This window comes from Phocoena phocoena, chromosome 1 (assembly GCF_963924675.1).
Source record: "Phocoena phocoena chromosome 1, mPhoPho1.1, whole genome shotgun sequence".
NCBI lineage: Eukaryota > Metazoa > Chordata > Mammalia > Artiodactyla > Phocoenidae > Phocoena > Phocoena phocoena.
In genome coordinates this window covers 121,665,701-121,737,789 of record NC_089219.1, presented here as the reverse complement: position 1 = coordinate 121,737,789, position 72,089 = coordinate 121,665,701, and positions in this window count along the sequence as shown.

Sequence of the window (72,089 nt, the reverse complement as noted above, 5' to 3'; positions counted from 1 at the left end):
GAATATAGATGTAAAAATCCTCAACAAAATACTAGGAAACAAAATTGAACAACACATTAAAAGGATCATACACCATGATCAGGTGGGGTTTATCCCAGGGATGCAAGGATTCTTCAATATACACAAATCAATCAATGTGATACAACATATTAACAAATTGTAGAATAAACTATGATCATCCCAATAGATGCAGGAAAAGCTTTTGACAGAATTCAAACCCATTTATGATAAAAAGTCTCCAAAAAGTGGGCATAGAGGGAATCTACCTCAACATAATAAAGGCCATATATGACAAACCCACAGAAAACAGCATTCTCAATAGTGAAAAACTAAAAGCAATTATTCTAAGATCAGAAACAATACAAGGATGTCCACTCTCACCACTATTATTCAACATAGTTTTGGAAGTCCTAGACACAGCAATCAGAGAAGAAAAAGAAATAACAGGAATACAAATTGGAAAAGAAGAAGTAAAATTGTCACTGTTTGCAAATGACACTTTACTATACACAGTGAATCCTAAAGATGCCACCAGAAAACTACTAGAGCTAATCAATGAATTTGGTAAAGTTGCAGGATGCAAAGTTAATGCACAGAAATCTCTTGCATTCCAATACACTAACAATGAAAGATCAGAAAGAGAAATTAAGAAAACAATCCCATTCACCATTGCAACAAAAAGAATAAAATACATATGAATGAACCTACCTAAGGAGGTAAAAGACCTGTACTCAGAAAACTATAAGACACTGCTGAAAGCAATCAAAGATGATATAAGCAGATGGAGTTATAAACCATGTTCTTGGATTAGAAGAATCAATATTGTGAAAATAACTATACTACCCAAAGAAATCTACAGATTTAATGCAATCCCTATCAAATTACCAGTGGCATTTTCTACAGAATTAGAACAAAAAAATCTTAAAATTTGTATGGAGACACAGAAGACCCCGAATAGCCAAAGCAGTCCTCAGGGAAATTAAAAGAACTGGAGGAATCAGACTTCCTCACTTCAGACTATACTACAAAGCAACAGTAATCAAGACTATATGGTACTGGCACAAAAACAGTAATATAGATCAATGGAACAGAATAGAAAGCCCAGAGATAAATGTACGTACCTATGGCTAACTCATCTATGACAAAGGAGGCAAGGATATACAATGGAGAAAAGACAGTCTCTTCAGTAAGTGGTGCTGGGGAAACTGGACAGCTACACATAAAACAATGAAATTAGAACACTCCATAACACCATACACAAAAATAAACTCAAAATGGATTAGAGACCTAAATGTAAGACCTGACACTATAAAACTCTTAGAGGAAAACATAGGCAGAACACTCTTTGACATAAATCACAGCAAGACGCTTTTTGACCCACCTCCTAGTGAAACAGAAATAAAAACAAAAATAAACAAATGGAACCTAATGAAACTTAAAAGCTTTTGCACAGCAAAGGAAAAAATAAACAAGCCGGAAAGACAACCCTCAGAATGGGAGAAAATATTTTCAAATGAAGCAAATGACAAAGGATAAATCTCCAAAATTTACAAGCAGCTCATGTAGCTCAATATCACAAAAACAAACAATCCAATCCAAAAATGGGCAGAAGACCTAAATAGACATTTCTCCAAAGAAGATATACAGATTGCCAGCAAACACATGAAAGGATGCTGAACATCACTAATCATTAGAGAAATGCAAATCAAAACTACAGTGAGTTATCACCTCACAGGAGTCAGAATGGCAATCATCCAAAAATCTACAAAGAGTAAATGCTGGAGAGGCATTTATTGGGAAAAGGGAACCCTCTTGCACTGTTGGTGGGAATGTAAATTGATATAGCCACTAGGGAGAACAGTATGGAGGTTCCTTAAAAAACTAAAAATAGAAGTACCATACGACCCAGCAATCCAACTACTGGGCATTTACCCTGAGAAAACCATAATTCAAAAAGAGTTATGTACAACAATCTTCATTGCAGCTCTATTTACAATAGCCAGGACATGGAAGCAACCTAAGTGTCCAACGACAGATGAATGGATAAAGAAGATCTGGCACATATATACAATGGAATATTACTCAGCAGTAAAAAGAAACAAAACTGAGTTATTTGTAGTGAGGTGGATGTACTCAGAGTCTGTCCTACATGGTGAAGTAAGTCAGAAAGAGAAAAACAAATACCATATGCTAACACAGATATATGGAATCTAAAGAAAAAAAAAGTTTATGAAGAACCTACGGGCAGGACAGGATTAAGGACACAGACATAGAGAAAGGACTTGAGGACATGGGGAGGGGGAAAGGTAAACTGGGACAAAGTGAGAGAGTGCCATGGACATATATACATTACCAAATGTAACATCGATAGCTACTGGGAAGCAGCCACATAGCACAGGGAGATCAGCTCGGTGCTTTGTGACCACCTAAAGGAGTGGTATACGGAGGGTGAGAGGGAGATGCAAGAGGGAGGGGATATGGTGATATATGTATATGTATAGCTGATTCACTTTGTTATACAGCAGAAACTAACACTCCATTTTAAAGCAATTATACTCCAATAAAGGTGTAAAAGGAAAAAGAAAGAAAAAAAAGAAAGCCCAGAGATAAACCTACACACCTATGGTCAACTAATCTATGACAAAGAAGGCAAGACTATACAATGGAGAAAAGATAGTCTCTTCAATCAGTGGTGCTGGGAAAAATGGACAGCTGCATGTAGAAGAATGAAATTAGAACACTCCCTAACACCAGACACAAAAATAAATTCAAAATGGATTAGTGATCTTAATGTAAGACCGCACAGTATAAAATTCTTAGAGGAAAACATGGGAAGAATACTCTGACATAAATCACAGAAAGATCTTTTTCTGATCCACCTCCTAGAGTAATGCAATAAAAAAGAAAAATAAACAAATGGGACCTAATGAAACATAAAAGCTTTTGAAAAGCAAAGGAAACTACAAACAAGATGAAAAGACAACACTCAGAATTGGAGAAAATATTTGCAAACAAATCAACGGACAAAGGATTAATCTCCAATATATATAAACAGCTCATGCAGCTCAATATTAAAATAAAACAAACAACCCAATACAAAAATGGGCAGAAGATCTAAATAGACATTTCTTCCAAGAAGACATAGCGATGGCCAAGAAGCACATGAAAAGCTGCTCAACATCACTAATTATTAGAGAAATGCAAATCAAAACTACAAATGAGGTATCACCTCACACCTGTTAGAATGGGCATCATCAGAAAATCTACAAACAACAAATGCTGGAGAGGGTGTGGAGAAAAGGAATCCTCTTCCACTACTGGTGGGAATGTAAATTGATATAGTCACTGTGGAGAACAGTATGGAGGTTCCTTAAAAAACTAAAAATAGAATTACTGTATGATCCAGCAATCCCACTACTGGGCATATACCCAGAGAAAACCATAAATCAAAAAGGCACATTGACCAGAATGTTCATTGCAGCACTATTTACAATAGGCAGGTCACGGAAGCATCCTGAATGCCCAGAGACAGATGAATGGATAATGATGTGGTACATATATAGAATGGAATATTACTCAGCCATAGAAAGGAATGAAACTGGGTCATTTGTAAAGACGTCGATGGATCTAGAGACTGTCATACAGAGTGAAGTAAGTCCGAAAGAGAAATACAAATATTGTATATTAATGCATATATATGGAACCTAGGAAACTGGTACAGAAGAACCAGTTTGCAGGCAGAAATAGAGACACAGATGTAGAGAACAAACATATGGACACCAAGGGAGGAAAGCCATGGGGGGGGGGATGAATTGGGAGATTGGGATTGACATGTATACACTTATATGTATAAAATAGATAACCAATAAAAACCAGCTGTATAAAGAAATAAGTAAAATGAAATTTAAAAATTCAAAAAATAAAACAGAAAAAAAGTTCTTCCCTTCACATAGATGTATTTATATGAATGAATTATTTCCATGCTTATATCTATAAATACAAAAAAGAGGAATAAAATCTACCTTGAACCACAAAAGAGACAGAAAAAAGAAAAACAGAACCCAACCGTTAAACAGAGGAAAACCCTATCAGGGCACTTGCTCCAGTGGTAAATAATTCTGAAGTTGGTCAGAGGTGGGGAATCATCTCCCATGCAGCCAGCAGCCCCTCCACAAGGAGCGTCCTCATTGCAAGGCTGGGGGACCATGAGGAGGCGTCTGTGAGTAAACGTGAGCTGAGCCCCAGGCCAGCTGCTGCTGAACTTTTCCCACCCTTCCCAGGAAAAACACCTGAATGTGTGCAAGGACTTGAAAGCCTACAGGAAGGGCCATGGAGCCACACCAGTGACAGCATGCAGGCCGACTTAGTGCCTGCAGGCCAGCCAGGATGGTCCTGGCCCCGGGCGCTCTTCTGGAAGCTTTCCATTTCCCTGCCTGAGATACCCCTCCTCTTCAGGCCCCACTGCTTTTTTCCTTCCTCACCTCTGCCCGGGTAGAAATTCCAGTGGAAGGTATGGGTGACACGTCCTCTTCTTAGCAGGTGGCAGCCTGGCAACTCCTGCAGAAAGTCCAGCAGAGCCCCACTCACACCGGACCACCCACAAAGGCGTAGCCCCTTACTCCCTCCCACCAGCCCAGCCCCGACACTGGAGACAGGGCAGAGAATACGGCTTCAGACACAGCTGAAGTGGCTCTCGCTACCTGGAGCGGTTTATATTGACCTCAACCCAGGCACACCTGGGGAGGGCTGGCCGACAGGGTCAGGCTGCCCAGGTCAGCCAATCCTTGCCCCTCAGGGCCTCACAGTTGCATAAAATGGAACTTGCTGAACCGGCCAGGTCCAAGGAACAGGTGTGGGCTCCTGAGAATCAGAATAGACAAGGGGCTGCAGCTCTGGCTTGTTTTCTAATCATTTTACCTGGCCCATGAGTGGGAGACAACTTCAAGAAGACCCTCGGCCTAGTGAGAGGAACCCAGGAATCAGGGAGAGGAGGGTTGGTGGGTTGAGACAGAGGCCTGGTGTCCCTGGTGCAGTGGAAGTCTCTGGAAGACCAGACGGAGGGAGGCCATACAGAGTGATGCCCAGTGTCACAGACCTGTTGGAGCTGCTGTTTGTTAGTTCAAGTCCTGCTCTGAGGTGCTCTGTGTCAGCTCTGAGCGACAGGTGAGCAGGGGGTGCTCTGTAATGAGGGCTATGTGCACAGTTCCTGTGTGCCCAGCCCTGCTGGTGTACCTGCCCACCGGAGCTCCATATCCTGGGAGGGGCCTGACCACGAGAGCCCCGTGGGCTGCTAGGGATCTGGTAAAAGATGTCAGGACAGTCAATGAAGCCACCGAGGATATACATCCAGTAGTTCCTAATTCCTACACCCTGTTGGTCATTCTACCATCCACCAGGACATGGTATTCTGTATTAGACTTCAATGATGCCTTCTTTTGTATTCCATTAGTCCCAGAGTCACAAGAAATTTTGGCTTGTGAGTGGCAGGACTCAACATACAACTAAAACAATACTGCTGGGCCGTCCTGCCCCAAGGGTTCAAAAATTCCCACACCATCTTTGGGGAAATGTTAGCTAAAGACCTAAGAGTTCTGCCTCTGGAAAAGGGAACACTCCTTCAATATGCAGACGACATTCTGATCACCAGCCCTACTAAGGAGGCCTCTGAACTACCAAGCCAATAAAGGATAGAAGGTGTCCAAGAAAAAGGCTCAAATAATACAGCCTAAGGTGACCTGCCTGGGCTTCATTCTCACAGAAGGTCGGAGAAGCCCATCCCAGGAAAGGGAAGAAGCCATTTGCAGCCTTACCCCTTCTAAAACTAGAAGACAGCTTAGGGGTTCCTGGGGATGCTGGGGTTTGCTGCATCTGGATCCCTAACTACAGTCTAATAGCTGGGCCTCTATATGAAACACGGAAAGGAAAAGATGATGATCCTTTCAAATAGAATCCAGAAACGGCCTTTCAAGAATGGAAAGAGCAGTCAACTCAGACCCTTGCCCTGGAACTCCCAAATTTAGCTAAACCCTTTGACCTTTACATTCCCGGTTGAAGGTGAATCGCCCTTGAAGTATTAGTGCCAAAACTGGGACCACTTGAAATGTAACAATGCAAGAATGCCCTCCAGGTAGGATAAATTATGGTCACCAAGGGCTTGGCCCACCGCCCCATCCGGCCAGGATACTGGAGGTATCTAAAAACCTGAAAATCAGCAGCCCGCAAGGCCAGCTCCCTCCTAAGGGGAAAGGACCCCACGTGGTGATCCTAACCACCCACCATGCCCTGAAGTTGCAGGGATCACGACATGGGCACACTGACCTCGAGTGAGGAGGCCCTCCAACTCCAACCTCCAGAGAGATAACCGGGGGCATTGGGCCCCCATGATGACTCGTGTGACCATCACTTGACATGGAGTTTCTCTCAGAAAACAACAAGAGTGGAGGCTGGGCGGGAAGATGGCGGAAGAGTAAGACGTGGAGATCGCCTTCCTCCTCACGGATACACCAGAAATACATATACACGTGGAACAACTCCTGCCGAACACCTACTGAAGGCTGGCAGAAGACCTCAGAGCTCCCAAAAGGCAAGAAACTCCCCACGTACCTGGGTAGGGCAAAAGAAAAAAGAAAAAACAGAGACAAAAGAATAAGGACGGCACCTGCACCAGTGGGAGGGAGCTGTAAAGGAGGAAAAGTTTCCACACACTAGGAAGCCCCTCCGCGGGCGGAGACTGCGGGAGGCGGAGGGGGGAGCTTCGGGACCGCGGAGTGGAGCACAGCGACGGGTGCGGAGGGCAAAGCGGGGAGATTCCCGCACAGACGATCGGTGCCGACCGGCACTCACCAACCCGAGAGGCTTGTCTGCTTACCCGCCGGGGCGGGCGGGGCTGCGAGCTGAGGCTCGGGTTTCGGTTTTGGACGGAGCGCGGGGAGAGGACTGGGGTTGGCGGCTTGAGCATAGCCTGGAGGGGTTGGTGCGCCACGACTAGCCGGGAGGGAGTTCGGGGAAAAGCCTGCACCGGCCGAAGAGGCAAGAGACTTTTTCTTCCCTCTTTGTTTCCTGGCGCGCGAGGAGAGGGGTTTAAGAGCGCTGCTTAAAGGAACTCCAGAGAAGGGCGCGAGCCGCGGCTAAAAAGCGCAAACCCCAGAGACGGGCGCGAGCCTCGGCTGAAGGCGCGAGCCCCCGAGACGGGCGCGAGCCGCGGCGGGAAGCGCGAGCCCCAGAGACGGGCGCGAGCCGCGGCTGAAACTGCGGAGCCCAGAGACGGGCGGGAGACGCTGGGGCTGCTGCTGCCGCCACCAGGGGGGCTGTGTGCGAGCACAGGTCACTCTCCGCGCCCCTCTTCCGCGGAGCCTGTGCAGGCCGCCACTGCCGGGTTCCCGGGATCTGGGGACAGCTTCCCGCACGGCGGGTCTCAGGCTGGTGCAGCGTCACGCCGGCCTCTGCCGCAGCGTCACGCCGCCTCTGCCGCCGCAGGCCCGCCCCGCACGCAGTGCCCCGCCTTCCCCCATCCCCCAACCCCCGGCCTGAGTGAGCCGGAGCTCCCGAATCAGCGGCTCCTTTAACCCCGTCCTGTCTGAGCAAAAAAAAACAGACGCCCTCCAGCGATCAGCGCGCAGGGGCAGGGCCGGGTACAAAGCTGAGCTCCTGTGAGCTGTGAGAGCAGGGAGGAGAGGGGGAGGTCTCTCCCGGCAGCCGCGGAGGCGGCGGATTGAAGCTCCACAATCAACTTGATGTGCCCTGCATTGTGGAATACCTGAATAGACAGGGAGTGAGCCCAAATTGAAGAGGGGGAATTTAGGAGCGAGATCGGTGATTTTTTTCCCTTTTCCTCTTTTTGTGAATGTGGGCATGTATGCTTCTGTGTGAGATTTTGTCTGTATACTCTTGTTTCCACCATTTGTCCTAGGGCTCTATCCGTCCATGGGTTTTTTTTTTTAAAAAAAAAAAAAAAAAAAATTTTTTTTTAATAATTAATTTTAATTGTAATAACTTTATTGAACTTTACCTTCGTTCTTTCTTTCTTTCTTTCCTTCCTTCCTTCCCTCCTTTAGACAACTAATCACCCCAAATTGAGGAGGTGGTCTCTGGGAGCAGGATTTATGATTTTTCCCCCTTTGCCTCTCTTTGTGAACGTGTAGGTGTATGCTTCTGTGTAAGATTTTCTCTGTATAGCTTTGCTCCCAATAGTTGTCCTAGGGCTCTATCCTTCCATGGTTTTTTAAAAAAAAAAAAAAAAATTTTTTTTTTCTTTCTTAATAATTAATTTTAATTGCAATAACTTTATTGTACTTTACCTTCGTTCTTTCTTTCTTTCTTTCCTTCCTTCCTTCCCTCCTTTAGACAGCAAATCACCCCAGGTTGAGGAGGTGGTCTCTGGGAGCAGGATTTAGGATTTTTCCCCCTTTGCCTCTCTTTGTGAACGTGTATGTGTATGCTTCTGTGTAAGATTTTCTCTGTATAGCTGTGCTTCCAACATTTGTCCTAGGGCTCTATCCGTCCATGGTTTTTTTTTTAAAAAAAAAAAAAAAATTTTTTTTTTTCTTAATAATTAATTTTAATTGCAATAACTTTATTGTACTTTACCTTCGTTCTTTCTTTCTTTCTTTCCTTCCTTCCTTCCCTCCTTTAGACAGCAAATCACCCCAGGTTGAGGAGGTGGTCTCTGGGAGCAGGATTTAGGATTTTTCCCCCTTTGCCTCTCTTTGTGAACGTGTATGTGTATGCTTCTGTGTAAGATTTTCTCTGTATAGCTTTGCTTCCAACATTTGTCCTAGGGCTCTATCCGTCCATGTTTTTTTTTTTAAAAAAAAAAAAAATTTTTTTTCTTAATAATTAATTTTAATTGTAATAACTTTATTGTACTTTACCTTCGTTCTTTCTTTCTTTCCTTCCTTCCTTCCCTCCTTTAGACAGCGAATCACCCCAGGTTGAGGAGGTGGTCTCTGGGAGCAGGATTTATGATTTTTCCCACTTTGCCTCTCTTTGTGAACACGTATGTGTATGCTTCTGTGTAAGATTTTCTCTGTATAGCTTTGTTTCCAGCATTTGTCCTAGGGTTCTATCTGTTCTTTTTTTTTTTTTTTTTTTTTTTTTTTTTCTTTTTCTTTTTTTTTTTTTTGTTCTAAATATTTTTTAGTACAATAACTATATTATACTTTATTTTATTTTTACTGTATCTTCTTTCTTTCTGTCTTTTTTCCTTCTTTCCTTCCTTCCTTCCTCCCTTCCTCCCTCCCTCCCTCCTTTCTTTCCTTCTTTGCTTCTTTCTTCCTTCCTTCCTTTCCTCCTTTCCTCCTTTCCTTCTTTCTTTCCTCAAACTTCTACTAATTCTCTCTACATTTTCTCCTTCTTTCCCTCCTACCTTCCTTCCTTCCTCCCTCCCTCCCTCCTTTCTTTCCTTCTTTGCTTCTTTCTTCCTTCCTTCCTTTCCTCCTTTCCTTCTCTCTTTCCTCAAACGTCTACTAATTCTCTCTACATTTTCTCCTTCTTTCCCTCCTTCTTTCCTTCCTTCCTCCCTCCCTCCCTCCCTCCTTTCTTTCCTTCTTTGCTTCTTTCTTCCTTCCTTCCTTTCCTCCTTTCCCTCTTTCTTTCCTCAAACTTCTAATAATTCTCTCTACATTTTCCCCTTCTTTCCCTCCTTCCTTCCTTCCTTCCTCCCTCCCTCCCTCCTTTCTTTCCTTCTTTGCTTCTTTCTTCCTTCCTTCCTTTCCTCCTTTCCTTCTTTCTTTCCTCATACTTCTAATAATTCTCTCTACTTTTCCTCCCTTTTATTCTGAGCCGTGTGGATGAAAGGCTCTTGGTGCTCCAGCCCAGGAGGCAGGGCTCTGCCTCTGAGGTAGGAGAGCCAACTTCAGGAAACTGATCAACAAGAGACCTCCCAGCTCCACATAATATTAAACGGTGGACATCTCCCAGAGACCTCCATCTTAACACCAGCACCCAGCTTCACTCAACGACCAGCAAGCCACAGTGCTGGACAACCTATGCTAAACAACTAGCAAAACAGGAACACAACCCCACCCATTAGCAGAGAGGCTGCCTAAAATCATAACAAGGCCACAGACACCCCAAAACACACCACCAGACGTGAATCTGCCCACTAGAGAGACAAGACCGAGCCTCATCCAGCACAACACAGGCACTAGTCCCCTCCACCAGGAAGCCTACACAACCCGCTGAAACAACCTTAGCCACTGGAGACAGACATCAAAAACAACGGGAACTACGAGCGTGCAGCCTGCAAAAAGGAGACCCCAAACACAGTAAGATAAGCAAAATGAGAAGACAGAAAAACACACAGCAGATGAAGGAGCAAGATAAAAACCCACCAGACCTAACAAATGAAGAGGAAATAGGCAATCTACCTGAAAAAGAATTCAGAATAATGATAGTAAGGATGATCCAAAATCTTGGAAGTAGAATAGACAAAATGCAAGAAACAGTTAACAAGGACCTAGAAGACATAAAGATGAAACAAGCAACGATGAACAACGCAATAAATGAAATTAAAAGTACTCTAGATAGGATCAATAGCAGAATAACTGAGGCAGAAGAACGGATAAGTGACCTGGAAGATAAAGTAGTGGAAATAACTACTGCAGAGCAGAATAAAGAAAAAAGAATGAAAAGAACTGAGGACAGTCTCAGAGAGCTCTGGGACAACATTAAACGCACCAACATTCGAATTATAGGGGTTCCAGAAGAAGAAGAAAAAAAGAAAGGGACTGAGAAAATATTTGAAGAGATTATAGTTGAAAACTTCCCTAATATGGGAAAGGAAATAGTTAATCAAGTCCAGGAAGCACAGAGAGTCCCATACAGGATAAATACAAGGAGAAATACACCAAGACACATATTAATCAAACTATCAAAAATTAAATACAAAGAAAGCATATTAAAAGCAGCAAGGGAAAAACAACAAATAACACACAAGGGAATCCCCATAAGGTTAACAGCTGATCTCTCAGCAGAAACCCTACAAGCCAGAAGGGAGTGGCAGGACATACTGAAAGTGATGAAGGAGAAAAACCTGCAACCAAGACTACTCTACCCAGCAAGGATCTCATTCAGATTTGATGGAGAAATTAAAACCTTTACAGACAAGCAAAAGCTGAGAGAGTTCAGCACCACCAAACCAGCTTTACAACAAATGCTAAAGGAAGTTCTCTAGATAAGAAATGCAAAAGAAGGAAACGACCTATAATAACGAACCCAAAACAATATAGAAAATGGGAATAGGAACATACATATCGATAATTACCTTAAATGTAAATGGACTAAATGCTCCCACCAAAAGACACAGATTGGCTGAATGGATACAAAAACAAGACCCTTATATATGCTGTCTACAAGAGACCCACCTCAGACCTAGAGACACATACAGACTGAAAGTAAGGGGATGGAAAAAGATATTCCATGCAAATGGAAACCAAAAGAAAGCTGGAGTAGCAATTCTCATATCAGACAAAATAGACTTTAAAATAAGGACTATTAAAAGGGATAAAGAAGGACACTACATAATGATCAAGGGATCGATCCAAGAAGAAGATATAACAATTGTAAATATTTATGCACCCAACATAGGAGCACCTCAATACGTAAGGCAAATACTAACAGCCATAAAAGGGGAAATAGACAGTAACACATTCATAGTAGGGGACTTTAACACCCCACTTTCACCCATGGACAGATCATCCAAAATGAAAATAAATAAGGAAACACAAGCTTTAAATGATACATTAAACAAGATGGACTTAATTGATATTTATAGGACACTCCATCCAAAAACAACAGATTACACATTTTTCTCAAGTGCTCATGGAACATTCTCCAGGATAGATCATATCTTGGGTCACAAATCAAGCCTTGGTAAATTTAAGAAAATTGAAATTGTATCAAGTATCTTTTCTGACCACAACGCCATGAGACTAGATATCAATTACAGGAAAAGATCTGTAAAATATACAAGCACATGGAGGCTAAACAATACACTACTTAATAATGAAGTGATCACTGAAGAAATTAAAGAGGAAATAAAAAAATACCTAGAAACAAATGACAATGGAGACACAACGACCCAAAACCTATGGGATGCAGCAAAAGCAGTTCTAAGGGGGAAGTTTATAGCAATACAAGCCCACCTTAAGAAGCAGGAAACATCTCGAATAAACAACCTAACCTTGCACCTCAAGCAATTAGAGAAAGAAGAACAAAAAAGCCCCAAAGCTAGCAGAAGGAAAGAAATCATAAAAATCAGATCAGAAATAAATGAAAAAGAAATGAAGGAAACGATAGCAAAGATCAATAAAACTAAAAGCTGGTTCTTTGAGAAGATAAACAAAATAGATAAACCACTAGCTAGACTCATCAAGAAAAAAAGGGAGAAGACTCAAATCAATAGAATTAGAAATGAGAAAGGAGAAATAACAACTGACACTGCAGAAATAAAAAAAATCATGAGAGATTACTACAAGCAACTCTATGCCAATAAAATGGACAATCTGGAAGAAATGGACAAATTCTTAGAAATGCACAACCTGCCAAGACTGAATCAGGAAGAAATAGAAAATATGAACAGACCAATCACAAGCACTGAAATGAAAGTGTGATTAAAAATCTTCCAACAAACAAAAGCCCAGGACCAGATGGCTTCACAGGTGAATTCTATCAAACGTTTAGAGAAGAGATAACACCTATCCTTCTCGAACTCTTCCAAAATATAGCAGAGGGAGGAACACTCCCAAATTCCTTCTACGAGGCCACCATCACCTTGATACCAAAACCAGACAAGGATGTCACAAAGAAAGAAAACTACAGGCCAATATCACTGATGAACATAGATGCAAAAATCCTCAACAAAATACTAGCAAACAGAATCCAACAGCACATTAAAAGGATCATACACCATGATCAAGTGGGGTTTATTCCAGGAATGCAAGGATTCTTCAATATACGCAAATCTATCAATGTGATAAACCATATTAACAAATTGAAGGAGAAAAACCATATGATCATCTCAATAGATGCAGAGAAAGCTTTTGACAAAATTCAACACCCATTTATGATAAAAACCCTCCAGAAAGTGGGCATAGAGGGAACTTTCCTCAACATAATAAAGGCCATATATGACAAGCCCACAGCAAACATCATCCTCAATGGTGAAAAACTGAAAGCATTTCCACTAAGATCAGGAACAAGACAAGGTTGCCCACTCTCACCACTCTTATTCAACATAGTTTTGGAAGTTTTAGCCACAGCAATCAGAGAAGAAAAGGAAATAAAAGGAATCCACATCGGAAAAGAAGAAGTAAAGCTGTCACTGTTTGCAGATGACATGATACTATACATAGAGAATCCTAAAGATGCTACCAGAAAACTACTAGAGCTAATCAATGAATTTGGTAAAGTAGCAGGATACAAAATTAATGCACAGAAATCTCTGGCATTCCTATATACTAATGATGAAAAATCTGAAAGTGAAATCAAGAAAACACTCCCATTTACCATTGCAACAAAAAGAATAAAATATCTAGGAATAAACCTACCTAAGGATACGAAAGACCTGTATGCAGAAAATTATAAGACACTGATGAAAGAAATTAAAGATGATACAAATAGATGGAGAGATATACCATGTTCTTGGATGGGAAGAATCAACATTGTGAAAATGACTCTACTACCCAAAGCAATCTACAGATTCAATGCAATCCCTATTAAACTACCACTGGCATTTTTCACAGAACTAGAACAAAAAATTTCGCAATTTGTATGGAAACACAAAAGACCCCGAATAGCCAAAGCAATTTTGAGAACGAAAAAAGGAGCTGGAGGAATCAGGCTCCCTGACTTCAGACTATACTACAAAGCAACAGTAATCAAGACAGTATGGTACTGGCACAAAAACAGAAAGATAGATCAGTGGAACAGGATAGAAAGCCCAGAGATAAACCCATGCACATATGGACACCTTATCTTTGATAAAGGAGGCAGGAATGTACAGTGGAGAAAGGACAGCCTCTTCAATAAATGGTGCTGGGAAAACTGGACAGGTACATGTAAAAGTATGAGATTAGATCACTCCCTAACACCATACACAAAAATAAGCTCAAAATGGATTAAAGACCTAAATGTAAGGCCAGAAACTATCAAACTCTTAGAGGAAAACATAGGAAGAACACTCTATGACATAAATCACAGCAAGATCCTTTCTGACCCACCTCCTAGAGTAATGGAAATAAAAACAAAAATAAACAAATGGGACCTAATAAAACTTCAAAGCTTTTGCACAGCAAAGGAAACCATAATCAAGACCAAAAGACAACCCTCAGAATGGGAGAAAACATTTGCAAATGAAGCAACTGACAAAGGATTAATCTCCAAAATTTACAAGCAGCTCATGCAGCTCAATAACAAAAAAACAAACAACCCCATCCAAAAATGGGCAGAAGACCTAAACAGACATTTCTCCAAAGAAGATATACAGAATGCCAACAAACACATGAAAGAATGCTCAACCTCATTAATCATTAGAGAAATGCAAATCAAAACTACAATGAGATATCATCTCACACCAGTCAGAATGGCCATCATCAAAAAATCTAGAAACAATAAATGCTGGAGAGGGTGTGGAGAAAAGGGGACACTCTTGCACTGCTGGTGGGAATGTGAATTGGTTCAGCCACTATGGAGAACAGTATGGAGGTTCCTTAAAAAACTACAAATAGAATTACCATATGACCCAGCAATCCCACTACTGGGCATATACCCTGAGAAAACCAAAATTCAAAAGGAGTCATGTACCAAAATGTTCATTGCAGCTCTATTTACAATAGCCCGGAGATGGAAAGAACCTAAGCGCCCATCATCGGACGAATGGATAAAGAAGATGTGGCACATATATACAATGGAATATTACTCAGCCTTAAAAAGAAATGAAATTGAGATATTTGTAATGAGATGGATAGACCTAGAGTCTGTCATACAGAGTGAAGTAAGTCAGAAAGACAAAGACAGATACCGTATGCTAACACATATATATGGAATTTGAGGGGAAAAAATGTCATGAAGAACCTAGGGATAAGACAGGAATGGAGGCGCAGACCTACTGGAGAGCGGACTTGGGGATATAGGGAGGGGGAAGGGTGAGTTTTGACAGGGCGAGAGAGAGTCATGGACATATACACACTAACAAACGTGGTGGGGTGGATAGCTGGGGGGAAGCAGCCACAAGGCACAGGGATATTAGCTCGGGGCTTTGGGACAGCCTGGAGGGGTGGGAGGGGGAGAGTGGGAGGGAGGGAGATGCAGGAGGGAAGACACATGGGAGCACATGTATATGTATAGCTGATTCACTTTGTTATAAATCAGAAACTAACACACCATTGTAAAGCAATTATACCCCAATAAAGATGTTAAAAAAAAAAAAAAAAAAAAAAAAAAAAGAAAACAACAAGAGTGTGTCCCAAAAGAGCAGACTACTGCTTGCAGGACTTATTGCACCCAGAGGGGAGATAAGAAGCTTGGCGAGGCAACCGTATATCATGCTGTCACCATAGAAAAGCCTACAGACACCACGGTGACGGCAGCCAATGAGACAGGCTGGACTCCTGGCTACTTCAAAGGCCGTTGACTCAGTGGCAGTCACGGTCCTGGATCACCACCGGCCCTGGACTGTCTGAGAGATGAGCGGGCAGGTCTCTGACACCTGGTGCTGTTTGTACGTTAATTCAGGGGCCTAACTGTAGAAAGCACAGACTACTGGTCAGAGAATCTAGGCTGGCAGAAACCATCAGCTTATCATTGGCGAACAAATGTGGGGCAGGGTAAAACCGGCTCCCCCAGCATCTCTGCGTATCTCTTTCCTTTACTCTTAGAAGTCATTGGAATCTATAACACTTCCAATGCTGGTGCTTAGGTGGACGAGCAGTGAGTCAGGAGCCCTGGGGAGAATCAATCTCACCTGGAGGCTGCTGGGGAGCTCTGCCCCTCTGCCCCGGGTATGAGGACTCCTCACTCAGCACGAAGCATTTACAGAAGAGGGGTCTGCACCCTCAGCACCCCAACAATGAGGAATGGGACAAAAGTCAGAGAAGGGGTTTGTCACCGGCAAAGCCCATTAAAAATTCCTGGGAGATAAAAATAGAATCTGGGCAATAAAATAAAGGCTAACCTGTTTTTCCTTTGTGCTTTGTCTAATTTCACGTGCTCCTAGGGTTCTGCATGCAGAGGTCCCACACCCAGCACTTCAGACCTGATTTCCTAGTGCTAAATGGCTGGCCATCACCTCAGCTCGTGGGGCCCCGTGCAGACACCGCGACATAGAGCCTGAACTCCAGCCAACCCAGCCCTCGAGAACTCCGCCCCCTCCCTCCTGATGACACTGACGGGATCCCTACACAGCAGCCCGGCCCACAGCCCGAGGGGGAGCGCATGCTCTCACCTCTCCATTCTCTGATCAAAATATAAAGTTTCCTTTGCTTCTGAACCAAACTCAGTCTCGATCTGTTGACTCCAATGACACTGGGCAGGGGGACACTTGTTGGGGCCCACTGTGTAGGATCAATAACAGAAATTGAGAACATTGTAACTTCAATGAACAGATGTGTGAGTCAAACTGTAATTAACATAGAACAGTGTATAAGGCTCGGGTAAAATAAGATGTTTTTAACACTTCCATTTGATATTTCCATCGCTTTATTATAAGCAAGTTCAGTGAAGGGGTTTGTCTTATTTGTCAGGTCAACATTAGAGAAATGAAGTGATTACTTTCCAAGGATGTACATCTAATAATCTTGGCTGAAGCTTCAATCTTGTTTTGAATGCTTTTCCATTAAAAATTATACCTCTCTTTCAGCTCCCCCATTTCTGAGAAGTATAAAATCTTATAATTTATTATTACCAAAGGGGAAAGGTGGGAGGAGAGATAAATTAACAGTTTGGGATTAACACATACACACTGCTATGTATAAAATAGATCATCAACAAGGAACTACTGTATAGCACAGGGAACTACACTCAATATTTTGTAATAACCTATAAGGGGAAATCTGTAAAAGAATAGATATTTTTATCGACATCATCTATCAGCAACAGATAAAATGTAACCTAAGAGAGGCCGATGGTGAGCGTTTCTGACCCTGAAGACTTCAATCATCTAAAGTTCTGGCTCTGCCTACTGCCAAAGGCCCTTAATGAACATACATGTAGCCGTAGCTTAAGTATTCCCATTTGGGGTTTGGTGAGACACTGATTTGGAAAAATCCCTGGTGTTCTCCTTACATGCACGGGACCCTTCCTACAGCTAAAACATGCCTGTGACACCCAGAGGATGGTACACTATGTGATCGGGAAGAGTGAAAAAGACACCTCATCTCCTTATCTCTTGGTGCTTGGGTCCCCCCCTCCAGCATCTTTCCTAACAATTTCCCCACTTGGGGATGTCAGCACCTTCAACATCCTGTTGCACACAGTTTGGAATTTATCCAGAGGATGAAGTGGAAGGATGAGAGACAATGAGAGACAAGTCCTAGGTGTTTGGACAGGCACATGTCACCCAAATTTCAATCAGGAAGATGAATTGACCAAAGGCTAAGATTGCTCACAGAAACAGAATAGGGCTTGAGGAAATCCCGCTGTTTTGTGGCCAGTCCCCAAAAACACAAGTTGAAAAATGGAACTCAGAGGCACTAAAATTCATGAAACTGCAGAGTTGAAAATATCTATCGTCGAAAAATGTCTTGAGGTAAGTCACCGAAAAGGACTTGTAAGCAAGGGAGAATGGCAGGAAAGGGATTTGAAGAGGTAGAAAGGACTCATCATTAAAGCACAAGAAAAGGGGCTGAACATCGCCAACGATGCAGTTGGCCCAAAAGGGCATATGTGTTTTTTCTGAATATATTCAAGAAAAGGGCATACACCCTTTTTAACCAACCAAACAGGTGGGCACTGGAAATCAATACTACAAAAGGTATGACTTCACATCAGTCAGAAGAGCCATCCTCATAAAATGCAAATACCAGAAATGCAGGACAGGGCGAGGAGAAAATGGAGCCCTGTGAGGCTGATACTGGAAATGTAAGTTGCCAACGGCCACTCTGGAGAAGTGTAGTGTGTTTACTAAAAAATCATAAAAAATGAGCTACAGAGCATAGGGCACTTGCACTCATGGGCGTATATCGTAGGAAAAACAAAACTCTACAGGACACAGGTACCCCAACGTTTACTGCCTCTCTGTTTAAAAAAGCCTCAACTTGGGTACAATCTAAATGTCCCTGGAAGGAAAAAAATGGATAAAAGAGATATGGTAATTATGTAGCACTGAATATTACTCAGCCAGGAAATCAATGAAATAAAGCCAGTTGCAACAACTCGGGAGGAGTTAAGTACAATCATTCTAAGTGACATAAGTCAGAAAGAAAAAGACACATATCATATCACTTAAAGGTGGAATCAAAAATGGCTACACATGAAATAAATGACAAAACAGAAACATAGTCAAATATGTAGAAAACACACATAAGGCTGCTAAAGGGGAAAGGTGGGGAGTAGTGAGACATTATCCAGGAAGTTGTAATTAGCAAAGATACTGTTCCAAACACCAAATTGATCATTGACAAGGCCTACACTGTACCTCAAAGAACTGCGCTCAGCACACTCATGTCAACGGAAAAGAATATATACGACTGGTAAGAATCTAAATAAGAATTTACTAATGTCTCTCTGTATGTCAATCAAGTGGATGTATAGCAGCAAGACACAGAGCATTGAAAGTCAGCTGTAACCAATACAATAATAAATTTTAAAAAATAATAAAAGACAGTGAGACATAGAAAAATTCTTACAACTTTTGCTCAGGCGCTGTGATGCAACATGGATTGAAAACGTCTAGCCCAACAGCAGAATGAGACATAAGGCTAGAAACTCTTCGGGCTAAGAGGATTAGTGAGGTTGGGTGAGCAAATGCAGACCCTTTAAAGTAATATTGCCTGGGACCCATTCCATGGGTCCCAAATTTCCAGGTTCAAGAGAACCTTCCTACAGCTAAAACAGGCATGGGAAACCCAGAGGACTGTACGCCATGTGATTGGAAAATGTTCCTAAAATGCACCTCATTTTTCAACTCCTGTTGTTCCGGTTCGCCATTCCAGCCGCTTTACTAAAAATCTCCCAACTTGGAGAAGCAGCACCTTTAATCTCCTGTTTTGTACAGTTTGCAACTTCTCCAGACAATGAATGGGAAGAGGAGGAACCAATAAGAGACTAGCTGTAGGTGTTTGAACAGGCACGTGCCACACTAATTTCCCATCAGGAAGAAGGATTAGCCAAAGACTCAGCCTGCCACCTGGAACCAGAATAGGGCATGAATCAATCCTGCGGTTTTGCGGCCAGCTCCCAAAAAAGCAAGTTGAAAAATGGAGCTCGGGGGCACTGCAATTCAAAAACCTGCAGGGTTATAAATGAGAACTATCGTCCAAAAATATCTTGAGGTAAGGCGATGAAGTGAATTTGAAAGCAAGTCAGAATTTCAGGAAACAGTTTTCAAAAGGTAGATGGGATTCACCTTTAAAGCACATGAAAAGTGGCAGACCTTCGACAATGATGCAGTAGGCCAAAAACGGTGTATGGTTTTTTTTTCCTGAATATATTCAGTAAAAACGCATACGGCCCTTTTTGGACAACCAAACAAGCGGGCAATGCAAATAAGTAGTACGAAGAAGTCTCATTTCGAATCCCTCAAAAGGGTCATTCTGAAGGAGTGTAAAAACAGAAATGCAGGACAAGCCATGGAGAAAAGGGACCCTTGTTACGCTGATGGGCCCTATGTAAACTGCCAACAGCCACACTGGAGAACAGTATGGTGTTTCCTGAAACAGCTACAGAGCATAGGGCACTTCCACACATGGACGTATACGTTGCGAAAAACAAAAATCGACAGGACACAGGCACGAGAAAGTCTAGGGCTGCTCTGTTTACAAGAACTTCGACTCAGGTATACCTTAAATATCCCACGAAAGAGATAAATGGATAAACAAGTTGTGGTACTTATGTACAATGGAATAACACTCAGCCAGGGAATCAATGTCATAAGGCTAGTAGCAGCATAATGAGTGATTTGGGAACGATGATTCTAAGAGAAGTAAGTCACAGAGATAAAGAAATTTATCATAAGATATAACTTATAGAGGGAAAGTAAAAATCGCTACACATGAACTGAATTACAAAACAGAACAGAGTCACACATTTAGAAAACACACTTATGGCTGCTTAATGGGAAAGGTGAGGTGGGGTGAGGCATAAAAGAAGAGTTTGAAATTAGCACAGATACCGTGCTATCAACCAAATATGTAATAGACATGGCTGACTCATGGTTCAAAGAACTGGACTCAACACACCCTATTCACTGCAGAACAATATATATGTTTAGTAAGAATCTTAAAATGTATTTATTGATATCTCTCTGTAAGTGAATCAAGTGGATGTGAAGCGGCATAAATAGAACATTGAAAATCAGCTAAAACCCATTATAAATATAAAGAACAAAAAAAATAAAGATCATGAAAGAGATAGAAACTCTTACAAAATTCGTACAGGGGCTCTGATGCAACGTGGATTGACAAAATCTAGACAAACGGCTGGAAGACACATAAGGTTGGAAATTCTTGGGGCTGAGAGGATTGGTAAGGTTAGGTGAGCAAATGCAAACCCTTTAAAGTAATACTGCTTGATACCGATTCCATGGGTCCCAACTCTCCAGGTTCAAGAGAAATTTCTTACAGCTAAAACATGCACTGGAAACCCAAAGGATGGTACACTGTGTGATCGGGAAAGGTTTCTAAAACGCACCTCATTTTTCAACTCCTAGTGCTCAGGTTCGCCGTTCCAGCCGCTTTACTAACAATCTCCGCACTTGGAGAATAAGCACCTTTAACCTCCTGTTTCATACAGTTTGCAATTTGTCCGGAGGATGAACAGCAAGAGGGGGAACCAAGGAGAGACTAGCTGTAGGTGTTTGGACAGGCACATATCACTCTAAAATCCCATCAGGAAGAAGAATTAAACAAAGGCTCAGCCTGCCCGCCCCCAGAACTGGAATAGGGCCTGAAGCAATCCTGTGGTTTGGGGGCCAGCTCACAACAAAGCTTGTTGTAAAATGGAGCTCAGGGGCACTGCAAGTCACAAAGTTGAAGAGTTATAAATGATAACTATCGTCCAAAAATAGATTGAGGTAAGGCATCGAAGAGGATTTGAAAGCATGGAAGAATTGCAGGAAACAGATTTCAAGGGATACATTGGACTCGCCTTTAAAGCGGAAGAAATTCAATAATGATGCAGTTGGCCAAAAAGGGTGTATGCGTTTTTCCCTGAATATATTCAGGAAAAAACGAATCCGCACTTTTTGGCCAACCAAACAATTGGGATCGAATATCAGCACGACAGGGCTTCCCTGGTGGCGCAGTGGTTGAGAGTCCGCCTGCCGACGCAGGGGACACGGGTTCGTGCCCCGGTCCGGGAGGATCCCACATGCCGCAGAGCGGCTGCGCCCGTGAGCCATGGCCACTGAGCCTGCGCGTCCGGAGCCTGTGCCCCACAACGGGAGAGGCCACAACAGTGAGAGGCCCGCATATCGAAAAGAAAGAAAATCAGCACGACAAAAATTCTCGCTGCCCACCAGTCAAAAGATCCATCCTAACAAAGTGTAAGAAAAAAGAAATGCATGATAGGCCACTGAGAAAGGGGAGTCTTGTTACGCTAATGGCCGGGATGTAAATAGCCAACAGCCACTCTGGAGAAGTGTATGGTGTTTCGTAAAACATCTAAAACACAGAGCTACAGAGCATAGGGCACTTCCACTCATAGGCATGTATCTTGGGAAATCTAGAAATCAACATGACACAGGCACCCCAAAGTTTAAGGCTGTTCTGTTTACAAGAACCTCGACTTTGGTACACCTTAAATATTCCAGGAAAGAGAAAAATGGATAAAGAAGTTGTGATACTTATGTACGACGGAATATCACTCAGCCATGAAATAAATGTCAAAAGGCTAAAAGCAGCATGACGAGTGGATTGATGTACTATGATTCTAAGTGAAGTTAAGTCACGCAGAAAAAGAAACTTTTCATAAGATATCACTTATAGAGGGGATGTAAAAATCGCTACACATGAGCTGAATTACAAAATAGAACAGAGTCACACATTTAGAAAAAACACTTATGCCTGCTTAAGGGGAAAGCTGAGGTGGGGTGATGCATAATACCAGAGTTTGAAATTAGCACTGATACTGTTCCATAAACCAAATGTGTAATAGACAAGACCTACTCCATGTTAAACAAACTGGACTCAACACCCCATCTTCACTGCAGAGGAATATATCTGACTAGTAAGAATCTTAAAACATATGTATTGATATCTCTCTGTCAGTTAATCAACTGTGTGTAGAGCAGCATAAACAGCAGTGAAAATCATCTAAACCTCATTTTAAAAATAAGTTTCAAAAACAAAACACAAAGACAGCGAAAGAGCAAGAAATTTTTACAAAATTCGTTCATGGGATGTGATACACCCTGGAATGACCACATCTACACCCACAGCTGAATGAGACAAAAGGCTGGAAACTTGGGGCTGAGAGGATTGGTGAGGTTGGGTGAGCAAATGTAGACCCTTTAAAGCAATACTGCATGCTAACCATTCCATGCGTCCAACTCTCCAGGTTGAAGGGAAACTTTTTACAGCTAAAACATGCACGGGAAACCCAGAGGATGGGACACCGTGTGATCGGGAAAGGTTTCTAAAATGCAGCTCACTTCTCATCTGTTGCTCGGGTTCGCCATTCCAGCCGCTTTAGTAACTACCTCCCCACTTGGAGAGTCAGCGCCTTTTACCTCCTGTTTTGCACAGTGTGCAATTTGTGCGGAGGATGAACGGGAAGAGGGAGAACGAATGAGAGACTAGCTGTAGGTGTTTGGACAGGCACGTGCCACACTAATTTCCCATCAGGAAGAATAATTAGCCAAAGACTCAGCCTGCCTCCCAGAACCAGAATACGGCATGAAGCAATCCTGCAGTTTTGCGGCCAGCTCCCAAAAAAGCGAGGTGAAAAATGGAGCTCAGGGGCACTGCAATTCACAAACCGGCAGGGTTATAAATGAGAACTATCATCCAAATATATCTTGAGGTAAGGCAAAAAAGAGGATTTGAAAGCAAGCCAGAATTGCAGGAAACAGGTTTCAAGAGGTAGATTGGAGTCGCCTTTAAAGCACATGAGAAGCGGCAGAACGTCGACAATGAAGCAGTTGGCCAAAAAGGGCGTATGCGTCGTTTCCTGAATATATTCAGGAAAAAACGCATACGTCCTTTTTCGCCAACCAAGCAAGCAGGCAATGCAAATCCACACTACAAAGAAGTGTCACTTCCCACCATTCAAAAGGGCTATCCGAAAACAGCGTAAAATCCAGAAATGCAGGAAAGGCCATGGAGAACACGGAGCCTTGTTACACTGATGGGCGAGATGTAAATTGCCAAAAGCTACTCTGGAGAGGTGTATGTTGATTCCTAAAACATCTAAAAAATCGAGCTACAGAGCATAGGGCACTTCGACTCATGAGCGTATACCTTGTGAAAATTAGAAATCAATAAGACACAGCCACCCAAAATTTTAGGGCTGCTCTGTTTACAAGAACCTCGATTTCAGTACACCTTAAATATCCCAGGAAAGAGAAAAATGGATACGGAAGTTTTGGCACTTATGTACAATGGAATATCACTCACCCATGAAAACAATGTCATAAGGCTAGTAGCAGCATAATGAGTGTATTTGGGTACAATGATTCTAAGTAAAATAAGTCACACAGAAAAATAAACTTTTCATAAGATATCACTTATAGCGGGAATGTGAATATGGCCACAAGTGAACTATGTTACAGAACAAAAGAGCGTCACACATTTAGAAAACACACTTATGCTTTCATAAGGGGAAAAGTGAGGTGGGATGATGCATAAAACCAGAGTTTGAAATTAGCACAGATACCGGTCCATAAACCAAATATGTAATAGACAAGACCTACTCCTTGCTCAATGAACTGGACTCAACACCCCTTATTCACTGCATAAGAATATACCTGACTAGTAAGAATCTTAAAACCTATATATTGTTTTGTCTCTGTACATGAACCAAGTGTGTGTAAAGTGGCATAAACACAGCAGTGAAAATCATCTAAAACCCATTATAAAAATAAATTTCAAAAACAAAACACAAAGGCAGCGAAAGAGAGAGAAATTCTTACAAAATTCGTTCAGGGGCTTTGATGCACACTGGATTAAGACATGGACACCCACAGCTGGAAGAGATATAAGGCTGGACACTTGCGGCTGAAAGGAATGGTGAGGATGAGTGAGCAAATGCAGACCCTTTAATGCAATACTGTGTGCTACCCATTCCATGTGTCCCAACTCTACAGGTTTAAGGGAATTTTCCTACGGCTAAAACATGCATGGGAAACCCAGAGGATGGTACACTGTGTGATTGGGAAAGTTCTCTAAAACGCACCTCATTTTTCCTTTCCTGGTGCTCAGGTTCACCATTCCAGCTGCTTTACTAACAATATTCCCACTTGGAGAGTCAGTGCGTTTAACCTCCTGTTTCGCACAGTTTGCCATTTGTCCAGAGGATGAACGGTAAGAGGGGGATCCAATGAGAGACTAGCTGTAGGTGTTTGGACGGACACATATCTCTCTAGTTTCCCATCAGGAAGAAGAATTAACCAAAGGCTCAGCCTGTCACCCCGGAACCAGAATAGGGTCTGAAGCAATCCTGCGGTTTTGCGGCCAGCTCACAAAAAAGCGAGTTGAAAAATGGAGCTCAGGGACCCTGTAATTCACAAACCTGCAGAGTTATAAAGGACATCGATCATCCAAAAATATATTGAGGTGAGGCAACGGAGAGGATTTGAAAGCAAGACAGAATTGCAGAAAACGGGTTTCAAAGGTAGACTGTAGTCGCCTTTAAAGCACAAGAAAAGGGGCAGAACTTCGACAAAGGTGCAATTCACCTAAAAGGGCGTATGCGTTTTTTCATGAATATATTCAGGAATATATTATCTGAATATATTCAGGAAAAAACGCATATGCACTTTTTGGCCAACCAAGCAAGTGAGCAATACAAATCTGCACTACCAAGAAGTCTCACTTCCCTCCGGTCAAAAGGGTCATCCGAAAAAAGTGCAAAATCCATAAAGGCAGGACAGGCCATGGAGAACAGGGAACCATTTTACGCTGATGGGCGGGATGTAAATTGCCAGCACCACTCTGGAGAAGTGTATGGTGGTTCCTAAAACATCTAAAAAACAGAGATACACAGCATAGGGCACTTTCATTCATGGGCGTATTTCTTGGGAAAACTAAACATCAACAAGACACGGCCACCCCAAAATTTAGGGCAGCTCTGTTTACAAGAACCTCGACATTGGTACACCTTAAATATCCCAGGAAACAAAAAAATGGATAAAGTAGTTGTTATACTAATGTACAATGGAATATCTCTCAGACATTAAATCAATGTCATAAGGCTCGTAGCAGCATAATGAGTGAATTTAGCTACGATGATTCTAAGTGAAATAAGCCACACAGAGAAAGAAACATACCATAATATAACACTTATAGAGGGAATGTAAATATGGCTACACATGAACTCAATTACAAAACAAAACAGAGTGACACATTTAGAAAACACACTTATGCCTGCTTAAGGGGGAAGGTATGGTGGGATGATGCATAAAACCAGAGTGTGAAATTAGCACAGATACCGATCCATAAATCAAATATGTAACAGACAAGACCTGCTCCTTCCTCAATGAACTGAACTCAACAACCCCTATGCACCACAGAGTAATATATCTGACTAGTAAGGATCTTAAAACCTATGTATTGATAGGTCTCCGTAAATGAATCAAGTGTGTGTAGAGCGGCAAAAACACAGCAGTGAAAATCATCTAAACCCCATTATAAAAATAAATTTCAAACACAAAAGCAGTGGAAGAGAGAGAAATTCTTACAAAATTCGTTCAGGGGTTGTGATGCAACCTGAATTGAACACATTTACACCCACAGCTGGAAGAGACAAAAGGCTAGACACTCGGGGCTGAGAGGATTGGTGAGGTTGGGTGAGCAAATGTAGACCCTTTAAAGCAATACTGTGTGCTACCCATTCCATGGCTGCCAACTCTCCAGGTTTTAGGGAATCTTCCTACAGCTAAAATATGCATGAGAAACCCAGAGGATGGTACACCGTGTGACCGGAAAAGTTTTCTAAAACACACGTCATTTTTCATCTCCTGGTGCTCGGGTTTGCCATTCCAGCCGCTTTACTAAAAATCTCCCGACTTGGTGAATCAGTACATTTAACCTCCTGTTTTGCACAGTTTGCAATTTCTCTGCAGGATGAACGGGAATCGGGGAACAAAAGAGAGATTAGCTCTAGGTGTTTGGAAACACACATAACACTCTAATTTCCCATCAGGAAGAAGAATTAACCAAACGCTCAACCTGCCCCCCGGAAACAGAATAGGGCAGGAAGCAATCCTGCGATTTTGCGGCCAGTTCACAAAAAAGCGAGTTGAAAAATGGAGCTCAGGAGCACTGCAATTCACAAACCTGCAGAGTTATAAAGGACAACTATCATCCAAAAATATATTGAGGTGAGGCAACGAAGAGGATTTGAAAGCACGGCAGAATTGCAGGAAACAGATTTCAAGAAGTAGATGGGACTCGCATTTAAAGCACATGAAAAGAGGCAGAAGTTCGACAAGGATGCAGTTGGCCATAAAGGGCGTATGCCTTTTTTCCTGAGTATATTCAGGAAAAAACGCATACACCATTTTTGGCCAACCAAGCAAACAGGCAATGCAAATCCACACTACAAAGAAGTCTCACTTCCCACCGGTCAAAAGGGCCATCCGAAAAATGTGTAAAAACCAGAAAGGCAGGACAGGCCATGGAGAATAGGGAGCTTTGATAAGCTGATGGGAGGGATTTGAATTGCTGACAGACACGCTGCAGAAGTGTACGATGTTTCCTAAAACCTCTAAACAACAGAGCATAAGGCACTTCCACTCATGGGCGTATATCTTGGGAAGACTAAAAATCAACAAGACACAGGCACCCCAAAGTTTAGGGCTGCTCTGTTTACAAGAACCTCCACTTTGGTACACCTTAAATATCCCAGAAAAGAGAAAAACGGATTATAAAATTGTGGTACTTACGTACCATGGAATATCACTCATCCATGAAATCAATGTCAGAAGGCTAATACCAGTATAATGAGTGGATTTAGGTACGATGAATCTAAGTGAAATAAGCACAGAGAAAAAGGAACTTATCATAAGATATCAGTTATAGAGGGCATGTAAACATCACTACACATGAACTGAAATACAAAACAGAACAGAGTCACACATTTAGAAAACACACTTATGCCTGCTTATGGGGAAAGTTGAGGTAGGAAGATGCATAACACAAGAGTTTGAAATTAGCACAGATACCATTCCATAAACCAAATATGTATTTAAAAAGACCTACTCCTTGCTCAATGAACTGGACTCAACACCCCTTATTCACCGCAGAAGAATATATCTGACTAGTAAGAAATTTAAAACCTATGTATTGATTTGTCTCTGTACACGAACCAAGTGTGTGTAAAGTGGCATAAACACAGCAGTGAAATTCTACTAGACCCCATCATAAAAATACATTTCAAACATGCAGCCTGGATTGATCACATCTACACACACTGCTGGATGACACATAACTCTGGACACTCTTGTGGCTGAGAAGATTAGTGAGGTTGGGTGAGCAAATGCAGACCCTTTAAAGTAATACTGCATGCTACCCATTCCATGGGTCCCAACTCTTCAGGTTCAAGGGAATCTTCGTACAGTGAAAATATGGGAAATGTAGAGAATGGTACATCGTGTGATGGGCAAAGACTACTAAAAAGCATCTGATTTTTCATAGCCTGGTGCTCGGCTTCTACATTCCAGCTGCTTTACTAAAAATCTCCCCACTTGGAGAATCAGCAACTTTAACCTTCCCTTTGGCACAGGTTGCAACTGTCCGGAGGATGAACGGGAAAATGGGGAACCAAAGAGAGACTAGCTCTAGGTGTTTGGACATGCACATGTCACTCTAATTTCCCATCAGGAAGAAGAATTAACCAAAGGCTCAGGCTGCCACGCTGGAACCAGAATATGGCCTGAAGCACTCCTGCGGTTTTGCAGCCAGCTCACAAAAAAGCAAGTTGAGAAATGGAGCTCAGAGGCACTGCAAGTCACAAACCTGCAGAGTTATAAAGGACAACTATCGTCCAAAAATATGTTGAGGTAAGGCAACGAAGAGAATTTGAAAGCAAGGCAGAATTGCAGGAAACAGATTTCAAGAGGTAGATTGGAGTCGTCTTTAAAGCACATGAAAAGCGGCAGAACTTCGACAATGATGCAGTTGGCGAAAGAGGGCGTATGCGTTCTTTTCTGAGGAAAAAAACCCATACACGCTTTTTCACAAAACAAGTAAGCGGGCAATGCAAATCCTCACTACAAAGAAGTCTCACTTCCCACCGGTTCAAAGGGACATCCGAAAAAACTGTAAAATCCAGAAAGGCAGGACAGGCCATGGAGAACAGGGAGCCTTGTTATGCTGATGGGTGGGATGTAAATTGCCAACAGCCACTCTGGAGAAGTGTATGGTGTTTCCTGAAACATCTAAAAAACAAAGCTACAGAGCCTAGGGCACTTCCAGTCATGGGCGTATATCTTCGGAAAACCAAATATCGAGAGGACACAGGCACCCCAAAGTCTCGGGCTGCTCTGTTGACAAGAACCTCGACTCAGGTACACCATAAATATCTCAAGAAAGAGAAAAAAGGATAAACAAGTTGTGGCACTTATGTACAATGGAATATCACTCAGCCATGAAATCAATGTCATAAGGCTAGTAACAGCATAATGAGTGTTTTCGGTACTATGATTCTAAGAGAAATACGTCACAGAGATAAAGATATCACTTATAGAGGGAATGTAAAAATCGCTACACATGAACTGATTTACAAAACAGAACAGAGTCACACATTTAGAAAACACACTTACAGCTGCTTAAGGAGAAAGGTAAGGTGGGTGATGTATAAAACAAGAGTTTGAAATTAGTACAGATACCATTCAATCAACCAAGTATGTAACAGACAACACCCGCTCATTACTCAATGAACTGGAATCAACACACCCTATTCTCCACAGAAGAATATATCTGCATAGTAAGAATCTTAAAAATTATTTTTTGATATCTCTCTGTAAGTGAATCAAGTGGGTGTAAAACGGCATAAACACAGCTTTGAAAATCAGCTACAGCCCCATTATAAATTACAAAAAAAAAAAGATAGTGAAAGAGACAGAAACTCCTACAAAATTCGATCGGGGCTGTGATGCAACCTGGATTGACCACATCTAGACCCAGAGCTGGAAGAGACATAAGGCTGGACACTCTTGGGGCCGAGAGGATTGGTGAGGTTGGGTGAGCAAATGCAGACCCTTTAAAGAAATACGGCGTGCTACCCATTCCATGGGTCCCAAATCTCCAAGTTCAAGCGAATCGTGGTAAATCTAAAACGTGCATGGGAAACCCAGAGGATGGTACACCACGTGATCGTGAAAGGTTTCTAAAATGCACCCCATTTTTCATCTCCTGGTCCTCGGGTTCACCATTCCAACCACTTTACTAACAATCTCCCCACTTGGAGAATCAGCACCTTTAACCTCCTAGTTTCGTACAGTTTGCAATTTGTCCGGAGGGTGAAAGGGAAGAGTGGGAACAAATGAAAGACCAGCTCTAGGTGTTTGGACAGGCACATGTCACTCTAATTTCCAATAAGGAAGAACAATTAACCAAAGGCTCAGCCTCCCCCACAGAACCAGAATAGGGCCTGAAGCAATCGTGCGGTTTTGTGGCCAGCTCCCATAAAGCCAAGTTGAAAAACAGAGTTCACAGGCACTGCAATTCACAAACCTGCAGGGTTATAAATTACAACAATCCTCCAAAATATATTGAGATAAGGCAACGAAGAGGATTTCAAAGCAAGGCAGAATTACAGGAAACAGTTTTCAAGAGGTAGATTGGAGTCACCTTTAAAACACATGAAAAGCTGCAAAACTTCGACAGTGACGCAGTTGGCGAAAATGGGCTAAGGGTTTTTTTCTGAATATATTCAGGAAAATCCGCATACACACTTTTTGGCCAAGGAAACAATCCGGCAATGCAAATCAGCACTACATAGAAGTCTCAATTCACATCTGTCTAAAGGGCCATCCTGAAAAGTTGTAAAAATCAGAAATGCAGCACAAGCCTTGGAGAAAATGGAGCCTTGTTAAGCTGGTGAGCAGGTTGTAAATTGCCGAAGGTCACTGTGGAAAAGTGTATGGTGTTCCCTAAAACATCTTAAAAACAGAGCTACAGAGCATAGGGCACTTCCAGTCTTGGGCGTATATCTGGTGAAAACCAAGAATTCACAGGACACAGGTACCTCAAAGTCTAGGGCTGCTCTGTTTACAAGAACCTCGACTCGGGTACATCTTAAATATCCCAAGAAAGAGAAAAATGGATAAAGAAGTTGTGGTACTTATGTACAATGGAATATCACTTAGCCATGAAATCAATGTCAAAAGGCTAGTAACAGCATAATAAGTGTTTTAGGTACTATAATTCTAAGAGAAATAAGTCAAACAGATAAAGAAACTTATCAAAAGATGTCACTTATAGAGGGACTGTAAAAATCGCTACACATGAACTGAATTACAAAACAGAACAGAGACACACATTTAGAAAACAAACTTATGGCTCATTAAGGGGAAAGGTGAGGTGGGGTGATGTATAAAACAAGAGTTTGAAATTAGCACAGATACCATTCCATCAACCGAGCATGTAATAGACAAGACCTACTCATTGCTCAATGAACTGGACTCAGCACACACTATTTACCGCAGAAGAATATATCTGACTAGTAAGAATCTTAAAAAGTGTTTGTTGATATCTCTCTGTAAGTGAATCAAGTGGGCATAAAGCGACATAAACACAGCATTGAAAATCAGCTAAACCCCATTATAAATATAAATTATAAAGAAAAAAAGTAGTGAAAGAGAGATAAACTCTTACAAAATTCGTTCAGGTGCTGTGATGCAACCTGGATTGACCACATCTAGACCCACAGCTGGAAGAGACATAAGGCTGGACACTCTTGGGGCCGAGAATATTAATGAGGTTGGCTGAGCAAATGCAGACCTTTTAAAGTAACACTGCATGCTACCCATTACGTGGGTCCCAAAACTCCAGAGTCAACCTAACCTTCCTACAGCTAAAACATGCATGGGAAACCCAGAGGATGTTACATTGTGGGATCGGGAATCGTTTCTAAAACGCGCCTCATTTTTCATCTCCTGGTGCTCGAGTTCACCATTCCAGCTGCTTTACTAACAATCTCCCTACTTGGAGAATCAGCACCTTTAACCGCCTGTTTTGTACAGTTTGCAATTTTTCTGGAGGGTGAATGGGAAGAAGGGGGACCAATGAGATATCAGCTCTAGGTGCTTGGACAGGCACATGTCACTCTAATTTCCAATCAGGAAGAAGAATTAACCAAAGGCTCAGCCTGCCCCCCGAAACAGAATAGGGCCTGAAGCAATCCTGTGGTTTTGCGGCCAACTCCCTAAAAGGTGAGTTGAAAAATGATGCTCAGGGACACTGCAATTCACAAACATGCAGGGTTATAAATGATAACTATCGTCCAAAAATATATTGAGGCAAGGCTACAAAGAGGATTTTAAAGAAAGGCAGAATTGCAGGAAACCGTTTTCAAGAGGTTAGATTGGAGTCACCTTTAAAGCACATGAAAAGCGGCAGAACTTCGACAATGATGCAGCTAGCTAAAAAGGATGTATGGGTCTTTTTGGCCAAGCAAACAAGCCGGCAATGCAAATCAGCACTACAAAGAAGTCTCAGTTCGCTTTGGTCGAAAGGGTCATCCTGAAAAACTGTAAAAACCAGGAATGCAGGAGAAGCCAGTTAGAAAAGGGAGCCTTCTTACACTGATGGGCGGAACGTAAATGCCAATGGCCACACTGGAAAAGTGTATGGTGTTTCGTAAAACATCTAAAAATCAGAGCTACAGCGCATAGGGCGCTTCCAATCATGGGCGTATACCTTGGGAAAACCAAAAATCGTCAGGACACAGGCACACCAAAGTCTCGGGCTGCTCTGTTTACAAGAACGTCGACTCTGGTACACCTTAAATATCCCAAGAAAGAGAAAAATGGATAAAGAAGTTGCGGTACTAATGTACAATGGAATAACACTCAGCCATGAAATCAACGTCAAAAGGCTAGAAACAGCATAATGAGTGTTTTAGGTACTATGATTCTAAGAGAAATAAGTCAAACAGATAAAGAAACTTATCAAAAGATATAACTCATAGAGGGAATGTAAAAATCGCTACACATGAACTGAATTACAAAACAGAACAGAGTCACACATTTAGAAAACACACATATGGCTCCTTAAGCGGAAAGGTGAGGTGGGGTGATGCATAAAACCAGAGTTTGAAATTACAACAGATACCGTTCCATCAACCAAATATGTAATAGATAAGACATACACATTGCTCGATGATCTGGACCCAACACACCCTATTCACTGCAGAAGAATATATCTGCGTAGTAAGAATCTTTAAAAGTATTTATTGATATTTCTCCGTAAGTGAATCAAGTGGGTGTAAAGTGCCATAAACACAGCATTGAAAATCAGCTAAACTCCATTATAAATATAAATTACAAAAAAAACAAAAAAGATAGTGAAAGAGAGAGGAACTCTTACAAAATTCGTTCAGGGGCTGTGAGGCAAACTGGATTGACCACTGTTGGGAGCCAAGAAGTTTTCGCCATTAGAAGATGGCCGACATCCTGCTTCTCTTCCTGCTTAATGAGATAAAAGCCCGCGCCTAAAACGAAAGCCCGCGCACGCAGCACCAATGATAATTTGCCAAGTACTTCCCTTATTCTGGATCCCGCCCCCCTTTCTCTGTACTGTATAAATACAGCTACTGCAGCAATAAAAGTTTGAGGCTTGATCAGGATTTTGCCTTGCCTCCATTCTTTCGCGTCTCCTGCCCCTTCTTCCCTTTTCAACCCCTACAGGTTCCTCCTCGGACTCACAAGGATTTGTCCTGCTGGTCGGGACTCCCGGGGACGCCCGGGGCCGTGCACAGACCACATCTAGACCCACAGCTGGAAGAGACATAAGGCTGGACATTCTTGGGGCCGAGAGGATTGGTGAGGTTGGGTGAGCAAATGCAGACCCTTTAAAGAAATACTGTGTGTTACCCATTCCGTGGGTCCCAAATCTCCAGGTTCAAGGAAATCTTCCTACAGATAAAACATGCATGGGAAACCCAGAGGATGGTACACCATGTGATCGTGAAAGGTTTCTAAAACGCGCCTCATTTTTCATCTCCTGGTGCTCGAATTTGCCATTCCACCTGCTTTACTAACAATCTCCCCACTTGGAGAATCAGCACCTTTAACCTCCTAGTTTCGTACAGTTTGCAATTTGTCCGGAGGGTGAACGGGAAGAGGGGGGAACAATGAGAGACCATCTCTAGGTGTTTGAACAGGCATATGTCACTCTAATTTCCAATCAGGAAGAAGAATTAACCAAAGGCTTAGCCTGCTGCCCCAGAACCAGAATAGGGCCTGAAGCAATCGTGCGGTTTTGCGGCCAGCTCCCAAAAAGTCGAGTTGAGAAATGGAGTTCAGGGACACTGCAATTTCCAAACCTGCAGGGTTATAGAACATAACTATATATTATGTAGTTGCCTTACCTCCAAAAATATATTGCGGTAAGGCAACGGAGAGGATTTGAAATCAAGGCAGAATTTCAGGAAACGTTTTTCAAGAGGTAGATTGGAGTCGCCTTTAAAGCACATGAAAAGCGGCAGAATTTCGACAATGACGCAGTTTGCCAAAAAGGGCGTATGCGTTTTTTCCTGAATATATTCGGGAAAAAACGCATACGCCCTTTTTGGCCAACCAAACAAGCAGGCAATGCAAATTAGCACTACAAAGAAGTCTCACTTCGCATTGGTCAAAGGGCCATCCTATAAAAGTGTAAAAACCAGAAATGTAGCACAAGCCAAGGAGAAAAGGGAGCCTTTTTACGCTGATGGGCGGGATGTAAATTGCCAATGGCCACTCTGGAGAAGTCTATGGTGTTTCCTAAAACACCTAAAAAACAGAGCTACAGAGCATATGGCACTTCCACTCATGGGCGTATATATTGGGAAAACCAAAAATCGACAGGACACAGGCCCCCCTATGTTTAGTGCTTCTGTCTTTAGAATGCCTTAACTTGGGTACAACTTACATGTCCTTGGAAGGAAAAAATGGATAAAGAAGATGTGATACTTATGTACAATGGAATATTACTCAGTCATTAAATCAATGAAAGAAGGCCCGTCGCAGCAACTCGTGGAAACTTAGGTATGATCATTCTAAGTGACATAAGTCAGGCATAAAAAGAGGCTTATCATAAGGTATCACTTATCAATCGTATGTAAAAATGGCTACGCATGAACTAAATCACAAAACAGAAACAGAGGCAGACATTTAGAAAACACACTTATGGCTGCTTCAGGGGAAAGGTGAGGTGGGGTGATGCATAAAATAAAAGTTTGAAATTAGCACAGATACAGTTCCATAAACAAAATAAGTAATCGACAGGACCTACTCTATAGCTCAAAGAGCTGGACTCAGCACACTGTTGTCAGTGGAAGAGGATATATTAAGACTGGTAAGAATCTCTAAAAGAAGTTATCCATGTCTCTCTTTAAGTGAATCAAGGGGATAGGTGTAGAGCAGCAAGAAACACAGTATTGAAAATCAGCTCTACCTCATTATAAAATTAAATAACAAGAACAAAAAAAAAGGCAGTGAGAGAGAGAGAAATTCTTACAAAATTTGTTCAGGGGCTGTAACGCAACCTGGACTGACCACATCTAGATACACAGCTGGATTGGACCTAAGGCTCTACACTCATGGGTCTGAGAGGCTTGGTGAGGATGGGACAGCAAATGCAGCCCTTTTGGAGTAATACTGCCTGGTACCCATTCCATGGGTCCCATATCTCCAGGTGCAGGGGACCCTTCCTACAGATAAAACATGCATGGGACATCCAGGGGATGGTACACCATCTGATTGGGAAGAGTTTGGAAAAGTCACCTCATCTCCATGTCTCCTGGTATTCGGGTTCTCCCCTCCAGCTCATTTCCTTAGTCTCCCCACTTTGGGAAGGCATCACACTCAACAGCCGGTTTTGCACAGCCTGGAATTTTCCGTGTGAAGAAAGGGAATGGGGTGTTGGAATGAGACACAAGCCCTAGATGTTTGGACAGGCATATACCACTCTAGTTTCCTAATCTGGAAGAATAATTTCCCTACCCTTCAGGTGTTCCAGTAACCAGAATGGGTCTCTAGAAATCCTGCCCCTTTGTGGCTGCTTCCCTAAACAAGTTTAAAACTGGTGCTTAGGGGCACTGCAATTCACAAACATGCAGGCTTGAAATTGACACCTCTAATGGAGTCATTTCTTGAACCAAGTATTCGTAAAGGCCTTGTAAGTAAGGCAGAATTGCAGGAAAGGGATTTCAAGAGGTAGTTTGCACTCACCATTAAAGCACATGCAAGGTGCTGAACATAACCAATGATGCAGTTTGCCAAAAAGGCCGCATGCGTTACTCCTTAATATATTCAGGCAAAACCCTTACTCCCTTTTTGGCCAACAAAACAGGCTGGGAATGCAAATCAATACTACAAAGAGGTATCACTTCGCACCAGTCAGAATGACCAACCTCACAAAGTGTAAAACCTGAAATGCAGGACAGGGCGTGGAGAAAAGGGAACCCTGACAAGCTGATGGTGGGAACGTAAATTGCTAACAGCCACTGTGGAGAAGTGGGTGGTGATTCCTTAAAAATCTAAAAAACAGAGCTTCAGATCATATGGCACTTCCACTCCTGGGCTTGTATCTTGGAAAAAACATAAATTGACAGGACCCAGGCACTCCAACCTTTATGCAGCCCTGTTTACAAGAGCCTCTACTTGGAAGCTACCTAAAAGTCCTCGGAAGGAAGAATGGATAAAGAAATTATGGTGCATATGTACAATGGAATATTACTCAGCCATGAAATGAATGAAATAAGGCCATTTGCAACCCCTCGGAAGGACCTAGATACATTCATACTAAGAGTCATAAATCGGACAATGATAAATATCATATGACATTACTTATTGATGGAATCTAACAATTGATACAAAGGTACTATCTTACAACACAGAAACAGAGCCCCAGACTTAGAACACAAACTTATGGTTACCAAACTGGAAAGATGTGTTGGAGGCATAAATCATGAGGTTTGAGTTAGCATATACATATTTACAGAGAGAAAACTTGTTATCAACATGGACCTGCTGTAGAGCACTTGGAACTCTTCTCAACACCCTGTAGTAATCTCAATGGGAAAATAATTCTAAAAAGAATATATAGTCATGTCTGTATAAATGAATCATGTTGGTGCATATCAAAAATGAACACAACATGGTAAATCAACTATAACCCATTATAAATATAAAATTAAATTACATAAAATAAAAATGACCACTAAATTCATTTAGTCGCAGTGAACGTGCTAGTGTCACATCCCTGGACATAGATCCCATTTGGTCCCACATCTGGACTGTTGTGAGCCTAAGGACCTCAGGAGGCTATGCCAGCTAATTCGACCCCTTGAACACGTAGTACCTGGTCCCCTCTGCACGGGATCACAATCTCCAGATCTAAGTGTGCCCTCATACTACTAAACCAACCCTCTGACACCCAAAGGATGGTGGACTCTCTGGGCTGGATGACATTTGGAAAATCACCTGGTCTCAACCTATCCTGGTGTTTGGGTTCCAACCTCCAGACTCCTTCATTAGGGTCATCCCACTCTGCAAAACAACACCCTCACAGGTGATTTTGCAGGGTTTGTATTTGTTCGGGGGATGAAAAGTAAGGGGGAAGAAGGAATGGGACAGAAGCCCTTACATGTTTGGTCAGGCACATTCCACTCTAATTTAAAACCCAGGAACAGGACTTTCTCTACATTTAAGGTTGTGTCAGTAACCAGAGAGGGACAGTAGAAATCCTGCCACCTTCTGTTTCCCATAACATCAACTCTAAAACTGGACCTTACAGGCACTTCATATTCACAATGCCTGGGGAGATGTAAATGACAAGAGCACTCAAAAATGTCTTGGGGGGCTTCCCTGATGGTGCAGTGGTTGGGAGTCCGCCTGCTGATGCAGGGGACACGGGTTCGTGCCCCGGTCCGGGAGGATCCCACATGCCGCGGAGCAGCTGGGCCCGTGAGCCATGGCCGCTGGGCCTGCGCATCCGGAGCCTGTGCTCCGCAATGGGAGAGGCCACGGCAGTGAGAGGCCCGCGTATGGCAAAAAAAAAAAAAAAAAATATATATATATATATATATATATATATATATATATATCTTGGGGTAGGTAATCGAAATAGACTTCAGAACAAGGCAAACTTTCAATAACCCTTTTTCAAGGGGTAAATTTTACTCACACTGTTCAAAAAAAAAGCACATTGAAGATGCTCACCATTGCTTTATGTTAGACAAATGCAAATCAGATGTACAAAGAAGTATCACCTGGAACCACTCAGAATAGCCATCTTCACAATGCCTACAGACACGAAATGCTTCAGATGGTGTGGAGAAAAGAGAAACCTACTACTTATTATTTTTTAATCTGCATTGGGTCTTTGTTGCTGCGTGTGGCTTTTCTCTAGTTGCAGCAAGCGGAGGTTACTCATCGTTGTGGTACCCATCCTTCTCTTTGCGGTGGCTTCTCTTGTGATGAAGCACAGGCTCTAGGCTCACAGGCTTCAGTAGTTGTGTCATGTGAGCTCAGTAGTTGTGGCTCGTGGGCACTAGAGAGCAGAATCAGTAGTTGTGGGGCACGGGCTTAGTTGCTCTGCGGCATGTGGGATCTTCCCGTGCCAGGGCTCGAACCTGTGTCTCCTGCACTGGCAGACGGATTCTAAACCACTGTGCCACCAATACCACGCCTTTGGTGGCAATGCCAATTGGTAACAGCCACTATGGAGCACAGAATGGAGGTTACCAAAGTAAGGGGAGGTGGGAGGGATAAATAGGAAATTGGGATTGACATATACACACCACTATATATAAAAGAGATAACAAACAAGGGCCTACTGTATAGCACAGAGAACTCTAGTCAATACTCTGTAATGACCTATACAGGAAAGGAATCCAAAACGGATCGGATATATGTATAACTGATTAACTCAGCTGTGCGGCAGAAAGTAACACAGCATTGTAAATCAATTATACTCCAAAAAAATTGAAATCAAAATGAAATGCAATAAAATAAAACAAAATACAGCTACCAGGTGATCCAGCTAGTTCACTCCTGTGTGCATATCTGGAGGAAAGCATAAATCAAAAAGACACATCTTCGGGGCTTCCCTGGTGGCGCAGTGGTTGAGAGTCCGCCTGCCAATGTAGGGGACACGGGTTCGATCCCTGGTCCGGGAAGATCCCACATGCCGCGGGGCAACTGGGCCCGTGAGCCACAACTGCTGAGCCTGCGCGTCTGGAGCCTGCACTCCGCAACGAGAGGCCGCGACAGTGAGAGGCCCGCGCACCGCGATGAAGAGTGGGCCCTGCTCGCCGCAACTAGCGAAAGCCCTCGCATAGAAACGAAGACCCAACACAGCCAAAAATAAATAAATTAATTAATTAAAAAAAAAAAAAAAAAAAAAACTGTGACTGATGGTCCTGGACTTTGCAATAAGATTAAAAAAAAAAAAAAAAAAAAAAAAAGACACATCTTCCCCAATGTTCACTGCAACACTCTTTACAATAGCGAAGACATGGAAGCAACCAAAGTGTCCATAAACATATGAATATAGGTAAAGAATATGTGGTACATATATACAATGGAATATGACTCAGCCATAAAATAGAAGAAAATAATGCCAATTGCAGTAAAACGGATGGACCTAGAGATGATTGTACTAAGCGAAGTCAGTCAGACAGAGTAAGACAAATATTGTATGATATCACTTCTAGGTGGAACCAAAAAATTGATACAAATGAACTAACTTACAAAAGAGATGCAGACTCACAGACTTGGAAAACAAACTATGGTTACCAAAGGGGAAAGATGGGGGGTAGGGATAAATCAGGAACTTCGGGTAAACATACGAATACCACTATATATAACATAGATAAGCAACAAGGACCTACTGTATAGCACAGGGAACTCTACTTAATATTCTGGGAATATCTTTATCAGAAAAGAATCTGAAAAAGAATGAATATATGCATATGTGTGACTGAATCACTTGCTGTGTAGCTGAAATGAACACAACATTGTGAATCAACTATACTCCAAGAAAATTTAAATTAAAAAATAAAGAAAATCACCTCTATTTCAAAAGAAAAAGAAGAATTCCCATATATTTTTATGGCTTGATAGCTTACTTTTTTAGTGCTCAAAATTATCGCATTCCCAGAATATATTAATACTATATTGTGTCATTCACCTATTAGAGGACACCTTAGTTTCATTCACATTTTGGCAATATTGAATTAGGTGCTATAAATATCCATATGCACGTTTTTGTTGGACGTATTTTTTGTGTGTGTGCGTGTGTTTTTGTGATACGCCAGCCTCTCACTGTTGCGGCCTCTCCTGTTGTGGAGCACAGACTCCGGACGCGCAGGCTCAGCGGCCATGGCTCACGGGCCCAGCCGCTCCACGGCATGTGGGATCTTCCCGTACCAGGGTACGAACCCGTGTCCCTTGCATTGGCAAGTGGACTCTCAACCACTGCGCCACCAGGGAAGCCCCTGTTGGACGTATGTTTTAAACTACTTTCAATAAATATCCATGAGAACACTTGCTGGATTGTACAGTAAGGGAATGTTCAATATTATAGCAAGTGTCAATCAGACTACCAAAGTAGCTGTATTATTTTTCATTTCCACCAATAACAAATGACTTTTACTATTGTTCCACATCCCCTACAGAATTTGTTCTTGTCATTGTTCACATTTTAGCCATTCTAATTGTTACATAGTGATATGTAATTGTATTTTTAATTTGCTTTTTCATGGCAGCATGTAATCTGGATTATTCTTCTGTATACTAATATGCATATTTTCTTTGGTGAGGTGTCCATAAAGTATTTTGGCCCACATTTTATTTAGGCTGCTTTCATTTTTTTTCTACCCAATCTGTATTTGTTTTATTTATTTCTGTGCCTTATTGTATTAGCCAGGACTTGGAGTAAAATATGTAAAAGGAGTCATGAAAGGGGACATCCTTGCTTTTACCTGAACTTAGTGGAAAAGCTTCATGTTTTTGACCATTAATCATGAGGTAAGATAAAAGTTTCCTGTAGATCTTTGTTATCAACTTGAGAAAGCTCCAGTCTATTTCTTTAACTGAGAGTTTTTATGAAGAATGGGTGTTAGATTTTTTCAAAAGTCTTCTGAATCTACTGATATGCTAATGATTGTATTTAGGGTGTTGATATGATGGATATAATTATTTGATTTTAGAATGTTGAACCAGTCTTGCATACCTGGAATTATTCCCTCTCATTCATGATATAAAATTCTTTCAAAATATTGTTGGATTCGATTTGTTAATATTTTGTTGAGGATTTTTGCATTGATGTTCCTGAGAGATATTGGTCAGTTTTCTTAACTATTCATATGTTCGTCTAAGTTTGGATGTTGTGGATTCAGTGTCAGACATTCATTTGGGGAGATTCTCAGTCACTTTTAAAAAATATTTTCTGTTCTTTGTTATCTTTATTCTCCTCCTGCTATACCCATTATGTATAGGTCACAGCATTTTCATTGTTCCACAATTATTGATTACTCTGTTCTGTTGATTTCTTTCCTGCCCATTTTCTCTTTTCTTTTGAGATTTAAAGGTTTCTCTTGATATGTCTTCAAGCTCACAGATATTTCTCCTCAGCCAGCTCTTTGACTGCTAAAACAAAATACGAGAGACTTAGTATTTTATAAACAACAGAATATTTTTGTTTTCTCATAATTGCTGAGGCTGAAAAGTTCAAGAACAAGTTACCAGGGGCTTCCCTGGTGGCGCAATGGTTAAGAATCTGCCTACCTATAAAGGGGACACGGGTTCGAGCCCTGGTCCAGGAAGATCCCACGTGCCATGGAACAACTAAACCCGTGTACCAGAAATACTGAGCCTGTGCTCTAGAGTCCACAGGCCACAACTACTGAGCCCGTGTGCCACAACTACTGAAACCCGCACGCCTAGAGCCTGTGCTCTGCGACAAGAGAAGCCACCCAATGAGAAGCCCGCGCACCACAACAAAGACCCAACGCAGCCAAAAAATTAATTAATTAATTAATTAAAAAGAAACAGAACAAGTTGCCAGCTGACTTAGTGTCTGGTGAGGGACCAATATCTGGTTGATAATGTGGGTCTTCTCGCTCAGCAATGAAATCATGTAATGGGCATGAGACCTTCTGTGTGTTACATTTATTAGGTCACTAATCCCATGTTTGAGGTCTCTGGCCTCATGACCTAATCACCTCCCAAAAGCCCGACCTCCTAATACCATCAACATGGGAACTGGGTTTCAAAATTTTAAAATTAGAGGTACAAAATGTTTACACCATAACAGAGACCACAGAGTTAACTGATTTTTCCTTTCATGTTAAAGGTTTGCACATTTATATTTATTATATAATCCCAAAACCCTTCTTGTTTTTTTTAAGATTCTTTTCCCGTATACGCCAGTACACACCATTGAGTAGAGTCCCCTGTGCTATAAAGCAGGTCCTTATCAATACTTATGTATTTTAAACATACTAGTGTGTATAGGTCAGTCCCAATCTCCCAATTTATCCCTTCCCCACTTATCCCCTGGTAACCATAAGTTTCTTTTCTATATCCATGACTCTATTCCTGTTATGTAAATTAGTTCATTTGTACCTTTTTTATTCTTTTTTAGATTCCTCATATAAGCAATACCATATGATATCTGTCTTTCTGTGTCTGACTTGCTTCACTCACTATAACAATCTCTAGGTCCATCCATGTTGCTACAAAACCCTTAATTGTTAAGGATAAGTCTCAATTTTTTCCAGTATCATCAGCAATTCTTTCTGTCAGACATGTGATAACACTTTTTAAACAGGGATATTGAGACCAAGGCTCCTGACCTGCAAACAAACAAAACATCATTCATACAGTGAAAACTTTGCACATCAAAGGATGATAGCACTTGGTCTCTATCGTTTTGCACCCACTGCTGACAGAGGGCAGAGGAGTTTGACTCACTAACCTTCCTTATGTGCACTTCTTCCTAATGGGGTATTACATCTAAAACTTATAAGAAGCGGGATTGCATCATGGAACACACCAATCTCTACTACAGATTCTAAAGCAGCAAAAAAACAAAAACAAAAACATGATGAATCCATCCAAAGGGTTCTGTTCACATTGTTACAATAGTGTCCCTCACACTGTGAACCCATTTCAAACCCTATCACTTGGAACTACTTTTATTTCTTTCAACAAAAATAATGTTAATCTGTAGTCACACGCTCCAGTAATATTACACTATCCCTTGTGCAAGTGTGTGGGGATTTGAGGAGCTATGGGAAGCTATCATGAGAGGTTGCCTAGAGTAATTAGGACATTTCATTTAATGTTGGCTCTTCTCCCTAAGATGTCTGCTGTCCTCTTCTTTTTGTAGCTACTAGCATTGAGAAAGTGAGCAAGATAAGGCCCTTCTCTTTTACTGCCCATGAATGCAGCTGTGATTAACCCCACAGACCTTAGTGCTTCCAAAATCCACTGAATCTACTGACCCTCCTCGTACGGCATGACATAGATAAGGATGGTGATGTGTATACTTGTATAGAGCATGCTATAAAATTTTCGTGTCTTCCCTTACTCATAATTCCAAAGAATAGATTTCTTTGGATTTCTGATTAATGCTGCTGGAGTTGGTACATAAGTTAATGGAGGTATCAGGGCACACCAAAAGAGAGGGTAACTGCACAGAAAATACAAGCAGGTACATTTCTGTGTAGTTTCAACCAGCTTATTTGCTATATCAACCATGGTGACATGTTGACCCTTCCTCTTTCTACTAGTAGTAAAACAAACATAAAGGATATTTAGGCTGCTTGTTTTATCCCCACCTCTCTCAGTTGATCTGCATTCACATACAGGACAATTAAGGGCCCTTTCTACCATCTTAACCAATACTTGAGAACTAGAAAATGTCCAGATTTTTTCAGGGATTATTTTCATGTTCCCCAGTCAGGCCTATGAAGGGATCTTACCTATTGTGTTTAATGAAGTCATATCTCTGACAGCATCGCATCATCAACAAAACTAGAAAGAAATTTGAAGGGTCTTAAATTTTACCGTATTTGAAATTCCAATATTTTAGCCTGACACATTTTTGGATTTTAGAAAAAAATATTTTAAATGAGACAAAAAATCATTTTTACGACACAAAAATACAGCAACAATTTTATATTTTTATGTGTTCCACTTGCACACAAAAGTCTCATGGGGTTATGTAAAGCAGTCCTGTTGGGTGCTGGGCGTGTTGCAAGTCTGGATTAAAGCTTAGGAATCTTAAGCTTCAGTCACCTGAAACTTTTAAATTAGGATGCAAGCAATCCTGTCCAACATTTGAACAGAGCAAGACACTGTCTTTATTTTATTTGTCAGGTAATTAATCTATCTTTCGCCTCAAGGAGAGAAACAACTGGTATCTTCCATCAATGTGTTGTACAAAAATCTTTGAACACAGAGTGCAAGCAGAGGCTGATACAAGATGTGAAAATAAAAAATGAGAGACCCTTGCGGCATTTTCTCCTAACTTATTGCAATCTCCCATTTAAAATGTGGGAATAATCAATCTTCTGAGGAAAAAGGCCCAAGGAAGGTTTTTGCTTCTGTGGAATAATGGGATTGCTAAAGATTTCTGGAGGCAAGATGAATTAGTGAGAATGACCATGAGAAATCAGAGAAAAGTCAGATTCATGGATGAAGTGATGTTTACCTCTGTGAATCAATGAGAAGTAGGAGTAAGTGAAAAGAAAGCTGAATACAACATTTTCTGAATAAATGTAACCTTTCAGCTGTCATAGAAAAATTAATACTCACTATGATACAACATACGTAGTTTAGAAAGTTAACTTAAATTTAAAGATTAATAATTAGATTTATTGAAGAAATGAAAATATATTTGTGCTTTAGAATAAATATTGTGTTCTGCTACAGATAAGAAGACCACATAAATAAATAGAAATAAGACTAAATAAATAGGAAAATAACAAATTAGATGTTATTAACATTAAAAATTGACACTCATCTAAAGAAAGAGAAGGAGACACAGAGAGAAGAACTCATAGCACGCATATACTAAAAGCTCCTAAATAAGATGTCTTCTGATGTTAAAAAAAAAAGTCTTCGATAAGAAGGCAATGTAATAGCAAAAATGGGGAATATATACCAAAAGATATTTCAAAAAAGAGAGTACAGAATGTTAAGTAAACATATCAAAAGATGCTTGCTTCTTAGTAGTCAATTAAATGCAAAAAAGTGATACCTGGAATTATCGCTCACCAACTAGAAAGTTCAAATGAAAATGACAGGTATTATACAGTTTGACAAGAATGTGTATAATTCTTAAATCTCATTCACTGCTGTTGAGGATGAAAAATCATACAAATGTTTTGAAATTATTTAGAAATATCTAAAAAGATAAACACCTGAAAGCTATGACTCAAAGATTTTACTACTATGTGTATACTGAACAATAATTTATACACATACCACCAAAGCTCAAGTTCTAGAATTTATATACCAGTGCTATGCTCAATAGACACAAACTGAAAATCACTCATATTGTAATACACATTGGAATAAATTAATCAATAGTTAAATATTTACACTATGGAATCCTATGCAACAGCGGCAACGCACGATCACAACAACAGGAAACCATACAGGCATATTCACAAGCAACATAAAATAAAAAAGCCCAAGTAAATTGTTATTTACTTTGCAATAACAATTATATAAAATACAAAATACAGGTAACGTGATCTTCTTGTTAGATACCAGAACAATATTAAACCTTAGGGGAGTCACTAGAATGGAACCAGGAGACCTCTGAGTATCTGGCAATTTTCTGTGTCTCTATCTAGAAGCTATGTATAGAGTGTATTCAGATTCTGAATTTTCCTAAATTTGTCATTTCCTTACAAACTAGGCATGTTTTTAGTTGTTTTTTTATACATAACAAAAAGCAAAAAATATAGACTAGGGAAGGTAATTATATTAGCACTTTAATAGCCATGATTTTCAAGGTGGAAGTGAAAGGTATTAAACACTTGACATTTTGATTACTTCTTAAAAGTAAGGTGAAAATTTGAGATTAATAAATAAGACATACTTCTTCATATATAATCATCAAAGAGGAGGGGTAGAAATGAGTATTATTATTTTTATTTAATATAGAATCGTTAAGATAGAAAATAATGAAAACAGACTAGGTTTAAAAAAGAGCACACTGGACTTCCCTGGTGACACAGTGGGTAAGAATTTGCCTGCCAGTGAAGGGGACAGGGGTTCAATCCCTGGTCTGGGAAGATCCCACATGCCACAGAGCAACTAAGCCCGTGTGCCACAACTACTGAGCCTGCGCTCTAGAGCCTGCAAGCAACAACTATTAAGCCTGCATGACACAACTACTGAAGCCCATGCACCTAGAACCCGTACTCCACAACAAGAGAAACCACCACAAGGAGAAACCCATGCACCACAACGATGAGTAACCCCTGCTTGACACAACTAGAGAAACCTTGTGCAGCAACGAAGACCCAATAAATAAAATTAAATCTTTTGACTTCTGAGATGACTCACTCACATGGCTGTAGGTAAGAGGCCTCAGTTCCTTGCCACATGGATCTCTCCTTAGGGCTGCTTGAGTGTCCTCATGACATGGCAGCTGGCTTACCCCAGGATGAGTGATCTAGCAGAAACCAAAGCAGAAGCTGAAATGTCTTTTATAACTTTGGAAGCTGCATTTTGTCATTTCTGCAATTTCTTATTAGTTAAACAGTCAGCCCTTTTCAAGTGCGAGGAGCCACACAGGTACATGAAGACTGGGGGATAATTAGGGGATAATTAGGGCCATCTTGGAGGCTGGCTACCAAAGTGGCTGACTAGCCAAAGACTGAATTTTGTTTTCTTCACTCATGGAAAGAAAATGGTCAGTGAATCCCATTGGTGGTCTTTGAGATGTACCAAAGCTACCTCTTGCTCTCACCCCCAGCCGTGTGGCTGACAGGGTCTTGGTTCTCCGGCTGTGTGTCAAGCCTGTGCCTCTGAGGTGGGAGAGTTGAGTTCAGGACATTGGTCTACCAGAGACCTCCGGCACCTTGTAATATCAAATGGCAAAAGCTCTCCCAGAGGTATACGTCTCAACGCTAAGATCCAGCTCCACTCAAAGACCAGCAATATCCAGTGCCGGACACCCCATGCCAAACAACTAGCAAGACAGGAATGCTGGCAGAGAGGCTGCCTAAAATCATAATAAGGTCACAGACACCCCAAAACACACCACCGGATGCAGACCTGCCCACCAGAAAAACAAGATCCAGACACACCCACCAGAACACAGGCACCAGTCCCCTCCACCAGAAAGCCTACACAACCCACTGAACCAACCTTAGCCACTGGGGGCAGACACCAAAAGCAAAGGGAACTACGAATCTGTAGCCTGCGAAAAGGAGGCCCCAAACACAGTCCCCAAAGCCAAATGAGAAGACAGAGAAACACAGCAGATGAAGGAGCAAGGTAAAATCCCACCAGACCAAACAAATGCAGAGGAAATAGGCAGTCTACCTGAAAAATAATTCAGAGTAATGATAGTAAAGATGACCCAAAATCTTGGAACTGGAATAGAGAATATACAAGAAACTTTTAACAAGGACCTAGAAGAAGTAAAGAGCAAAGAAACAATGATGAACAACACAATAAATGGAAAAACAACATTTTAGAAAGTATTATTCTTTTCGAATGGACCATTCACTGCATACAGAATAAAGGATTCTCTTGTGGATTTCCTGAACTGTAAACACATACAATGTCTCCGTTGGCTTGATTGACTTAGTTGTTTTGGGTTTTTTTGTTGTTGTTAACATCTTTATTGGAGTAAAATTGCTTTACCTTGTTGTGTTAGCTTCTGCTGTATAACAAAGTGAATCAGCTATTCATATACATATATTCCCATATCCCCTCCCTCTTGCATCTCCCTCCCACACTCCTTATCCCACCCTTCTAGGTGGTCACAAAGCACCGAGCTGATCTCCCTGTGCTATATGCAGCTGCTTCCCACTAGCTACCTATTTTACTTTTGGTAGTGTATATATGTCCATGCCACTCTCTCACTTCATCCCAGCTTACCCTTATGCTTCCTCGTGTCCTCAAGTCCATTCTCTACATCTGCGTCTTTATTCCTCTGCAGTGACTCCTGCTAGGTATGGATACTTCATTTTATGCTCAGGGGAAATCCCCTAGTTTGAACATGATTTGAGTTTGATCCTGTGAAAACATCAGAACTTCCCACCAGAGATAAATGAGGAGATTCTGGCCTTTATTAGTATGCACGATGAAAACGGGTGTCCTGGCTGTACTTGCCAAACCTCCTATTATATCCACGTATTTTTATCCACCTTCCTCCCTGTGAGTACCTTTGACCAACCCTGAGCTCAGACTCCTGACCTATTACAGTGACTTTGGCAGTCTTTCTTTGAAAATGGACAGGTAATAAAATGAATTTAACCTAGAAGCAGCAGCTCAGTAAGGGAAATAAAATAATCAGAAGTTATCTAATCACAGCCACAGCCATCCATGGCTGTGTCTTATATGCTGGGTCATAAGAATGTGACCTTCCTAAACTTGAAGGGCATCCAATAAAATAGGTAAAGGTGTTGCTCACCTATGGCTCTTGGAGGGATTGCTAGGCAGTCTACCCAGTGTATACTAACTGTGTTGGGAGCCAAGAAGTTTTCGCCATTAGAAGATGGCCGACATCCTGCTTCTCTTCCTGCTTAATGAGATAAAAGCCCGCGCCTAAAAACAAAAGCCCGCGCACGCAGCACCAATGATAATTTGCCAAATACTTCCCTTATTCTGGATCCCGCCCCCCTTTCTCTGTACTGTATAAATACAGCTACTGCAGCAATAAAAGTTTGAGGCTTGATCAGGATTTTGTCTTGCCTCCATTCTTTCGCGTCTCCTGCCCCTTCTTCTCTTTTCAACCCCTACAGGTTCCTCCTCGGACTCACAAGGATTTGTCCTGCTGGTCAGGACTCCCGGGGACGCCCGGGGCCGTGCACAGTTGGGGGTGAGGATATATTTCTCTCAATGTCTCCCAGGGCCGTCACCCCTCCCTACCCCACCCCCTACTCCTTTCACCCTTCATCCCTCCACTGTTGGGCCCCAGGGACAGCACTTCTTAAGCTGGAGCGCTCAGGCACCATCTCTGCAGTCTGGATACTTCCTAGAGCCTAGCAAGTTCTGGGACAGGATGGCAGGTCTGCAAGGCTGCTGGGGTGCATTCAGACCTGGAGGGCTGGAGGGCTGGAGGGGAACTGGAGCTCTGAAGCCCACCCACGTCCTTGAAACCGAGGGAGGAACACATCCTCCTAACAATACTTCTCAGGGCTCAGCCTGCTCCTCATCCGACGGTGATCCATACTCACTGAGGCAGCAAGGACTGCCTCTAACTGGCCCCCTTGATTCCGTCTTAAGCGTCCTTGGACATGTGTGATAGTGCAGGCCCCGGATCTCTAGTCAGCTGAAGCCAGTGCTGCCGGGGTCCCTCCACTCCCATCCCCCAGGCCCTCCCTCTAGTACTTTATCTAATAGAAGCAAGAGCACAGAAGAATTGCCTGAATCAAGGGACCTGTGAGCCTGTGTATGAATTTGAAGACCGAGAACTTAAGGCGCAATTAAATATTACTGGAAACTATTGTAGGGTGTGTGGGGGGAGGTTAGGAGGCTGAGAGGCTGAGTCAACCTGATGAGTCCAGCCCCAGGACACCACACAACCCCCGCCCCCCCTTCCCTGCTATCACACAAGGGGCGCCGCCACTCCAGCCAGGACTCCGCACTTCCCCCTCCCTGATTCTCCTCCAGAAGAGCAGGTGGCCCCCCTCTGAGGGCAGGGGCAAGACAACAGACCAAGTCCCCGTGGACTAAGTTGCTGCTGGAAGCCCTTCCTGAACAGCAGTGCTGGCTTGGAGCAAACCCGTGCACCTCCAAAGTTGGTCTCGTCCTGCAGCTGAGGGACGCAGGCTTTAAGTCAGGTGCCCTGGCTTTAAATCAATCAGGCCCCCCTTTAAGTCAGGTGACCCTACTTTAAGTCACTATGTGCCCCTCAAGCCTGCAACTTCAAAAGTTGGGAACTTCACTTTGATCCCAGCACCTAACATAGCTGAATGCACACTGTAGTCATTCACAAGCCTGGCTTAGAGACAGGATATAAGATAAGGGGATGGGTGTGCCCACATGGGGATGAGGGTGTACTTCATGTACCAGAAGGGTCTAGGTACTCTGGGGTACAGCAAGCAGTGTACGATACAGCAGCTTCCTGGCAAAGCTGGGGATACACAGGGAGAGCAGGCCCTCCCATGAATGCAGATGTTCCAGGGCGGGGGCTGGGGCACAGCCAGCTGGGAGGGTGTGAAAGCAGAGGATCTGAGCCTTCTTGAGAAAGGCAGACACAGAGGATGGATGAGAAAGAAAGACCAGATGAAATATGCATTTGAAAAACATACCCTGCTCTTGAAATTGGGGTTGGGGCACCCCAGATTTGAGTCCTCTTACTCCCCAGTTGCTAGTGCTTTGGCATTTGCCCAATTATTTATAAAATGTGACTGATAATATCTAACCCATAGAATATTGCATTTGTAGTGGTTTTGCGTGTTTATGTTTCTATAGTGGAATAATCTTTTCTACAAGAAAAATGTATACTATCTGAAATAAATTAAAACCCTTTTTTAAAAAGTACTATATCCGACTTCCCTGGCGTCACAGTGGTTAAGAATCTGCCTGCCAAGGCAGGGGACATGGGTTCGAGCCATGGTCCCAGAAGATCCCACATGCCACAGAGCAGCTAAGCCCATGCTCCACAACTACTGAGCCTGCATGCCACCAACTCAAGCCCACGCACCTGGAGCCAGTGCTCCACAACAAGCACAGCAAGAGAAGACACCACAATGAGAAGCCTGTGCACTGCAACAAAGAGTAGCCCCTGTTTGCTGCAACTAGAGAAAGCCCACGCATAGCAACGAAGACCCAACACAGCCAAAAATAAATAAATGAATTAATTATTTTTTTAAAAAAACTACTATATCCTTCTGTACAACTTCTCTGGGAAGAACAGAGAGATGACGTGGGAGAGTGAGAAAGACCAATATTTAGTGCACATCTCTGATGCAGGTGCTCTGCTGGCTCAGATAGTTTTATCCCCACTTTACAAAAGAGGAAATAAGCTCAGAGAGGTTTAGTAATTTTCCCAAAGCCAAACAGTTATTGAGTGGCAGAACCAGGATCTGAACCAAGTCTGTTACCTTCAAAGCCTAAGTCCTCATCACAACAAAACTCAATTAATATTGACATTTATCGAATTACATTACAACCTGGTGAGTTTTGGGCACAGTCCTGAATAAGAGTGAGAAAGAAAGAAATAGCATTGTTCCTACAGTCAACCAAAATTTTTGGAGCAGCTGCTAGATGCCTGGCCCTTTTCGGGGTTCAGCAATGATCAAGACAGGAAGAGTCCTGCTTTCATGAAGCACGTGGTGGGGAGGAGAGATGCGGGCAACTTGGGTGAGGGAATTCACCTTGCTAGGCCTCTGTTTTCTCATCTGGAAAATGGCATGGGTGTTCCTCATTTTCTGGGATTGTCCAGCCCTCACATTCTCTGATTCCATAAGAAGCATTTGTTTTCCTGTTTCTTTAAAATTCAATCAGGCTATGAGCTGTGATGAATGTTGTTAGCTGCTCCCCAAATCACTCTATTCCCACCCTTTTCCTGTGATCAGGTCTTTCCAGAAAAATGACTCACAAACAATCAAGTCACAGAACCTAAGGGGCACCCAGAAGAAAAATTCCAACCCTGGTTTCTGAGGATCTCTGTGGTCTACCTGGCCAGTTAAACTTAACTCACCTGGCACAAGGTGGCCATCCCTGGTTTCACCATCGACATGGTCTCAGGCACAAACCACCTTGCTTTTCCATTTTGTCTTTAAGTTACTTGTTGAAATAACTGCACAAATATGACAAAGATATAAAATCAGGCATCTTCTGCCCCCAGTGCCTACTAATAAATGATTTTCTGCCACTTTAATGATAAAGATAGAACATTTCAGCATTCCCATGCCCTTATTATTTGTCATTTTTGTTGATATTTCTATTGAATACATGTCTCAATATTTTAACAATGGAACATTATTTAGGTTGTTCCAGACCCAGCCTTTAGTGGTAAAGGTTTTGTTGTTATATTTCTATTATGTTTCCTTTAAAAATCATTATCCTATTTCAATGGATTAAGTCAATTCTATAGGCATTTATCTTATGATATGGATGAAATTAATACACAGAGGGCAGTAGTCCAAGTTGATTGGATTTGAGGACCTCTATTAGCACAGTTAAGTATAAATATTATCTATATGTAAACCAAAGTACATGCTGAGTGAGATTCTCCTACTCTTTTTCACTGTCTGCCGCTCGAGCCTGTGAGAAAAGGAATATTTCTTGCCAGCTCAGTAAACAAAGTATGTCACAGTCATCAGCACTTGCAGCCCTCCAAAGTGAGCCGGTGGGCCCTGAGGAAACTCAGGATATGCAAATACAGAATACTGGCCCCAGGGAGCTGAGTTGCATATCAAAGGAATGATTTCAGTGAGCCCAGACTCTAGCAACTTCCCATACTTAGAAAAGCGCTAAATTCCTTAACTTGGCATATCCGGTTTTCCTTAGTTAACAATCACCTTTTGATGTTCCCCATTATCTGCGCCACTCCCCTGCCCTGTCCCCTCCCCCCGGAACTTTAGCTCAGGGAGGAAGGAGCACAGAGGGGCTCTGCTGAATAAGGGGCCTGCGAGCCTCGGGAGGAGTTTTCAGCCGCTTTCCCCACAGTCAGGAGGAGAGGCGCTGACGCTCCAGCCGGACCCTGCTCCTCCCTTGCCCTGTTTCCCATCAGGAAGCTCAGGCCGACACCTTCCCCACCCCCACCAGTCCCAGCGAGCCAGGCCTAGGGCAGGGGCGAGAGGAGGGACCAATGATCCCCGGACCAGACGCTAGGGGCCGCTCTTTCTGCACAGCAGCGGCGGTTGGCAGCGAACCCCTGCCCCTCAGAAGCTGGTCTTGCGCTGCCGCCCGGGCGCCAGACCAGGCGGAGGGTCGGCGCCCACTTACCTGGCCCGCGGTCCCAAGGACTGTCGCGGCTTCAGCTGGTGGGGCCCCTGCAGAGCCGGCAGTCTCAGTGAGGCCGCCCTCCCCTCGGGCTCCGGGGCAGTTCAGTGACGGCGGAGGGAAGCGAACCCGAGCCGGGAGTTCCAGCTCTGCGGAAACGCGGGCTCCGTTCTGGGCTTAGGGGAATGGGACAACTCTGCCTCAAGGCCTTCCGGGAGGGAGGGGGGCGCCGGGGGAGGGAGCCGCTAGGAGCTCGCAGGCCCCGTCGGGGGTCCTGGATGGGAGACCAGGACCGGGGGACCTGCCCACTGTGACAGCAGCCCAGGACATTTTTTCTGGAATCCTACACAAAAAAATTAGAAAGATACACAGTCTATAGTAAATATTCAAAAATGATTGTTGCTGTTGTGCTTACTATTCTATTAAATGTGTAAAATCCATAACACACTTTAAGTTCAAAGTTAAATATGAATTTTTACCTTTCCTTATTATCTCTGTGCTATTCACAATTGTGGTTAATGAATCAGAGACTGTGGCATCACTAGTTAAAATTGAGCTTGTTGGGGCTTCCCTGGTGGCGCAGTGGTTGAGAATCTGCCTGCTAATTCAGGGGACACAGGTTCGAGCCCTGGTCTGGGAGGATCCCACATGCCGCAAGGCAACTAGGCCTGTGAACCACATCTACTGAGCCTGCGCGTCTGGAGCCTGTGCTCTGCAACAACAGAGGCTGCGATAGTGAGAGGCCCGCGCACCGCGATGAAGAGTGACCCCCACTTGCCACAACTAGAGAAAGCCCTCGCACAGAAACAAAGACCCAACACCGCAAAAATTAATTAATTAATTAATAAAAACTCCTACCCCCAACATCTTCTTAAAAAAAAAATTGAGCTTGTTAAAAAAAATGCAGTTCAGGCCCACCAGAGCTACTGAATCAGAATCTGCAGTTTTACAATCTCCCTAGTGTGCTTGTGTACCCATGAATAGCTGAAAGGTACATTTCTACCTTGATATGTATTTTCTGTCTGAGAAATACACACATTTTATCCAGTTTGACATAAATAAAACACTCAAAAATGCATATGCCTGTGTTGAAAGCATCATTTCATGTGCATATGAAAGCACATATGCCTGTGTTGAAAGCATCATTACAAAAAGAAATTTTGTAATTTCTTTTCCAGATAAGTATACTTTGTGTATATATATATATATATATATATATATATATATACACACATATACGTATATATGTATATATGTGTATATATATATATATATATATATATATATAAAAGTGGATAATTCAAAACACTATTCTAAATTAAAACCAGTTCTCTTAACTTGCTGTTTTTTTCTTGGGTCACATTATGGACTCTTCCAGTGGCCACATGGCATGTGTACTTTTAATTTCAGGGACTGCTGACATTCCAGGATATGGCCATAGATTTCTCTCAAGAGGACTGGGAATGCCTGGACCAAGATCAGTGGGAATTGTACAGGGATGTGACGTGAGAAGTATAGGAACCTGCTCTCCTTGGGTGAGGATACCTTCCTTCCAGAATTCCTTATCCACCCACAGGGTTTTGTATAATGTCTCCTGGAATTTGTATAATGTCTCCTGGAATCTTCTGCTTCCTACAGAAGGGTTTCAGATTGCAACTTTTCAGGAAAGATTGGGAGTTTGTGGGTATATTTTATTTTATTCTTTTAAAATTGCAACCTCCATTTTAATATACTTTGTAACTGCTTGGTATGTTTATATGAACTGTGTACTATATGCTTCTGTTATAGTCCTTACAATATTTTATTGTCTTATTTTCTGTAACAATTTTCCATGGATTCTTTGGGCTTAAGGTATATTAAAAGGGAGACTGTGATTCTGGGACTTCCCTGGTGATGCAGTGGTTAAGAATTCGCCTGCCAATTCAGGGGACACGTGTTTGATCCCTGGTCCGGGAAGATCCCACGTGCCACGGAGCAGCTAAACCAGTTGGCCGCAACTACTGAGCCTACGTGCCACAACTACTGAAGCCGGTGCACCTTGAGCCCGTGCGCCATTTATTTTTTGAGAATAAAACCACCTCTGAGTGATTAAAATTTAGACCATCTGGTCAAAATGTTTTGTCACATGTTGTTCTAAACACTGATCAACGGAACAAGTTAGACTAGGGATAACAGTGTAATCGTATTCTAGAGTTCATATCGACAATACGGTTTATGACCTTCATGCTGGATCAGGACATTTCAATGGTATAACTGCTATTAATGGTCTGTTTGTTCAATGATTAAAGTCCCACGTGATCTGAGTTCAGACTTGGTCATCCTGGTTGGTTTCTGTCTATTATAGATTTCTCCCAGTAGGAAAGGACAAGAGAAATACGGCTTACTTTACAAAATATCTTCACACTAAATGATGATATAATCTACATTCAATTAATTTATATATACCCTACTGCAGAACAGGGCTTGTTACAGTGGCAGAGCCCAGTAATTATGTAAAACTGAAACCTTTATCTGCAGAGGTTCAAGTCCTCTTCCTAAGAATATGTTTATAATCAACATTCTTTCACAAATTACCCAATTTAATTCACCATAGCATTCCTCATATTAATTAAATGGAGAATCCTAGGCTATATACAAATACAGAAAGAGCCAAAAATCATCAGCCCCATTGTAATCAATCCATTATAATACTGTATTCTTATAACCCGTTGCTGAGGCATTCAAATGATTTATTAAAGAACCACCATGACCATCAACATCATCAATTTATATATTATTACCCCAAAGCTAGCCTTAACCGTGGCTCTCGCAACATGAAATCCTCTTCCCATATCTTATCTACTAATTAATATAAATGTAGGCATACTATTTACACTAGCCATATCAAGCCTAGCCATTTATTCCATCCTCTAATCTGGATGAGCTTCAGATTCAAAATACTCACTCACTGGAGTTCTACCGACAGTAGCACAGATAATCTCATATGAAGTCTTGTTAGCAGTTATTCTATTCTCAGTCCTACTGATAAATGGATCATTTACACTTTCAACAGCATTTATTACACAAGAACCCCTATGACTAATTTTCTCCTGAGCCTTATCCAGAATTTGATTATCTCTGCAGTAGCAGAAATCCAACAAAGCCCCACTTGATTTAACAGAAGTACAATCGAAACGTGTATTTGGCTTCAATGTAGAAAATGTAGCAGGCCCATTCACCCCGTCCTTCCTATAGAATATGTCAATTTCCTTATAATAAACATTTCCACAACATTCTATTTTTAGGAGTATTTGACAATCCCTATGTGCCAGAATTATATACAGCCCAAGTCATCATTAAAACACATCTAACAATCTCCTTTCTATGAATTCGAGCATCCTACCCACAATTTTGATATGATCAATGTATACATCTCTTATAAATGTTTTTTACTACTAACATTAGCCCTATGTATATGAGAGTTTTCACTACCTGTCATCATACCAGGCCACCCACCACAAACTTAAGAAATATGTCTAACAAAAGAGTTACTTTGATAGAGTAAATCATAGTGGTTTCAATGCTCTTATTCCTGGAATTGAATTCTTCCTAAGAATTTTACATTCTCCATGCTACCACATTACACCACATGCTACATAGTAAGGTTCTCTAAGTGAGCTTCAGGCCCATAACCCCAAAATGTTGTCATATATCCTTCCTGTACTAATAAACTCCCATTGTTTTTACTATAATTCTACTGACTATTATCTCAGGAAATATAATTGTATAACAAGCTCACACTGGTTAATGGTATCCCCATTCTGATAAAAAAAAAAACATGAACCCATAAGCTACAGAAACATCCAAAAAATATTTTCTGAAACAATCCACCATATCAATATTACTTATAATGGCTATTATCATTAATCTAATATACTCTGGTCAAAGAACACAATGAATTACAAAAATCTTTAATCCAGCAGCGTCCACTATCATGACAATCGTCCTTGTCACAAACGTAGGACTTTCCCCATTTCACTTCTGAGTGCCCGAAGTAACTCAAGGCATTCCATGAACAGCAAGCCTGATACTATCAACATGACAAAATTTCACCCCTATCAGTTTTATACCACGTGTAACCATCAATCAACCAAAACATACTGTTAATCATAGTGATATTATAAATCATAGCTGGAGGCTGAGGCAGACTTAGCCATACTCACCTGGAAAAAATTACAGCCTCCTCATCAATTGCCCGTATAGGATGAATAACAGCTATTATAACGTATATTCCAATTATAACAATCCTAAACATACTAATTTATATCATAACAACACTATCTTCTTCCTGTTTATACCCAGATCATGTACTACAAGGGTATCACTATCACACACGTGAGATAAAACACCTCCCATCACAATCCTTATCCTCACCATTATAGTGTCATTAGGAGGTCACCCACCACTATCAGGGTTTTGACCCAAATGAATAATTACCCAAGAGATAACAAAAATGATAACATCATTCTACCGACACTAATAGCCATCATAGCAGTCCTCAGCATATATTTCTACTTGCAGCTAACATACTCCACATCACTAACAATATTCCCTTAAATAAACAACACAAAACTACAACAATTTGAACATACAAAACAAATAACCTTCCTATCATTACTAATCATTATAGTCACACAATTACTACCCATAACACCCATTCTATCAGTGCTGGACTAGGAATTTAGGTTCGTTTAGACCAACAGCTTTCAAAACCCTAAACAAGTACAACTTACTTAATTTCTAAAAATAAGGACTGTAGGACTTTATCCTACATCAATTGAATGCAAAGCAAACATTGTAATTAAGCCAAATCCTTACGAGACTGATGATTTTAACCCCAGGGAATTTTAGTTAACAGGCAAATCATCTAGTCAACTGGCTTCAGTCTACTTCTCCTGCCTTTGAGAAAGAAAAAAGAAAAGAAAAAGGCAGGAAAATCACCAGCAGAATTGAAGATGCTTCTCTCAAGTTACAGTTCAATTTGTTGATTCACCACAGGGTTTGCCAGAAAGAGGGCTCAATCTCTGTCTTTAGATTTACAGTTGAGTGCTAACTCAGTCATTTTACCTCTGTTCATACACTGCTGATTATTTTCAACAAATCACAAGGATATCGGCATTTTATCTTTACTATTTGGTGCTTGAGCTGGAGTAGCAGGCAGCACCTTAAGTATATTAATCCTGGCTGAGCTATACTAACCTAGAGCGCTACTTGGAGATGCCCAAATCTGTAAGGCAGTCATAACAGTCCCTGCACTTGTAATAATTTTCTTTATAGTTGTACCCATTACGATTGCAGGGTTTGAAAACTGACTTGGGCCACTAATAACTGGGGCATGTGAGGTAGCATTTCCCCAAATAAATCATATAAACTTTTGACTACTTCCCCCATCATTCATACACCTACTCATATCACCAATAGTAGAAGGTAGTTCTGTTACAAGTGGAACCGTATATTCAGCTCTAGCCTACAATCTGGCCCACGCAGGAGCCTCTGTCGACCTAACCATTTTCTCCTTACATTTAGCAGGTGTCTCTTCAATTCTCGGTGCTATTACTTTTATTACTATAGTCTTTAATACAAAACCAGCAGTCATATCCAAACACCGGTGTTTGTTTAATCTTCCCCAACTATAGCCATATTACTATAATTACCAGTGTCAGTCCGAGCAGCCAGAATTGCCATACTGTTAAGAGATAGAAATCTCAACACTACCTTCTTTGACCCTGCAGGAGGAGATCGAATCCTATACCAACACCTATTTTGATTCTTTGGTCACCCTGAAGTCTGTATTCATGGCCTACCAGGGTTTGTTATAATCTCACATATCATTACATACTATTTAGGACAAAAAGTGCCTTTCAGCTATTTGGGAATAGTATGAGTCACGTCCACTGGCTTTTTAGGATTTCTCTTGTGGGCCCATCATATGTTTGCCATAGGGATAGCTGTCGACTCGGGAGCATACTTTGCATCAGCTACCATAACTACTTCTATCCCTACAGGAGTAAAAGTATCTAGCTGATTAGCAACTTTTTTTAAATTTTTTTTTCTTGGCTGCATTGGGTCTTCATTGCTGCATGCAGGCTTTCTCTACTTCCGGTGAGCAGGGGCTACTCTTCATTGTGGTGCACGGCCTTTTCATTGCAGTGGCTTCTCTTGTTGCAGAGCATGGGCTCTAGGTGCGTGGGCTTCAGTAGTTGTGGCTCGCAGGCTCTAGAGAGCAGGCTCAGTAGTTGTGGTGCACGGGCTTTGCTGCTCCGCAGCATGTGGCATCTTCCCAGACGAGGGCTCGAACCCGTGTCCCCTGCATTGGCAGGCAAATTCTTTACCACTGCATCACCAGGGAAGTCCCTGATTAGCAACTCTTCACGGAGGTAATATTATATGACCTCCCACTATATTATGAGTTTTAGGCTTGATTTTTCTTTTTACAGTAGGTGGTTTGACAGGAATCATCTTAGCCAACTCACCCCCAGACATTGTCCTCCAGGATACATACTATGTAGTAGCACACTTCCATGACGTAATGTCCACGGGAGCAGTCTTCGGTATTATAGGAGGCTTCCTACACTGACTCCCACTATTCTCAGGTTATACACTTGACTCAGCAGTAACAAAAACTCACTTCACAGGTATATTTGTAGTAGTAAATATGACTTCCTGCAGCACTTTCTTGGCCTCTCAGGGTTGTCACTATGTTACTCTGAGTACCCTGATGAACACACAGCATGAAGTATTTTGTCTTTAGGCTCATTAATCTCAGTAGCAGCAGTAATGTTAATAACCTTCATACTTGGAAAAGCTTTTGTGTCCAAACGAGAAGTCTCAGCAGTGGAAACTGCTACTCCTAACCTAGAATGGTCGCACAGATGCCCTCCACCGTATTCTGTGTTTGAAGATCCTACCTATGTAAATGTAAAATAAGGAAGGACTCAAGTCCTTTTCAAGCAGTTTGAAGCCAAAAGCATAACAATTATGGCTTTCTCAATAAATGAGATAAAAGTAAAAAGTGATGTCACTTTGTCAAAGTTATATCGTAGGCTAAAATCCTGTATATCTCTAAGGCATATCAATTTCATTTAGGCTCTCAAGATGCAACATCGCCGATTATGGAAGAACTTTTACGTTTTCATAATCACACATTAATAGTTCTTTTTAAAATAAGTTCTCTAGTCCTCTATATTATTTCACTAATATTGACAACTAAACTAACCCATATACATACAATAGATGCACAGGTAAGAGAAAATGTGAACAATTTACCAGCCATTATTGTGATCTCAATTGCCCTATCATCATTGTGAATCCTTTACATGATACATGAAATCAATAACTCTTCCCAAACAATAAAAACTATGGGTCAGTAATGATACTGAAACTACAAGTACACAGATTATGAAGATTAAATGTTGACTCCTCTGTAATCCCCACATCAGAGCTAAAACCAGGAGAATAATGACTAAAAGAAGTCAACAACCGAGTAGTATAGAGATAGTCATTGAATATTAGTTTCATCTGAAAAGGTTTTACACCCCTGAGCTGTTCCTTCTTCGGCCTAAAAAGAGCTGCTATCCCAGGACGCCTAAATTAAAGAATCCTCATACTGACAGGACCAGGCCTATGTTGTAGACAATGATCAGTAGAGGTCGTTTTCCTGAGTTCAAAGACAGGACAGAGGGATATGTCTGAGATATGGGGTGAATCTGAAGCCCATGGGGGATGAACTCTCCAAGCTCCAGGATAGGCATGGGGCCTCTGGGGTCCCAGGCCACCCACCACGCCCTCCCGAGCAGGATCTTGGCAACATTCCCTGTCAGTGATGAGGCAGCCCTAGCAATTGTCATGCCTCAGTGCTGTGTCCTATGTGGGCCCCGTGCTCTTGGGACCACACCCACACTCTGCAGGTCCATGCTGCATGATCCTTCCTGTCTCAGGAGTAGAGACCACCCAGCAAGCAGCTCTCTCCCCAAGCAGCAAGAAGAAGGCTGGAGAGCAGGAGCACCAGGGAAATCTCACTCAGACAACAACACCCCAGGGGTGCCAGCGGGGCCAGTGATGATACAGATGAGGCCCAGGCCAAGAGATGGAACCAGACGACCCAAAAGGCAGCTGGTCAGGTCCTGGCTCATCTGCACCCCGGACCCCTTTGTCCCTCATACACCCCCTTCCTCATACGCCCTCTCCTTAAATGCAGATTCTTCTGCTGCAAACAGGCAGAGCTTCAGACTGAAAGTCAGCTCTTCCAAAGTGACCCGTCAGCAAACACTGCAGGATTCCCCTCCAATGGGGGCCCTGGAGTCGACAACTCAGGGACCAAAGTGGACATCGGTGCCAGGGGCAGTGGGAAGGAAAGGGAAGTGAGACTTTCATGGTTGTGGAATTTTGGTTTTGCAAGATGAAAAGTTCTAGGGATGGTGGTGGTGGCTCCACGGGAAGGTGAATATATCTGACGCCTCAGAAACGTGCACTTAAAATGGTGATGACGGTAAAGGGTATGTGATGTGTGTTTTTTTTCACTTAAAATAAATTCTTAATGTCTTGCTAATTGAGATTCCATTTTGACTCCCCTTCATCACAAATGTCGGAGGCCCAAACACAGTCTCCCACCTTAGGGGACATCATAGTACCCTCACATGGCACATGGGAGACCATTCTTAGGGGGGGCTAGTCTGTGCTCACCTGACCTCTGTCCAGGGGGACTCAGGCAGCAGTGACCCCTATAGATTAGATATATAATATGCTATGATATTAATATGATACCAGCAAGGGTTGTCACCAGAACACAGAGCAGCAACCCACTCAAACATGCCTGACCTCATATGAATGTGACAAGATTAAGAGAAGAAAAGGAACCACTGGATAATCAGGGCACACTCTTAATTCAGATGTTGGAAATCTCAAAAGGGACAAGAAACTCTGCAGGCAAAGAGCAAATATGGGGTCTCCCTGTACACCTGATCCCGACCCATTCAGATGTGGTGAGACCCACACAGTCCCCCACATTGCTATACCTTGGGCTACACATCCACACTCACCATGGTGACCCCACCTCCCCAGACTCTGCATTTAATGTCACACGTTCTCACCAGGGTGACCACACATCCCCAGACCCTGCACCTGGGGTCACATATCCCCTTGGTCAGGACACCATGGCTCTGCTGCTTGTTCCCCTAATGTGGAAACAAGCTGGGTTTCTGGGACCTCCTGGGTTGGGAAAAAGTGGCAGGTGGGTCTCCTCTCCCCACACTTGTCCCAGAGAAGTCCTCCTCTTTTCACTTTGGTTCTGTTGATTTTACCTGTTTTTAAAGCTTTCATGCTAGAGTTGAACACACTACTTGGTGCTGGCAGGCTCAGTCCTTTCTTGTCTCACATACTTGTTGAGAAAACTCACAGGACAGCAGGGCTGAAAGCCAAGGGACAGCACTGGACGCTTCTGAGTAGGGATGGTAGACTGGAAGGAGAGCTTAGCAGCAGCCTCAGCTGTTGCCCATCGGCCTTTTGCCAGATCTGCGTGCCCTGCAATCAAGTCACCAGCTAAACCTGCCTCCCTACGCACCATGCACGTGCTGGTAAATTGGAATAATCTGTATGTAGCCCTCCTGAGGATTCTCCACAAGCCCCAGGGAAGGTGAACCTTGCAGGGATAAAGACTAAGGCCCTGACCATAGCACTGACCCTTGGGAGGACCAGGTAAACACACTCAGAAGAGAGGCTGTTACCTAGACAAGCCCACCTCAGCTCCAGACCCCAGACATCTAAGCACTGACCTTCAGATGTAGGCACGGAGCTTCCCAGTACTGAGGCCAGGCCGGGTCTCTACCCAGGTCCCTATACTCCTAGTGTACACAGAACACTGTCAGGTCTAAATCTTCTTATTATAGACAACACATGGTCAGCTCTAAACATAAACAGTAGACAGTACATGGAGAGGTCCAAATTTACCATGTAGACAGAACTTGATCATGTTTAAACTAGCTTAGGGCTGATCTCATAGGAGGTACAGGTCACACACGAGTCTCTCATCTTTGGACACCCACATCAGGAAACTGAACAAAATCTTTGTCGTTAAACATTTCAACAGGCAAAACAGAAATGTTACCAATGTCTCTGGCCACCTGATGGTCCGGATCCACGGGTGAGCCACGAACTTCTTAGAGCGTAGTCCAGTCTGCTGCAAGGACAGGCAAGAAGTGGTCTGATTCCAGTCCCCCAGGCTTCCAGAAGGATGCGGCCACACTGGAAGCCCAGGCAGGAAAGTCCTGCATGGTCCAGGCCGGGAGATCTGGTCTGTCCATTCTGCTGGGTGATTCCGGACGGGGCACTCAGGGCCGCTGAGAGCCCTGCACTCAGGTTCTGATTCCCTGCAGCATGTGAGTGTGTGTGTATGTGTACAGGGGGCGGTGGCTGACGGCTCCCATGGCTCTGGTCCTGGGCACCGCGCTGTCTTCAAGGGGAGGCACAGGGAGAGGTAGGGGCACAGAAGCCTTTGGAGAGGAGAACCCACCGCGGAACTCCTTGCACACTGGCTCGCCCCACCTGGTGACCCGCCTGCCCATTGTGGGCTGCATGGCAGCCCCCAGCTCCCCATCCCCAAAGGCAGGGCACCTGTTCTTTCAAAAGCACAAGGTCTCACATGAAGGAGACCCAGTGGGGCTGTCATCCCCCGCTCCTGTTTCTGAGTTTGGGGAGAATGAACCCCCTTGACTGGGCGATGGGACCTTGTGAGGAAAGAGGTGGCAGTCCCATCCACGTTGGGGCCTGGATGAGAGGTGGGAACACAGGAGCCAAGTGCAGGACCTGGAGAACCCGCCAACAGGAGGGGCATCTCCAGCCTTGGCTGGGCTCTCCAACTGTGACACTGTAGCTTTAGGGCACCTGGGGCAGGTGACTGAATGTAATGGGGGTCTAAACTGGACCCTGAATGGGGCTTAAAGAAGGTGTGAAGGATGTTACTGAGACAGTGGCAGTCATTGGAAGACAGACTGTGTGTCAGGACATCCGGGTCTATCCGTTTAAATCCCTGAAATCTGTGACCTTTATGTGGCTATGCAGGTTTGTTAGAGCAGGTGCGTGCAGACATATCTGGGGCACGATTCAGTCTGCAACCAACTTGCAAGTGGTTCCAGCAAACACACAGTGTGCGCACAGGCAAGCACAGCACACACACAAACATATGCAGGGGCACAGCACAAATATATTTACACACTAGCATACGAACACACATGCACGCATATGCCCAGGCACACGTTAACGTGTGCAAGTGCACATACCTATGCACAGCACATGTATGCAAACATAGCACACACACAGGGAATAAAGTGAATTCGTAAAGCATTAATTCCTGAACACAAGTGAAGCTGACGTGTATTTTTCCCTTTTTCTTAGCTTTGATGTTTTTCACAATAAAAAGTTTAAGAAAAAAGTTAATGGCAAATGACTTTTGATTCAAAGGACTTTCTGACGTTATTCCACAAATATTAGGACAGAAGAAATGAATATAGATATTACCTGTGTCCACTAATGGATGAATGGAGAAGCAAAACATGGTCCATCCATACAAGGGAATGCTATTCAGCCTATTCTGACACAGGCTGCAGCAATGATGAACCTTGAGGGCATTATGCTCAGTGATGTAAGCTAGACACAAAAGAACAAACAGTGCTTGATCCACTCATACAAGGCCCCTAGAGCAGTTGGAAACATAAAGACAGAAAGTAGGATGGTGGGTGCCAGGGGCTGAGGGAGGGAGAATGGGGAGTGAGTGTTTAATGGGGACTGTTTCAATTTTGCAAGATGAAAAATTTCTGGAGGAGGATGGCAGTCAGTTTTGCACAACGGTGCAAATTACTTCTTGACCCTGAAATGTGCACTTAAAAATGGTTAAGAGAGTAAATTTTAAGTTATGTGTATTTGACCACAATTTTAAAAACTTTTTAGAAACAACAGGAAATAGTCCATGAATACCACAAGATGCACAACTTCACTAACAACCGAGGGATTAAAACCATAAGACAAAACTGTGCACACACCTACCAGAACGGCAGACCTGAAAGACACGTATGAAATATCAGCAGGATGTGGAGCAATGCAAAGCCTGGTGCGCAGCGGGGGGTGCGCACCTCTTCTGAAACAATCGGGCCTCAGAGAGCGAAGTCCTTGCACACAGACCCACAGTGCTCCTCCCAACTGGACACAAACCCCCCAGCCCTGCACCAGGACACACGGACATGGACTCCGCAGCCACAGGAGCCAAACCTGAAAGCACCTGAAGGCTATCACAAGTGGATACAGAAATGAACTATGCACATTCCTGTGAAGGAATATTCCACAGCAATGGAGTACATTTTGTTTAAAGGTAGTAAAACTATTTAAAAAAATTTTTTTTAAACTATATTCACAAGATGAAAGAATCTCATGGACACAATGCTGAGCCATCAAGAGCAAGCACGGTACACCCACTTACAGACTCTGGAACTAGGCAAAGCTGGGCTGCGTTATTTAGGGATGCATGCTTGGGTGTAAGCTATGAGGACAAGTCACTGACACAAAATCAGAAGAACAGCTACCACAGGGTGGGGAGGAGGCTAGGACGAGGGAAGTGCACTCCTGGGTGTCCACTCATCATGTTCTGTTTCTTGATGTTTATTATTCTTTACATTATATAACCTAATCCTTAATATGTACTTACAGCTTATCATTATTCTTTATTAAAAAGGTGGTCTCACCAACAAAGTAGAAGGAAACCTGCTTCTCCCAGGGAAGAAAAGGAATAGTTTCTCCCAGTGAGGTATCGATACCATGGCTGCTTTCAAGCCTGACAGCAACTCCTGTGAGAGGGGCACCAGGGCCACGACACTCAGAAGGAGGCTCTGGTACCTCATTCCTGGGTCACTGCCTCTGAGGAGTCCACGGCACCTTGTCAAAGGTCTCAGTCATTCTGTGCACGACCCTTTGGCCTTGGTTGCTCTGGCAGAGCTCGGCTGGCACCATCGCTGGGAGAGAAAGAAGAAACGTGCAGAAGAGGGAACCGGGCTTCAAGCTGACCCACCTCCTTCTACGGAGACGATGCCACAGTCCCTAAGAGAGGACAGCAAGGCCACAGAATCCAGCCTCTCTGCCTGAGGCCTAGCCACACAAGGGCCCCACGCTTCTGATGCCACAGGGAAAGTTTTGCAAGGTGCCCTCAGACCACCTGGTTGGACACAATGGGGCTTTCAGACACGCAGGTCCTATCTGACCCCACACCTCTGCTGTCAGATTCTGGAGGCGGGCCTGGAAGCCTCCAGTTTTTCACTTTTGGCAACAGCTTTATTGAGATTGGATTTCTATACCACACAGTTAACCCATTTTAAGTCTTAAGCTCAATGGTGTTTTGTATATTCACAGGGTTGTGTGCCATCAGCACAGTCCATTTTACATTTCCATCATCTCCCCAGAACTGCATTCTTTAGAGGCCACCCCTCATTTCCCACAGCCCCGGCATCACCAATCCACTTCCTGTTTCTGCGGGCTTCCCTGTTCTGGATGTCTCGTGTAAGTGGAATCCACCGATTGTCTTTTCGTGTCTGGCCTCTCTCACTGGGCCTCATGTTTTCGAGGTTCATCTACATCATAGCCTGTGTGAGTGCTTCACTCCTTTTCCATGGCTGAGTCACCCTTACCCTCTCTGCTTTTAACTCTACAATTAATTGTGTCTCCCTGCCTGCACCGCACAGGGCTGAAGAGGATTTCACCTTCCGTCATTCTAGGGGTGTAAAGCTGAACTTTGAACCAACACCAAGGGGTCCTGTGAAGAGGCTGAAAGCCCAGCCCCACACGGTGCACAGTCGCTGTGTGTGACCAGAGCCCAGGAGGAAGGGGTGAGATGGGCATGCCTGTTTACAGGACCAGCGTCCTACGGTCTCATGGGAAACCAACACGCTCATCCGTGTCTTGTGAGAGCTGCTCCCCAGAGTGCCAAGCAGGCAAGACAGACTGGTCAGGGACCACGGTGCTGCCTTCATTTCAGACCCACTCATACTAACTGTCTAGTTGGAAAGTGCTGAGGCTCCAGGGGAGGGTCCTTCCTGCTTCTTCCAGCTTCTTGGGGCTCCAGGCATCCCTGGGCTTCTGGCTGCATCCCTCCCATCTCCGCCTTCATCTTCATGTGGCTTCCCCTCTGTGTCTGTGTCTCCACTCATCATATAAGCACGCAGTTACACAGGATTTGGACCACCTTAAGGCCCCTGTCTCACCTAGTTACATGACCAGGCCCTACTTCCAAATGAGGTCATGTCCTGAGCCCCTGGGGTCAGGGTATGAACATCTCTTTCCCTGGGGGGTACACAATCCCCCTTCAGTCTGAGGTAACAGTAATGTTGCCCAGGAAACAAGCAAGCCCCTTACCTAAGCCAGCCCCTCGAAGAGGTCTGAGCCTGCCTGGTCTCCTGGAAACTGACTGGGCAGGAGAGTGTGGCTCAGGACCCGAGCGTGAAGGACACCAGGAAGCATCAGTGTGAGGCTCCCCTTCGCAGCTGCAGCACTGGACCAGCTGATGAGGTCCAGCAGGGCAACCCCGAGCTCCTTAGAGGACTCGACCCACGTGGACTGGGGGCAACAGGCAGCAGTGGGTGGGTGTGTGATGAAGTGTATGTGACGGGCCTGCAGTGAGCAGGTGAGCACATCTGTGTGTGGGACATCATGCATGGGATGGGTCAGCAGTGAGCACACATGTCTGAGATCAGGTGCGGTACACACTCACGTGATCAAGTTCGCATGGCGTCTTAGCGGGCAGGACACCACAGGGCTGCAGTGCTGCCACGGGCTCGAGCCACCGACCCTGCCTGGTGTGGAGCATCCCTCCCCCACCACGTGCCCCAGCAGCTCCCACGTCCGCAACCGCGCAGCGTCTGCACCTGCGCAGAGTACTTCCCCTGGGCAAGTACTTCTTGAAGAGGGTCACCTCCGTGGTGATGGCAACCTTCCTCTTCTGCTGCTTCAGCAGGGGCCGCCCCTGCCAGTGGCTGCTTGCACCAAGGCATCCGGGCCACAGCGGGCTTGTCCCTGCACCTGAGACCAAAGAGACGGACTTGAGGGGCTGCGCTTTCTCCCACAGGAGCCTCATATCCAGGGGGGGCAGCGAGGACATGTCAGACACACAGGGCCAGACATTCTGGTTCATCTTCCCCCAACACAGTGGGTGAAAAGAGAGCCACGTGGGACCTCAGACCACGTAGGACAAGGCGCGTGTCAAGGACCATCTCACCACTGTTGATTGGACCATTCAGTTTGCACTCCTGTGAAATGCTGTTCATGACTGGCTTTTCTCTACGTGGCAGCTGAAAAGAACGTCTTGTATTTTAAAAGTGACACATTTATATGAATTTGACAAAGGGGTACGTGCAACCAAGCACACAGCTTGGTAGGAGGTTACTGCTATTCAGGAGGGACAGATACCTTAATGGTTTTAGTGCTTTTCTAAATGTGGGAAGAGGCAAGAATCCAGGTTCATAAAAATTTTCTCCTGAAAATATAGAACTCTCTGAGGGTCAGTTCTGCCACTTTTCCCAGAGTACAAAGTGTCTTATCCTGATCTTCACCCTGAATTCCTTTCAGGGTGTCCTGTAAGTCAGCAATTGTGGTGGTTGAAGACTTAATTCTTGTACAACTGAATGGTGGGCAAACGATCTTTATGTTACAATACCCCCTCTTTTGGTCATAATTTTGACCAAGGTTTAGGAGGCATTTCATGACCAATTTATCCCACGGCGCCTGGAATACTCATTCCCAGTTCAGGTGAGGATTTCCTTGATAGGCCACTCAATGTGCTGTTACTGGACTAAGCCCTGTTAACAGTAGCCCAAAGCCTCTGGGTCGCCTGTCATACTAGTCTGTTATGGTCCAGCAAATGGTTCCCGCTTGTAGTGTCTTCCCATATCTAGAGTTATACTATTAAAATCACTGATCTTATAGAACTATGTATTTGACAATTGTTTTAGACACTGTCCTGTACCTGCCTGCCCTTCCTGAGAGGGATCTGCTCGTGATTTTCTGAGCTGAGAATCTGAGTCTTTTCTACTTTACACACAAGTTATTTCTATATGGATTTAAGATAGGCTGAATTTTGCAGGAATAGAACAACAATGTGACTCTAAGAAAGCTTTTTCTCACAGTTATTCAGAACTTTACCAAGGATTCTCTGACAATTTGGAAAGTCAGATCTCCTGGTAAAGTGGCTCAGAGTTTCTGAATCGCCAGTTAATGCACCAGGATTGCTGTCACCACAGTAATTCGAATTATATACAACAATGCCTATTTGTCCTCATTTAAAAACATTAAATATAAAGTTTGAATCGAGTTGAGTGTTACCTGCTTTTTCTTAAATCTAAATTGAAGAAAAATTTAAGCAAACATCTGATTACTTAGTGTAGTTGAAGCCAAGCATTCACCTATTAAATTATGTATTATTTCATTAAAATGTATTTTTCTTTAATTCTCCTCTCTATTGTAACTATAGCTGCATACACACATATACATAATTATACTTAAATTATATGTGTAGAGAGCTTATCTTATCTCTGCATCTGATTTCAGAAAGTGAGGGGAGCGTTACAAAGTACTTGATATAAAAGGGGTGAGGGTCTGATGGGCTGACAGAACACCCATGACATAGCATTTCATTCCTACTAAGGTGCTAGAATCCAAAAGACAGACAATAAAAAGGGAAGAAATTAGAACATTCAAACACCACTAGTGGGAATGTGAAATGGTGCCACCATTTTGGAAGACAGTCTGGCAGTTCCTCAAAATGTCAAACATGGAGTCGCTACAAGGCCCAGCAATCCCACTCCTATGTACAAACCCAAGAGAAAGGAAACCACACGTCCACACAAACACTTGTACATGCATGTTCATAGCAGCATGACTCACGACAGCCAAAATGTGGAAACCACCCAAATGACCATCAACAGGGAAACGGAGAACAGATAAACGCAATGTGCTCCATCCACACAATAGAATATTACTCAGCCATGAAAAGGAGTGAAGCACTGACACTCGTTACAATGTTGACAAACCTTGAGAACACAATGCTCAGTGAGAGAAGCCAGACACAGAAGGACACTCTTTTAGTCGGCTTGGGCTGCCATAGCAAACTACCAGGCTGGGGGCTTCAACAACAGAAATGTATTTCCTACACTTCTGGAGGACAGAAGTCAGAGATCAGGGTGCCACTATGGTCAGGTCCTGCTGAGGCTCTCTTCTTGGTTGTATGTGGCATCTTCTCCCTGTGTTCTCACCTGGAGAAGATGTGAGGGAGCTCTCTGACGTCTCTTTTATAAGGACACTAATCCCATAATAGGGGCTCCACACTCATGACCTAATCACTTCCCAAAGGCACGACCTCCTAATACCATCACCTTGGGGGTAAGGATTTCAACATGTGAATTTTGGAGGGACACAAACATTCAGCCAAGAACAACCACAAACTGATTCCATTTATATCAAACGTCTAGAACAGACAAATCCACAGAGACAGGAACTGGGTTAGTGGTGCCAAGGGCTAGGGGACGGGGAGGGGGGGTCTCCTTTTGGGGGGATGAGAATGTTTTACAACCAGAGGGAGGTGGTGCTGGCTCAACATTGTGAATGTGATCAATACCACTGAGCTGCTCAATTTGACGGTAAATGGTGAATTTTATGTCACATATATTTTAATCACAGCTAAAAAAATAACTATTCATCACATCAACAACCTGACACCTCAGGGAATTTCCATTTCTGCCAAGAGACCCTGTCTTCTTGTCCAGGTGATTCCTGGGACCCCGGTGACATCGTGGGGACCATGGAGTGTAAATGAGGGCATGAAAAAACCCTCACAGGGACGATCCAGAGGCAGACCCAGGGCTCGTCCCCAATAGCACAGGACAGAATCCATTTGAATTATCATCGCACTGTGAACAGACCCATGGGGCCGGTGGCCGTGTACTGCCTGACTGCAGCCCTGGACACCGGGGCCGTGGCCCTCTCCCTCTCGCCCCAAGGCTGGGACCTTCTGGTTGAAGTAAACCGCACTGCACTCAGTCCTTGGGAGCTGCAGGAGCTCGGGCCCAGCCACAGAGTAAGGCTGGAGCACTTCCAGCTACCTGAAAACCCGCATATTAGAAACATGATTTTTCCGTAACTCACGGGGGACCTGAAAGTGTGTTTTCTCAGGTAAACTGATAACACCGCTCCCTCCATGTGTGGACGCCGCCCATACGGCGGCAGAGTTGAACCCTTACCCTTCCCCCACCAGAATTGACCTCCAAGGCCTTCTGGGGGTCCTCCCCAAACCTGGAGGATGTGTCCTGCCTGAGGCTTCTGACACAATATACTCCCACTCAGGACAGCCTGCAGAGGTCACGCAGAGGTCGGGCCCTAAAGCAGCAGGATGTGACCCTGGACACAGGCATGTCCACCCTGCACAGATTGGGTCTCTACGAACAAGTGTCAGGTTACTTCTTGGGGCCACGCCCCTGTCTGCTCGAGGTGCAAGGCCCACCCCACTGCAGGCCCACGTCCCCTTCTCTGGGGCACCTGCGGGACTCAAGCCCGCACCTTCCCCAGCCCAGCCTCCCCGCCATGTAAGGCTGTCAGCATAACTGATGCGAGTCCGGGCTCGTCCTTCCGCTGACCTTACCCAGGACTTCTCTGTCCTCAAGACGCTTCTAGTTAATAGAGGCTGTTTAATAATTATCAGGACCAGGTGGCCTCTATGCTTTGTTAGTCCCCAAACAAGGAAGACCTTCGCTGACGTGCTCCCAGTGCCCATGAGGCCAGTTACCCATTCATGAACCTTGACTTAGGAATGTACATCCTATTTCCAAGCACACCCCACTCACAAGTTAACCGTAAGTTGTCCCGGTGACCCCTTGGCCATGCAGAGCACAGCTGAACGTGCTTCTGATGGTTGTCCAACAAATCCCAATCCCACCCTGTGAGGAAACTAACCAATAATAAATTGATCCATTAATTACCTGGAGCTGCCTGCCTCGCTTTTCAGTCTGACGATGCCCTGTCAGTTCGGTGTGCACTTCTCGTTCCCTCCATCCTCTAACACCTCACCTACTACTGTGGGTTCAATAGTGTCCCCTCCCGCAAATTTATATCCATTCTGACCCCAGAATCAGGCCTTATTCCTGAAACAGTGTGTCTGCAGATGTGGTTAAGATGAGGTCATTCTGTATTAGGGAGAGCCCTAATTCCAACAGCTGTTGTCCTTATAAGAAGAGGGAAATCTGGACACAGACACAGAGGAAAAACCACGTGATGATAGAGGCAAAGGTGGGGTTGATGCAGCCCCAAGTCCAGGGGCGCCAAGGATTTCTGGAAACCAAAGAAGCCGGGAGACGCC